At 31.0% G+C, this 72089-nt stretch overlaps 1 protein-coding gene and 2 long non-coding RNA genes across 5 annotated transcripts in view; all 3 read left to right on the forward strand.

Annotated features, from left to right (window-relative positions):
* Positions 1–1462: 1462 nt before the first annotated feature.
* On the forward strand, positions 1463–5886 carry LOC139480981 (uncharacterized). Its single transcript, XR_011654543.1, has 2 exons — positions 1463–1555; positions 2495–5886. It is a non-coding gene; the product is annotated as an uncharacterized lncRNA (long non-coding RNA).
* Positions 5887–22983: 17097 nt separating this feature from the next.
* Positions 22984–53794, forward strand: LOC139480982 (uncharacterized). Of its 3 annotated transcripts, none has more exons than XM_071263983.1 (25): positions 23234–23387; positions 25526–25575; positions 25751–26086; positions 26639–26713; positions 27122–27184; positions 27691–27772; positions 29518–29638; positions 31066–31138; positions 32826–33017; positions 34556–34682; positions 35743–35862; positions 36324–36433; positions 37122–37240; positions 37642–37796; positions 38130–38243; positions 39574–39668; positions 40360–40492; positions 43496–43677; positions 44399–44483; positions 47685–48001; positions 48032–48065; positions 50414–50505; positions 50816–50945; positions 51445–51623; positions 52926–53167. In XM_071263983.1, the coding sequence occupies exons 1-25, from the start codon at positions 23327–23329 to the stop codon at positions 53010–53012; spliced, it is 3132 nt and encodes a 1043-aa protein (XP_071120084.1). In that variant the 5' UTR covers positions 23234–23326; the 3' UTR covers positions 53013–53167. The 3 variants fall into 3 exon arrangements, with proteins under 3 accessions (XP_071120083.1, XP_071120084.1, XP_071120085.1); XM_071263984.1 differs by having other exon boundaries at positions 47685–47914; XM_071263982.1 differs by having other exon boundaries at positions 22984–23387; positions 47685–48065; positions 52926–53794.
* An 8420-nt stretch (positions 53795–62214) lies between these two features.
* The window catches only part of LOC139482803 (uncharacterized), a 15230-nt gene continuing 5355 nt past the window's right edge, over positions 62215–72089 (forward strand). The window contains exons 1-3 of the long non-coding RNA XR_011654960.1: positions 62215–62329; positions 67444–67522; positions 70772–70847. This is a non-coding gene — a long non-coding RNA (uncharacterized lncRNA). The remainder of the gene's footprint in view (positions 62330–67443; positions 67523–70771; positions 70848–72089) is intronic.

Genomic DNA, 72089 nt, shown 5'->3' on the forward strand with positions numbered 1-72089 from the left:
ACATGACACAATCTAATTGAGTCCTCGTCAATTTTGATAGTTGTGGCCACGAGCCCAATAACAGCCTATTCTAAGCAGCTAATAACTAACAAAGATTTTTTCCATTTGAACTGTCTGTAATGAAACGAATAATTTCACCCTGTGTTTTTATAAAAAAACATACAGTAGTTCAGTGGAATAAGTGTTGCAATGAACTATTTCGGTTTATTTCAATTAATGTGTTATCGGTAAAAATTATTGATAGACTTGTTAAGGCACATAGATTTTTTTGCATGTGGACTGTCTCACTCCTTTTTGTGTTTATGCTTTATTTGTTACCTTGATAAACTACTGTCGTAAATCCCACAATTAAGGTCTTTCCCCTACGTGAGGAAAGACCTTATTATTGTTCCTGTTCGATAAGACAACATTGAGACAAACTGCCAATGGACAAATTTCATTTCATTTATCGTTTACTTTTGTAAATAAAATGTCCAATAAAATGACGACTGTTATGACTGTTACACAAAGGTCAAAGACGGAAGTAAGTTTCTTCTTTTCTTCTAGTTTTTCGTATATTGATGCATATTAAAACAATTAGATGAAATATAAAAAGGAAGGTATAACCGCATGACAGGAAACTATTTTAACGGGTTAAAAGAAAAGAAAATACAAATTGAAATGACAATTGAAATTGCAAGTAATACTACAAGTGCAACATGGAATGAATTGCTGTTATCATGTCTTCATTACTCTCCCAAGTCGTCATTTTTTTTAAATTGATCTATATTACCACTTAAATTAGTAATCTATCTTGATTAAGAAAACAAACAATTTCGGAATATGTGACATGCATATGAGAACAGGAACATATGATATGAACTCGACTGGTTTTGTATTAGACAATCAAGCTGAGCCGGATTTGAAGTTTAACGTACCAGTTCAAAAGGTAACTGTCAATAGGATTACATGTCAAACTATAAAAAATAAGTTGTTCTGACTCCGAATCGACAAGTCTTTGCAATAAGCAAAACGGATCAACGACAAATTCTAATTTTCAAGTCTTTGGTTTTACCAGTCTGCGGACCGCACCAACTTGACAATGACTTTATGCACTAGAGTCGCGCTCGCTATAAGGAGAGCACCGAGACGGTTACGGGAAACTAAGTTATCGATATTACGGAATTCAATTTATTGTGGGGCTGTCAATATTGCGGAAGAATTCCCGTATTAAATGCTCACTTAAAATAAAAACCAATTTATAAAAATGTCCTTATCAACTGAATAATACTTTATTCAGTATGGTGATGTGAACAAACGGCACATAATAAGTTAATTATTCAACTACAGTCATATTTGCTTCCTTAACATTTTGTAAATAGTATTTTTAAATAATAACAATAAAAGTTAACATCACATGATAGATATTCTATCAAAATAGGCCAACAATGAAAAAATCAGATTTGGAAATGTTATAAAAAACACGGAAGGTACGTAGATATATAAATACAAAAACATGTAATATACCAAATTAAACATATCAGGATATGAAATTTGTATACATACAGGATTTGATGTAAGTTACAGTTTCATTATATATTTTGTATTTGTTTTATGCATAGCATTTCATTTTACCCATTGGCCTCAGTGGCCGAGTGGTCTAAATAGTCAAACTACTGTATCACTAGCCTGTCAATACTTACAGAGAAGATATTGGAACATCAAATTATTTGTACAGTTTGATATTCTTCTTTTTAAAAATAATAGTAATTTACGATGGTTTGATTCCTTCCAAAGACATCAAAACGTAAGAAAATGTACATGTTATGAAAACCAAATTTTGAAAATCAATTAGTAAAAAGAATAACAAAAATAATAACAATTATTTAGTCGATCTAATTAACGGGTCAATCTGTATCTAATATTTCAACAATAAACCAAATTTAACTTAAGAAAAATAACAAAATATATAAAACTTTAAAGCATAGATAAAAAAAAATAAAAAAAAAATAGTATGAACTCATCAAAGATACCATAATTTTGTATGTTAGACGTGGGTTTCGTCCACTTAAGACTCATCATTGGCTAAAATAAAAAAAAAGTTGTAATTCAATGATCAAATTATAGAGCATTACAATCCCAACTAGTTCTACAGCACTGTGTTTAGTCTGGATAAGGCCATTTATCCCTGGTGGTAGCGAAACATTAGTAGTTCGAATGATTTTAAAGTTATATAAATAGCAAACATACGCCCGAAAAGATGTGTATATGTTAAGTGTTATTTAAAAAACAGTTCTGTGGTATTCTTTGATATTCTGTGGTGATAACGCACCGGTTTATTATCATAGCATCTGTTATTGCTTCTATCACTGTATTATTATCAATTCTGAGTAAACAAATAAGAGGTCTTACGACTTTTTCTTTATTGCATGCCCATAAAAAAAATGGCCGTTCTAAAGTCAAACTGATGTTGTTTCTATTATATTTCAGTTATCATGCAATGACTCTTTTGTAGAAATGGAGTTGTCATCTGAGACGATAGAGTCGAATTTTTCGCTTAAACTATTTGATTTTCTTAGCAAAATTGTTGGCTCTGAAAAAGACGTCAGAGCACGAAGGATATTCTTTAAAGTGCTAGATCATGCTTTACAGTACAGTCCTCAGTGGCGAGTAGTGACTAGTGGAAGCAAAGCAGAAGGCTTAGACTTACCAGGAAGCGACTTGGATATTATGTATATCAACCAGGTGGACTCAGTATACAATGCAAAATCTGAAGTACCAAGTGATTTGCCATATGCACTTTATTTTGATTTCGAAAATACACCACCAGGGTATGTTCATATCAAGCTACATCAGAATAATAAAAGTGGGATGCAAACTCAACATATGTACTCTGACAATATGTTGTTAGCAAATGGACACTACAAACGGTTGATACAAAGCATGTATATTGATAAAAATATTTACAATGAATCCATGTTTTTTACAGAGATACATGGTCCTTGCTCCTCTTCCATTTGTGGTTCGTATGATTTCTTATCTACTTATGAATGTCATTCCTGGCCGAGAAATGCGGCAGAGTGGATAACAAGACCTCGCAGTTATCAATGGCCTCAAACGGAATTAATTGAAGATATAGTCCGAGATAACGTCTTACTTGCACCTATTGGGAGTAAGTCTAATAACAAGAAAGAGGATCCTTACGAATGGAGAATGTCTTTCTCAATTGCAGAAAAAATGCTTATTCATTCATTTAATCATACACAAATTCTGTGTTATGCGCTACTAAAATATACATTAAAGGAAGTAATCCACCGAAAAATAAAAGGAACCATGTGTTCATACTTTATGAAAACGTTATTATTCTGGATGATTGAAGAATCTCATATTTATCAATGGCAACCTAATAGACTGTTTGAATGCTTTCAAGCATGCATAAAAAGACTAGTGTTTTTTGTACAGAACAATGTCCTTCCTAACTACTTTATACCACATAACAATTTGATAGAAGGAAAAATTGATGTACAGAATAAAACATCATTACTTTTAATCTTGCAAACGTTCGTCACCAATGGAACACACTCCTTAAGACAAATACAAACTTTTTCATCATTGTTTGATAACAGTGAAGCCCCTTTATCTTCTGAATTATTTAGCTCAAAATATTCTAATGTGGATTCAACCATTTATCCGATTTTACATTATATGCACGGGATAGGATTTGGGGGTAGTAACACTATATATCAGCCGATTTATTGTATAATGGCTCACAGAAAATGTAAGCTCTTAAAGCACATATGCTTCATTTGGTTTTCAAAACTTTGCGGATCTTTGCTTAAGCATTATTCATTTATGATATGTCAGGATAATAAAGAAACATTACAAAATCAAAAATATAATAAAATGTTTTTTTCAGACTACAAGAAATGCCTTTGGTATAGTGTACTCGGTTCGTTTTCTGATTCTTACACTGGTTGGCTCCTACTAGCCGAATTCTTTTTTCAATTCAAACAGCATGAGAAAGCTTTACAGATACTTCAACTATGTTCAATAAAAAGTTCGAACAATCATCAGATAATAAACCCCAATTTAAAGCCTTCCCAAAGAAATAAAATATTACAAAAAATTGGAAAAACTTTTGTGCAGCGATATAAACATTCATGTTCTGATTTATTTTATCTGACCCCAAAGGCAAAGCCACATTTAATGTTTTATCATGAAGATGTTCCCTTTCCAGGTCCTGATAGGGATATCATTATTGTCAATCCGCAGATACGAATGTATTATTTACATTTTCTATGCCATAATTATCTCGGGAACAATACTGAAAAGTGGAAGGCGCTGCGATTACTGAATGAGTTTACTCTACAATGTACATCCTCAAAGGAATACACAAATTCGCTGATGCATTTATTGCATGCAAGTTTAGTTGCTAACACAATACAAAGTTTTGCGTTAACGGATGTTTTTCATCACAACTGTAAATTACAGTTTATGTATAAAGATTTTTGTTTCAAGCATCTTAAGCCATGTATACGTGCTGCGACAAATATGACAAGAGAGGAGCGTGATTCGTTGCCTCCTCTTCTGAAAAAAAGTTTAAGTTTTGTATCTGATTTATTAAATATTTGAATGCAAAAACATTCAACCAACGCTTCTAATGTTACATTTTTATATATCTATCTTTTCGGGACGTATTATGGTAAACCGTTGTCAGTCCGTCCGTCCGGTACTGTCTATTTGTCCGTCTGTCTGTCCATCCGTCTGTCCACCCTTTCGTTCATCCGTCCGATCTTCCCGCTTCAGGTTAAAGTTTGTGGTCGAGGTAGTTTTTGATATAATTGAAGTCAAATCAACTTGAAACTTAGTATACATGTTCTCTATGATATGATCCTTCTAATTTATTGACAAATTAAAGAATTTCGCCCATTTTTATGGTTCACTGAACATAGAAAATTATAGTGCGGATGGGGCATCCGTGTACTGAGGACACATTTATGTTTATATTATTATATTTTGAACTAATCGTATCAGAAAAATCTAAATTGCCATTAGTTGAAAAGAAATTTAAACCGTTTAATATCAAATTTAAAGATTTATAATAAATGTTAGAAAACGAATATAATTAACAATTTTTAAGATTTTATTATAATAAAATAACTAAACAGATGTGTTTTAAGAAATCTATAAGTACTGTCAGATACATATAGTACAATATTGTATTATATGTCTCAGGTAATGTGAATGTTATTGATGCCGTGGCGTTCGAATGAGAATATTAATGCATAATAACTAATCACGACTTAGGTACATGTATATGTAAATAACAAAATAAATGCTTGTGACCGAGTTGTCCTTTTTTTTTTAGTTCATATCCAAAAACAAAAGTTAAAATGTTATTTGTGGATTATTTTTGGATGATAAATGCAGATACATGGTTTATTTTCGGAGAATGCTTAATAAGAAAAATATAAAAATGAAAGATAAAGAAAGATACAAATTCAAGGAGTATATTTGTAATTATATAATTTGAAGAAACACATTCGTTTTTAATACGATAATGCAAATATGTAGAGTAATGAATAAATATATTATTATGTTAAAGAGATGCGAAAGATTCCAAAGAGACATTCAAACTCATAAATCTTAAATAATTACAATAGAAAAAAGTAAAATATCAATTATAAAAGAAAACGAACTCCAAGGAAAATTCGATTCCAATCTTATCTCAATCGATTTATGAATTTCGAACAGCGGTATACTACTGATGTTTGTGTATTACTACAACACCTTCTGCTATTCTGTTACATAGTTTGTGTATATGTATGTATTATTGATGCTGATGTAATTTAAATGTACATGTATATCTATAGTTTATATAGACTTTGGTAATAAAGATATCCTGTTGCCTTTATTTATCGACCAGGATTGTCAGTTTTTCTACCGAAAATTCTACCGAAGGTTCTAGAAAGAACGGGTGGTTCTCTCCCAACACTCCGGTTTCCTCCACCAATACACGCTTAACGACACGAAATAAAACAAAAGTGCTCAAAGTGACATTAAGGTAGATCATAAGTCTATACTTTTTGAGACAAAATGTTCTTATAATTTGCCAAAATGAAGATTTTACTATGCTTTTTTCAAATATATAATAAAAAGTATGGGTCACCGTGCTATTTTTCAAACTATCAGTCGTTGAAAATAGCCTAAATTTGGTTAGATTGTTCATGAAAAAACACATTTGTGTGCATAAAAAAAAATCTATGAGATAGAATTTTGAAATAAATTGTCAGAAGATAGGTTTTATTACATGTTTTAAGAAAATAAAAAGAAACACGGGGGTCACCGAACTTGTTTTCTTGCTGCAATTAAAGATAAAAAAATTCCTTATTAGTCCAGTATATTGCTTTTATTAAAAGAGTTATCTCCCCTTAAATAGTTCTTTTGATAAAATGATTTTTAAAACAAAACAAAATGATATTTGTGTAAATATTTTTGATAATACAATAAATCATCAAGTTTTCCTTATATAAATGATCAGTCTAATCATTAAATAACAAATCTGTCTCAAAATTTGCAGACTTGGGCAAAGAACTGTACCGATTTTGTACTGTGATTGTACAATCCAAGATGGTGGTATGCCATGTATCTACCTTAAACACAATGCAATCAATCAGTCAATAAAAAAAATCATAGATAGAGGCGTTAGGCAACCAATGCATTGGATGGACATACGTTATTCAAATATATTAGGTGCACCAATTTGTAGTTCTTGTGCTTTAATGCAATTAATCTCAATTTTGCAATGGCTAAAGATTACGTGATACATTTGCTGTTAGGCAGCTATAAAATTATGGGTAAACTTTATTTTTATTTTCCTTAAATTGCGGATTATCTCGTAACTAGTGTACGATAACATTGAACTAAATAAACTCATCATAGATACCTTATCGCTATTTGGGAATCTGCTTTAATTGAACTATTGACGTCATGCTTCACTGACTTTTCCTTTGTGGCGTCGGGCATTTTTGATGAGTTTCACCTCTGATGCTAAAAGGTCACTAAAAATAATAACAACCACTTTAACCGACTTAAATAAAATTCAATTTCAATTAATTTATACATTAACATATTTTTGTATATTCAACTCTTAATTTAGGCTATCAAAGCAACCGTCCAGTTTAGCCATTTATGAAGTTACCCATTAAATAATAAACCTCACTTCATTAATTTAAAAAAGAATAAATAAATCAATGGACGTAATAAATAACGTTTTAATCTAGAAGTCTTTGATATTTTAAAATGACTGTTTTGGGCGAACTACATTGGTATAAATCAATATTACGTTTGCGCGAAATCAACCTACTGCAATTTTTAATTCTAACATAAACTTTACGTATTTAGTCTCTTATGGACAGTTGTCTCATTGGCAACCATGCCACATCTTCTTTGTTATATTTACGAACAGTTTGCGTTAAAATTTAATTATATTGATAAACAAAAAAGACGTCTTTATTCTTGTATTAAAACATTAAATATATATATATGTTTAAGCAAAATCAAATATATACAAATCGTCTAAACATCAACCCAACAATGTTAGATCTGTAAATTTGCTTTCGCAAATTTTCGGTTCTTCCCTCGCCGGGATTCGAACCCATGCTACTGTGATATCGTGACACCAAATCGCCTGCACTGCAGCCGTCCCGCTAGACCACACGACCACCTGGGCTCTCATAAAAGAGCTTTCGCTGGCCGTGTGTTACCTTTCCTCGTCAGTTTTAATCTAGCGGCGTACTACAGTACATGATATACAAGGCATGAAGATGTTATTGTTACAGATCAAGCTCTATTTTAAGAGCCTAGGTGGTCGTGTGGTCTAGCAGGACGGCTGCAGTGCAGGCGATTTGGTGTCACGATATCACAGTAGCATGGGTTCGAATCCCGGCGAGAGAAGAAGAAAAAATTTGCGAAAGCAAATTTACAGATCTAACATTGTTGGGTTGATGTTTAGACGAGTTGTATATATATATATCTATATACAACTCGTCTAAACATCAACCCAACATGTATATGTATAAACAAAATCTTGAACAGTATAGAACAAAACACATTATGTATGTTCTCAACAGAAACAAACTATACATCTGTCCGTGTATGAGAACCCAGCGATTCAAGATAACATGGACGTGAAGTGTCTCTGCTGGCAAACAAGATTTACGCGCAAACGTGATAAGTTTCGTCGTACACTGATCGACAAATCATCACAAACTTAACGCTGGTCCACTTTTATGAATGTAGCAAAATATTTCAAGAAAACACAAAAAAATAAAAATAAAACAAATACCCCAGGCGCAAACTTAACCCTCTTAACCAAGGACAGACGGAAACATATGCCCATATTAACTTATTAAAAATGGAAAGTGTTTAAGAAACCATGTTAATAGAATACTTTTGTTTACAAACATTTGCAAATGAAGCGAAATATACCGAAGGGATATATAAACTCATAAGACTTTAACAAACTGAAACTACCAAAGACAAACATTACAACGTAGAAAACATAAAACTGAGCATCATGAAACCCATACGAATACGGAATCACATTAACCACGTTTTTATACTTGAAAGTTGTTCCTCTATCTTGAAATATGTATTGTAATGTGTTTTAATTTCAAATTTGCGATCGTAATATGTTCATTTAGGCTATTTCGTTTTTTTCCTATCAAATTTCTTAATCTAAAATGTTCGACATTAGGTTTTCAGTAACGTATTTAGTGTGTTTCGGTAATTTTGAAATGATTATGAATAACCAGTTCAATTTAACTTCAGCCTGCGTCTAATATCATGATTTTCTCGAAATAGGATTGCTGCTTACAAAAGAAAAGACTGAACAAATGATCCCTATTGTCAACGTTGTTATAATCTATTATTTGCAATGGCGTTTACAATTTAAAATCGACTTATGAATTTGAACGTCCCTTTGGTATCTTTTTACCTACAAAACAATGGTTTGAACTATATATTTATAAAATTTATTTAGGATAGTAATTTTCATGTCAAAATTATCCCTTCATAAACCAAAAACTCATATTATAGTAGTTTATTATTTTAATTGAAATATTCATAACATAGTCATCAGCTACCTGGAACTGGATGATAAGTATGACTTTTTATTTCACTATATTCACTTCATACTAACAATGCCTAACACTACAGGGGTGCCCTGTCAAATGCTGTAGACATGGTATTCATTATAACAGCAATAGTGCAATAAATCAGATTTTAGATAAAAAAAAAAAAAAAAAAAAAAAAACAATGCCTTCATTGCAGCAATTTGTTAGAATATTTTACCAGTTGGTCAGTTTCCAGGAGAAGAATTCAAACTGCAATTTGATAAACTGTCTTAGCCATTGCTATTGTGGTACCCCAATGACTACTGAATAAGCATATATAGTAATAGAATAGAGATGTAAAACCGAACATGTGCACAAGGTCATCAGTGGGTCTTTAATGCAGCGAGGAAATCCTTAAAAATAATGTATACTAGTTCAGGGACTATGTGGAATCTGTTATACTTTGCATTATTCGTCTAGTGTGCTGTGTTCTGTGTCTAAGTGCTTGTTACCTCTAACTTTTATCGCTATTTGTTAGCAGAAATGTATATCAGGAACAGGCAGTCAGTCTATGGCAGCACATAATCTCTCCACATCAAGTTTAATGTGATACCTCCCCTTGTAACGGCTGGGAACTGGGTACATAGAGGCCTCAGACTATACTACAAGGATGACGGAATGATGAGTCTCGTGAGCATAGGAAAGTGGTCTGTCTAGGAGAAGGAAAAAACTGATTTCAAATCCCTTTTTGTGGTTACCATTAGTTCTTTCAAGACATCCACTCCAGCAACTCAACACATGCCCAATCAATCAGTGCCCCGTATGGGGAAGCTGCATTCCAGATGTCCTTACAATATATGGAAGTTTTTAACAACCTTGACTGGCTATACAGCCCTTGCAAGGTCGGCTTGCCTTTACAAAACTATGTACGCTCACTCAAATACCGAAGTATTTAACTTAAAGGATACTTACTCACCTACTACCTGTAATTCCTTGGGTCATTTCTCCAATGTTGAGTTATGACAGATTATTCTTTGCTTATTAACCAAATTCATATTCAACTGGGATATTCTTAATTAGGTTTTGACAAATATCATAACAGATGGTTCTTCATTGCACGTCAAATGTCGTTTCTCCTGAAAGTCGTATGTGTAACAGGGTAGTTCATCAAAATATAAAATATACAAGGTTGTCAGGTTTATAAGCAATAAATATGCATTTGATATTGAAGATTAAGGAGTGGGATGTCAAACTTTAATTACATGTAACAGTCACTGTGGCGAATTAAAACACATATTTGTATTTTTTCTTAAACACTTTTTTCATCTGCTGAACTTGATTTTCATTCAAACTTTAAACTTAATAACTTTGTGAAAAATAGTACACGATATGTTTTGGAGGGCCTATTATAAATAAGCAACTAAAAGATCTGGCAAATAAATCAAAAAGTAAATTGATAAAAATACCGAACTCCGAAGAAAATTCAAAACGAAAGTCCGTATTCAAATGGAATAATCAAAAGCTCATACACATCTCACAAATGGATAACAAATGTAATATTCCTGACTTGTTACAGGCATTTTCTTTTGTAGAAAATAGTGGATTAAACCTGTTTTTTTTAGTTAGCTTAACCTCTCACTTGTATGACAGTCGCAAAAAAACAATTTATTGACAAAGATGTGTGAACTAAACAATTAGACATAATATGTAAAAATGTCAAAAATAGGTGTACATCAGTCAATATGTGATATTCATCTCAACACCGAAGTGCTGGCTACTGGGCTTTAGAATATAGTAATTTATTGTTCTGACAAATCAATTAAATTTCCACAAAAAGATATTTAATTTTCATGGTTGTAATTTCGTCACACTTTTTAGATAATTATAATATTCCAGGGACTAATTCCAAATTGTAAGTATTTATAGTATTTTTTTTACACTATATGTTTTTTTGAAATTGACGGAATTTATGTTCATTTAGATATATATTTATATTCAAAAGTATCTATAAACAAGTTGAGCAAATTAATTTGTAATACGATTTTAATGAGGACCATATAATTAAAAAAAATTTACTTCAAAAAGTTCTTTGGAATTATTAGAAAAATTATGAATAAAAATAAAAAAAGATGAATAAACAAACAAACTTTGACGACAAACTAAGCACCTACAAGTACTCGTTCAACATGCCATATTTACATTGATGAATTTGTACTTTAATTTCATAATTTATTCATTTTTACTAATAAAATCATCATAAATTGGTAATAAATAAGTTCTTTAAATGAGAAAAGAGGATCAACGTCCTTGTTTTGTATATTTGTCACCAATTGCAATGATTTATTTAGTGATTTAGAATTAAATGACGATATTTTGATGCACAAGTGCAATGGATAAACAGCTGCATATCATTGGTTCCATGTGTTTAATGTTCCTATTTGATTATTATTATAATTTCAATATGTACATTAAACCGAATCAAACAGAAGTCTGGATCAAAACATTTTGAAGAATAATATCAAAAAATATCCTTAGATCCTTTTAAGGTCTACCAATATACACGTTTAATATGTTTATTCTTTCTTGCATAACATTTAGAAATATAAATGAATATAGATGTAATCTGAGAGCCTAGATATGTGTATGAACGTTTTAGATATACTGGTCAACAAAAGAAACGATACACGACTTTGGAATAAAATTTATCAAGAAGTATTTAATATAAAACAAAACGAAATACGCTATTTTAAAAAGCTTTCATTTGATCTATGCACATATGATAATTAATATCAAAAACTGTCGGAAAGTAACTAAATTCCGTGTAAACGATCATAGGGTGCAAATTATTTTTGCGGAAAGTTGGATAAAAAATCGACACATAATTTTCTAAGTACTAAATGAATTTTCAAATTTGTCTAAAAATATTCAATATTCTAATCAAGTTATGTTCATTTTGTAACTTCTTGGTTGAAATATCGTATTTCTAAATTTTTGTTAAAAATATTGCAAAAAAAAATTGTAAAAAATTGTTTTTGTCGCAAATCAATGCTTTGGATATAAAAAACAACTCACTGTAAATTTGGAACCTTTCGGATTTGTTTTAAGATTGTTACCGTTTTTGGAATTTCACTTTTCACATTCTGGCAATGGTAAATCAATTGATAATGTCTACATTTAAACGATTTCTTGTAGGAACGAAAATTGATTTTACAAAAAAACGAAGAAACTGCATGATTTTTACAAAAGAATTGATGGCAAACATTGTCTTTACCGTTAAATGAGAGGTATTTGGAACTTCTGTTTTTAAAATTGTCGTTTTATGTAAAATGAAGACTATATTTTGATTTTATTTATTATAATACATCCTACCCCAATAGCAGGTGACTATCTATGGTAACTCATTCTTTTTCGTTAGGTTAATACTTGCAAATTTTATCAAAAATAGATTGTATGAGATATCACAAATGTCATTGACATTTTCTTGAATTGCTCTTTTCAGTTTTAATGATTGTTTAGAAATATTCTAATTTCTAGTTCCTATTTTCCATATATTTTTTCTTAGCTCAATTTGCCAAGATGCTCTACCACATAACGTTTTCAAAGTATAATTGTTGCAAATTGCCAATAATTATGAATATTGCTAACCTGATGATAGGCTTTTAAAATAATTATTTCCTAAAATAATGAATAAAATAATAATAAGGGTTTGAAACAAAATTTGCAATTTGAAATATGTGAAGAAATCAATAAAATTGTTTCTTTAAAAATAAAATTAAAACTATCAATCTTGATACTGAATACTTTTTCTTAAAAAGAACGATATGTGTCCTAGTCGTTATTCTATATATCTTCCTTAAAAAGAGGCAAAATCCAATATAGGGACATTGAAACTCAAACGTCGTTAATAATTGATAACGCCATGGCAAAAATGAGGAGGACCAAACGCCCATCCACAGTATCAACAAACACTCAACATGACCACTTAAGTTCTAACCATCATTCTTTCAATAATAGAAGATGGCAGTAAGAAATGTTTGCATTATTCACAGTCATTCTGCGGTGTTTATCAGATTTGAATCCTTAAAAATTCGAAAAACTCACCTCAAAAATATTTAAAAAATGAAGTAGTATCAAAACCTTCGATTTTTCTACGATTTATACTTCTATTCACCGTGCTCATTTTGAGAAATCGTCTACGTTAAGATATAACCAAAATAAAAAAAGTTATATTTTTAATCTTTTTTGTTTTCTTGATATTGATACAGACGGAAAACTTCAAACTACTCAGCAGATACAAAGACAGACGTGAATAACTTTTAAATAGTCAAATCTTTAATGGTTATGGCTCTATCGTTTGGCTTTTCATATCTGAAATAACATGTTACGCTCGTACATGTTCACACTATACATACTTCCTTAATAATGGTGTCCTCCTGAAAAAAAAGAAAAAACGTTATAAGAACAACTGAAAACATCAAAATTTGGTTGACCGATACGAGATGTCTTTTAAAACTGACCAGCGATATGTTTTCGCTGTATGAGATCTTGTAAAAAATATCAGTAAAGTTGTCCAATCTGTAATTTCTCCGATTAGTCTTATTTCCGATTGTGATATTGTTAACGTGTGTGAATTCGAGTGACACATGCATAACAGGAGAGGCTTACCCTGTTAACGCACCCGGTCGCACTCCTTTCGATTCCCTAGTTTTTGTTTGCTTATTTAATTTGAGTATTCCCTATTGGTATCCTAGATTGATAAAATAGTGAACAATTGTCAGCTTAATACACCGATGTTCAGATAAAAATGAAAATAAAAACACACCAAATTACGTGACAGGGCACAGTATGCATATACATTTTATGCAAAGAAAAAAATATTGACTTCGAATAGTATTAAGGATGTTAGCTTGTCATGTTTTGGAATTTTTGTCAAATTTTCGAAATCCTCTGGTTTTATCCATATGAATGCCTTAAAAAAATTGCCCATTGACCCCCATTTTTCTTTTTATAAATCTTTTACATACATAATTATAAGCCATTTGTGAAAGTCTTATAAAATTTTATTTATTTTTTAATAGTATTTGAGAACTTGAACTTGTCAATGATAAAGCTATGAAAAGTCAAGAGAGATCATTTTTTAGCAAAAATTCCAATGGCTAATATCTCGAAAACAAGCATATTGACCCCTATATTTTTTTTTGCTTTTTTGATTCCTCAATTAATCCCCTATCAACATATACTACTTTTATGGAAAGTTATTTATTTTGAAACTGAGCAGCAAACAACCTTAAGTCCCAGTTTTATCAAATATTATTCAATACATGCTGCAGTGAATAGAAACTTTGAATGTAGATATCTATTGCGCATTTTTCATTAACAAAATCACAATGCCTTATAGTATATGTGAATATGCTGATTTATTGCCATTTCATTATTTTTCTATAACGGAAAACGTCTTCAAAAAATATATTGGCTCTTCAAATATAATGTTAACGGCTAAAGAAAAAAAAAAAATCGAGTTTCGTTTTCACATTGATTGCAATCACAATTAAATCGAAAAAAATAAGTTGAATCAGACCTTAGTAATTGTTTTGGATATTTACATGTCAGATATGTAATACATATATCATAGCTAAAAATGTACTAAATGCTTTTAATGTAGAGTTTAAGTAGTATAGATGAATACAAGTCCCGTCCGATTAAAATAAAGTTTATCATTTTCGAGGCCATCAATAGGAATACAACGCATGTAAACATGAATTGAAATAAAACATTTAAATTTTATGCTAATGTTATCTTGAAAAAAATGTATGCAAACGTTTATATACTACATTAATCAGAAAATAAAAAGACAAAGTTTTACTTCATTCAAAACAAGATTCATAATTAAATATTTTATACAGCTGAACACTTAATATTATTCGAGATCTTTAGAGAATAAATGGGCCCATATTCCCTGTCAGTGTTTTATATCTCTAAAACCCCTGTGTAGGCCGAATAACAACTACATTATACTGGCTAGTCATGATTTCCACAAGTATTCAGGGACATAACCTTGTCAAGGTTACCAATTAAATTGCAGGACTAGAAAATATTTTTCGCCAGCACACACATATATATATATCTTCATGCCTTATATATCATGTACTGCAGTACGCCGCTGGATTAAAACTGACGTGGAAAGGTAACATACGGCCAGCGAAAGCTCTATTTTAAGAGCCCAGGTGGTCGTGTGGTCTAGCGGGACGGCTGCAGTGCAGGCGATTTGGTGTCACAATATCACAGTAGCATGGGTTCGAATCCCGGCGAGGGAAGAACCAAAAATTTGCGAAAGCAAATTTACAGATCTAACATTGTTGGGTTGATGTTTAGACGAGTTGTATATACATTATGTACACAGCCATGTATCACCATCATTGATGGCGATCCGATGGATACATCTGTTGTAGAGTTGTCACTGACTCAGACGTACTTATAAATATAATTATTTTCTGTGACTGTATATTACATTAATTTGTAGGATCCTTTACTATAGATAATTTAGCTGATCTATAACAATAACATCTTCATGCCTTATATATCATGTACTGTAGTACGCCGCTAAATTCAAACTGACGTGGAAAGGTAACACACGGCCAGCGAAAGCTCTTTTTTTGAGAGCCCAGGTGGTCGTGTGGTCTAGCGGGACGGCTGCAGTGCAGGCGATTTGGTGTCACGATATCACAGTAGCATGGGTTCGAATCCCGGCGAGGGAAGAACCAACAATTTGCGAAAGCAAATTTACAGATCTAACATTGTTGGGTTGATGTTTAGACGAGTTGTATATACATTATGTACACAGCCATGTATCACCATCATTGATGGCGATCCGATGGATACATCTGTTGTAGAGTTGTCACTGACTCAGGCGTACTTATAAATATAATTATTTTCTGTGACTGTATATTACATTAATTTGTAGGATCCTTTACTATAGATAATTTAGCTGATCTATAACAATAACATCTTCATGCCTTATATATCATGTACTGTAGTACGCCGCTAGATTAAAACTGACGTGGAAAGGTAACACACGGCCAGCGAAAGCTCTTTTTTTGAGAGCCCAGGTGGTCGTGTGGTCTAGCGGGACGGCTGCAGTGCAGGCGATTTGGTGTCACGATATCACAGTAGCATGGGTTCGAATCCCGGCGAGGGAAGAACCAAAAATTTGCGAAAGCAAATTTACAGATCTAACATTGTTGGGTTGATGTTTAGACGAATTGTATATATGTATATATATACATTGAAAAGTTATAAAATTTGACACGCTGTGCATGAAATAGGGGGAGAAAACATTCAAATTCAATATGAATAATCACATTTTTTCTATAAAGGCATCAAATAGTTCTACCGGTGTCACTGTTTCACAGATATATCTACTCGTAAATGTTAAAAGTATTCATTTACCTTGTGGTCTATCTCGATGCCGTTTACATTTGTATTGTTTTAGCCTAACATTTGCGTTTGAAGTTCGCCAACAGTTGATTTAATAAATTCCTCGTGTTGTTTGTGATAATAATAATAATTTATGTTTGTGAAATAATGTTGGGAACCATGAACTCACAGTGAATGACCCCAAAGTAAAAAATGGCACTAACAGATTCCGTTCCAGAGCGTTGAATATTGTCATTTTCGAAAATACTTATAGAAGATACTTAACTTATATAGAATCATAAACAAGTAACACGGGAATTCATGATATATGTCAATCCGGTCATAGATAAGATCATCATTTAATAAGTTTTGTTTTAAATATTTCAACTGCTCAAGGCAAACTGGATTAGACACAAGTAAACCATACTTATAAGGTCTCCTCTATAACATGTATATTGCAATATATAACAATTCAACAATACAGTAAGTATGTGCATTAAGCATTGTTAAGGAAAAAGGCTACATTAATTACTAATCTGAAATTACAGTAACTATGAATAATTTTACTTCAAACAATACCCTTGCGATCCTTTGGGCCTTTAAGAGCTGATATATATTTTTTGATATTCATTTAAGTCTTTATGTTTGTTTGGGTAGTTAACGTAAGTATCGTATATAACGTCCTTGATGAATTCTATATATGACAAAATGAAGTAGGTACTGCTCACTGGAATATATTTATAGCAAATTTCAAATAAAAGTATTCCTAACTTTGACGTAACTGGTCTGTATTTGAATGAAAATGTAAGTCGTATAATTGCCGTATTAATTAGATTTTGATTTACATAACGCAATTAATGTTTGAATGTAAACATGTTCAATACATTTAGTACTATTTATTTCTCTACATAATGATCAAACAAATTCTTCACAACGTAACAAGGTAAAAAAAAGAAACCACCATAACATCTTCCCAATGATCAAATCATTATACTAAAACTTATTTCTAAAGGGATTTAAAAACTGAAAGGCAAATTTCCAAATTTTATAATAGTTTTATGACAACATTAAAGATAATAATATGATTTCCAAACAGACAAAAACACATGCTTTGAAATTTTATATTGCTACTTATACATGTAAATGACTGCATACAAACAATATTTGGTACATGCATACTTTATTGAAGTACACGTGTCTGCACTACATATACGTAAAACTGATATGAAGTAGTTTTAAAGAACCTAAATAGAAATGATTAAAACAGAAAAAAAAATCTTATAAATGTTTGATTTTAGTTTAGTTGTCAAAACAATCTTTGTATGAGTACGAGAGAATTGCAACTGTCAAAGTGATATTAAAACTGAGAAATTGAAAACAAATATATAATAAACTTTGTACTATTAATTTCTCTAAATAATGTTCTTACAAACTCTTCACAACATAACAAGGTAAACAAAAGAAACCACAAATAACACATCCCAATGATCAAATCATTATACTAAAACTTATCTTTAAAAGGATTTAAAAAACTGAAAGGCAAATTCAAAATTTGAGAATAGTTTTGTGACAACATTAAAGAAAATAGTTTCAATGGTACTAGGATTATAAATTATTACGCCAGCCGCGCGTTTCGTCTTCATAAGATTCATCAGTGACGCTAAGATCAAACTAGGTATAAAGACAAACAAGTACAAAGTTGAAGAGTAAGGATGACCCAAAATTCAAAAGAGTTGTGCCTTATACGGCTAAGGTAATCTATGCCTGGGATAAGAAAATCCTTAGTATTTCGAAATATTCATACTTTTATAACAGAAAATTTATGAAAATGACCATATAAATAAGATTCATGCTAACTACTGTGCTGGCGATACCCTCTGGAACGAAACGCCCACCAGCAGTGGCATCGACCTAGTATTTCAAAACAGAAATAAACATGATTTGAATTTTTGTATTGCTACTTATACATGAATACGACTGCATACAAACAATATTTTGTACATGCATACTTTATTGAAGTACACGTGTCTGCACTAACTTAAGCTCATTTTTTAAAGAACCTAAATGGAAGTTAGCAGAAAAGATAAAACATCTCGGAGAAACTTTTAATTTTAGTTTAGTTGTCAAAACAATCTCACGTTGATTTTGTCTGAGTAATGAGTGAATTACAACTGTCAAATTGATGTTACAGTTTATAAATTGAAAACAGTTATACAATGCCATTGAAAAATAATTTAAAAAAACCGATCAGAGGACAAATACACCATACACAAAACATCATAGAAAACGAAAGACTAAGCAAATGGGTAAATCTGGTCAATTTGCATGGCAGCAACATTGCCTTATCATAGCAATAGAATTATACATGCCCCTTATATCAAAATGCTAAATATGCATATCGCATCAACATGTTGTTCGCATGAAAGTAAAATGATGGTGCTTTTTCGCCTTCAAATTTGTACAAATTAACATTGTCTACTATAAAACTTGCAGCATTTTTTTTGAAAAGCCTGAAGCTTAACCGTAGTATATAACCGTAATATAATATAACGAACAATCGTTAAAAAAGTAAGAATAAAGAGAAAAATCCTGATACAAGAAGAGATTCGGCATTATTTGTTTACATATCAGATTCCATTCTCAGGTTCCATAACTTTTATCTCACTTGCATTTGTTAAGGTTTGTGTCAAATTCTTTGAAAAACATTACGATACATCCTTTCCATTTCGTAAATAGTCAAATTTTAAGAATTTTCCCTAGAGTTGCACAACGTATTCAGAAATATCCACTGCTTGTTTAAGATCCAGGATAGAAAAAAGACAGAATTATCTGCAAATGTGATATAATTTATTTTTCAATCTACAGCTAATGGAAGTGTTTAAATAAAAAAGGACAAAGTCATGTAGTGCAATCAGATAAATAAAAGTACCTATGAGTTTTCCATACTGAAACAAGAACCCCGCCAAAAACAACGATGATGGCATGTATTCCGGAAAAGTGATCATATTTTGTTTCACATTACATGTTATCCTACACTATAGTTAAGAGGAAATTGCAAATATCATTCTATTTTATATTAGCAAAATCAAACTAATCTACTTTCTGTTATAGGTATATATAAATTGTAAATCACAAACAAATACGTAATTAACATGCAATTTAATCAATTTTCAATTGTCCAATATTTGACATTTCTGTGTTTCGTAAACTTTCTTAATTACAACACTTAATTTGTCAACTTTTAACCTGCTATTAAAACAGGTGGACCATCGTGATGATCAGTAAGATAATTTCACACACAGGAACATATATGAACATGATTTTATATATTTAATTACTGTACTTAATATTATAAATTTTTATAAATTTTTGTCCTCTTTTATTTCCTTTTAACAGTAAGCGATAGATCATAATTGAAAGTTAACGTCTCATATAAAATTGCAGTGTCGTTTTTGGTGTTAACATTAATCATCAATAAAGAAAGAAATAATGCAGTTACGATATGTTGATTATGATGGAGACATCACATTGGCGTTAAAAATCCAAAGGAATATATGTCATGCATATCATGACGCACTCTACATCTAATTTACATTTACCTATAGAAACTGGTCGTTGGTTCAATATCCCAAGGGAGAAAAGAACATGTAACTTATGTACAAATGATATTGGAGATGAATTCCATATTTCTTTCATATGTAAAAATAAAAATATTGTTTTATTACGAAACAAGTACATACCTATGTACTACACAGCTCAAACGAGCATTGTCAAGCTTGAAGGTTTACTCTTATATTGTAGAACTGAACTATATAAAAAGCTATCATTGTTCATAAAAAAAGTTAATGTATTTCTTTGATTTATGTCATATCGCTCCATATGTTGTATATCTTTTTTTTTATAATCATTCACACTGTTTGGTTCTAATGAGCTGTATATATTGATTTAATTAGTTTAATCGTTCTTCTGTCATGTTGTTTGCATATATTGTATTATATATTTGACCTCATGTTACACGTTTATATGTGTCTGAGTGTTTTCTAATAAATCGTTGAAATCGTTGAAATGATTATAGTCTACAAGAATATAAGTTTCCCTACAAGGACTTTTATTTTACCCCTAGCAAACATGTCTAATTCTGAATACTTCATGTGTACATGTGACTATTGCTATTGCTATTGCAATTTCCAAGTCTTTGGGTTGAGTTGGCATATTTCTGTTTTGAATATCTATATTTTATACATTATTTCTGATATCATACCTGACAATATTACCCTTTAAATTGTTACTCAGACAGTTGATTAACTATGATTCCTTTCCTGTCTTAATAAAAAATGCAACTCTTGACAACCCATCATATTTTTGTGACACGCATAACCTAAAATAAAGTATTTGTATTTTAAGATCGCCTGACTTTGGGTATGGCACCTATACAATGTTGGGTAAAGCATGTTTTCCCACAAACCTGTGCTAATCTAAGACAGTGTTAAAACAGGACAACATAAACCATACTGTTAAATATATTGGAAAAGGCTTGACCCGTCAAACCAGTAAAAGTAACATGAGTTCAAAAGACACACACAGTATCCATAATAAAGTTCTCGCAGTTACTAAAAGCTACTTCAAAACCAAAAACAACTAATAATTGAAACAATGACAGAAGATGAAAAACACATCAATCGAAAAAAAACCAGACCATGCCATTACCAAAAAAAAACCCGACTAAAGATTGAGCAACACGAAAGCGCCAAAAGTTGGAGTGATCACACGTGTTCCGGAAGGGTGTAACATATTGCTCCACATTTTATGTGTTTTCTCACACTATAGTAAAATGGAAGTTACAAATCTAAAAGATAAAAATAGTCTATTATAGCAAACTCGAATTAATTAACATTAGGTTGATAAGCATATTTAATATGTAAAAGAAATTAAAAATAACATGCAATTAAATCTATTTCCGGTTGTCAAACATTTTAAATTTTGAATTACAAAACCTGTCTGATTGCACCACTTAGAATGAAATTCAAAACAGTGTGGCTGTGGCCATTGATTGACACATTAAATTCATCCATTGACTAGGACAATTTACGTGAACGTTTGTCTGTAACGACCACTGTTCACGATGTACCTACGATAGACATTTAAACTGTGGGGTCACCAAAGGTTTTTTAACGCCTTTAATTATAAAATAATTCGAAAATTTAATCAGGAATAACCTTTATGTTTTGATTTATATAATTGATATAAATCAAAACATCGTGTTATTTCTGATTAATTTTTCGAATTACTTTATTAAGGTGTCGAGAACCTTTGGTGACCCCATAGTTTAAGTGTCTTTAAAAAGTACATAGTAAACAGTGGTCGTTACATACAAACGTTAACCCAAATTGTCCCAGTCAATGGATGCATTTAATGTGTCAATCAATGGCCACAGCCACACTGTTTTGAATTTCATTCTAATTAAATGCCTTTTAACCTGTTTTAAAATAAATGAGACCATTGTAATGACAAAGCCATATGTAGGAAAATTAAATACCCAGGAACATATATCAGCATGCTTTTATATATTCCAATCACTTAAAATAAAAATGTTATCATGTGACACTTAGAAATTAAATTTAAGATTATTATAATCTTAATCACTATATATAAGAACAGACAAATATGCAACAAAGAAGCCCCCAAAAAGGCATATAGAAAAAGCATATAGCAAAAGTGTAAGACAATAATACAAATATTTACAATATAACAATAACACAATAACAAGATATATTAGTACAAATTCGAAAAAAAAAATGGATATCACCAAAAACAAATAAAACAGTAAAAGTAATATTCTAAAGACAAATAATAGAATTCTATAACACGTAATTAAGGAGGCTCGAGGGTACAAAAATTTCAGTGAAAATTAAAACATTATTTTTTCATAACAAATTTTATTCATAAAACTGTTAGTAGCTACTTTATGATATGGTACAAAATTCAAGCAATTGGGTCCCAGATGACTTTTAAAATGTTTTTATCGTTGAAAAGCTAAACAATTGTAAAATTTAAGCGATTTCTGTAATTTAAATCTTTTTTTTATTTCGATATTTCTCCTATTTGTTCAACAGAAAAAAGTACCTAAACAAGAACGCATGCTTCTTTCGAAGGGAGATTGTGAGTTAAAATGAACGTTGACCCCATTTTTTTAATTTTATTTTTCTATTATGTATATAAGTTCATAGAAATACATGTAGAAAAAATAGCGAAATCCTTATATTTATATAAAAAAATTAGATTTCTACCCTCGAGCCCCCTTTAAATGATAAACAACGTCAGTACCCAAAACACCTAATTAAAATTTAAAATACTTTTTTTTATATACACGAAACGAACCATTTAAACATTTAAACCTTATTGCAATGGTTATAAGTAATCTTCATTTGGGTAATGACCCTATTTACGTAACAATTAAATTTCTTTGTATACATGATAGAAGTAAAATCTAGGACTATCGGAGTTACCACGACCATTTACATTATATGTGAGCACGATTTTAAAATAATTGTTAAATCTTAACTTTGATCAAAATTATCAATTTGTAATATTAAATTGCATTTGATATGTAATGGACCAATGTAAATAAATCTCTAAATGTACGTAAGTTGCTTTTTCATCCGTTTTACTTTCTCTATTAATATAAAACCAATCGGAAGCTATTTAAATACCTTGACCAAGAATGACGTTTCATTAACGTATATCATCAAATGCAATCGGGTATATAAGCAGAGTTTGGTTTAGAACTGCTACAGACGGAACAACTAAATCAACTAATAATGAACTTCAGTTGCTTAATTTTGATTGTTCTTTTTACGACAGCTGTCTCTGTCAGCTACGGTAAGAATTTACTTATTTATTTTGTATGCGATAAGTAAGAATTGTTGCAATTACCAATCCGACGGACATATTGATACAAATCATACATGTAAACACTTGTTGGTATATGAAAAGCAAACTTAATTTAACAGAATCATTGGTTATTTTATTTCCAAGATAGGGTGTGTTTCTACAATTTTATAAAACTGAGCAAGCAAATTTGTTTTATAAACGAATTTAAAAAAATGATCAAGAATCTTAATTTGTTATCAAAAGTACCAGAATTATAATTTAGTACGCCAGACGCGCGTTTTGTCTACATAAGACTCATCAGTGACGCTCATATCAAAATAGTTATAAAGCCAAACAAGTACAAATTTGAAGATTGAGCATTGAGGATCCAAAATTCCAAAAAGTTGTGCCAAATACGTCTACGGTAATCTATTCCTGGGACAAGAAAATCCTTAGATTTTCGAAAAATTCAAAGTTTTGTAAACAGGAAATTTATAGAAATGACCACATAATTGATATTCATGTCAACGCCGAAGTGCTGACTACTGGGCTGGTGATACCCTCGGGGACGAAACGTCCACTCGCAGTGGTATCGACCCAGTAGTGTAAATAGTTATCAAAAGTACCAGGATTATAATTTATTACGCCAGACGCGCGTTTCGTCTACATAAGACTCATCAGTGACGCTCATATCAAAATAGTCATTTTATTTGAAGCCTGTTAAAAAAAGACATTTTATAAATTGCCTAAAATTTCAGGTTTTTACAAAAAGTCTTAATTTAGCAAATGCCTAAAAATGTAGCAGAGTACAACCAATGCAATGAGCTATTTTTATCAAACAGCCACCAATTAACATTACAAAGTTTTTGTCATAATTATTCATGTCACCTATACTCAGCGTTATTTACATAATAAACCGTACGTTTATGCCAAGGTACAAATGTAGCAAAATTGAGATTCTTGTCTGAGGTAGGATCCCGCTGATATTTATAACCATAAACGATTTTAAAATAAAAAATATATCAATAGGAAACCATTTAGCCTCACTAAATACAAATTATTCAACAGTACTGTTTTTTTTACAAACCTGTCAAATAAGATTAAAATTAAAACTACCCCTCCAATTAAATATTTCAAAAAAAAGTTAGTGATCATTAGTTTGAATCATGCAATTTTATATGAACACTATACATGCTAAGTTATAATTTAAATGCAGATGAGCTGAATGAAAAGTCTTTTTAGTTATAACAATGGAATAGTTATCCTTTTTTCCTATGAATTGATGAATTTGGTCTTTACTGTAGGGAAATTTGATTTCATTGTTAGCTGCTTATACATTATGTGAAAAGTTTCAAAATTCCTCGATACCTTTAAAAATCAATTAACTCAGGAATCAACAAATCTTTCTTGTAAATTATTATAAAATATTTTCATTCACAGACTTCAATTTTTTAAAGCGAAGTTAGCAGTCAAGTTTTACGAATTGAATAAACATCACAAACTAAATAGATTTATAACAAACTAACTCATATTTTCAAGTTACGAAAGTTCCATAGGACGTAATTATCAATACATGGACTCGTAATAAAGTATCAACATTTCGTACCTATTTGTCATTTAATCAACAATAAACAACCAACTATCAATCAATTAATCAACCAGCAATATGGATTCAAAAGATTTTTAATAAAAAAGTGAAATCACAAAAATACTGAACTCCGAGGAAAATTCAAAATGGAAAGTCTCTAATCCCCAATGAGCACGTTCTTACAAATTTAATGTATATAGAAGTTCTGTTGTAAAAAGAAGACGATAACAGAAAAATTACAACAAAAATAAACAACAAGATTGAGCAACCCGACCTAATTGAAAAACACTGGGTTAGGAGTCGGACCAGATGTTGAGGAAGAATTGGCAGTTCTTTTCAGAGTTGGTGCATTTCTATCTACATCCGGTGATCTACAAGTGCAAGTGATAGAAAATGCTTCATTTCTTTCTTCTCTTGTTCACATATAACTAATGAATGTGGTGAGAGAACTTACAGTAACAGCTGTTAAATGTTTCAACTAATGTAGAAATAACGTTTAAATTTGACATCCCACATTACATTTTTTATTTACAGTATTATTTTTTTTGTCTGTTTATAGAGAACAAAATAGCAGAAGAAATCAATGAGTTGGAGAAGGAATTACTCGCAGTAAGTATGCATAAATTTAGTGATAGCGACCAGCTCTCTCATATGTAAATATACTAATAAGTATATATATTCCAAAGTATTTTGACATATTTTATATCAATTTTTCCAATATGACCTCAATAAATACAATTTTATTCCATTGTTTATCGATGAGTTTTAATACACTCTCTTGTAGGAAACAAAAAACAGGCAGATACTGGAAACTGATGAACAAGACATGAAATCATTGAATCATGGTTCAGAATTAAACAACAAATTTAAGGAACGCGGCTATAAACGTCACTATGGGCGTCAAACAGCAGGGAAAAGAAACGAAATAAATCATGGTCAAACACATCGACTTTTACAGGCCATTGGAAGAGAGCATGACAGTCGCTTATCTCAACTCCTAGCTTCAAAAAAGAAGGATACGAAAAAAGTTGGACGGAAAACAATAACAAAGAAAGGAAGAAAACTGAACAACAAAAACAAAAAAGGTCGTAAAATGGGGTACATTTTTGATAAACCAGAGGTATTTTATTTTCATTTAGTTCTTTTTATTTATACGTCAGACCGTCTTTAAACTTTGTCAGATGTTCGTACACCAACATGTCTAATGGAGATAACATGACACAAATTAATCATTTGATACGCGTGCGTATTTTATGCTTGACAATTACGTATAAAACATATCATACGACAGTTGCTCAAATGCAAACCTTGTTAACCTAAACAACATATATATTTTCCAGTACCAAAAAACATATCCCCTCACAATCATTTCGATATACCAATAAGATCATGGATAATGTATTTACAAGAATTTGCATAAAATATATTTCAATTTACAAACATCCCTGATTTTATGAAAAAGACGCTTGTACTGAGTGAATACAGATCCCTTTCCAGTTTTTTTTTATGAACGAGTAACGCCTGTTGACCCTACATTAATCAGCGTAAATATTGGAATCCTATCGCGACGTTTTGACATAAGTCTTGAGAATTCGGAAATTTACTGGAAGATGCACGAATTTGAAAGTCGTCTGTAACTTCCAAACACTTTATTTTTCTTGACTTTTACCAGGATCTTGACGCAGATTCTGAGTTTTCTTATTTGTTGGATGCGATGAGTGTGGATTTGCACGGACATGTTTATCAGGTATATTATAATGTGTATACTGTTTTTATATATTTTTCTTTTTTCTTTAACGTAAATTTATTACTCACGTGTAAAAGATAAGACATAATAAAAGATTTTTTTAATTTATATATAAAATATATTTTTTCAAATTCTTTCGTGATAATATGAAAGGCTGATTTATGAATTTAAAAATTGCAGGACACTTTATCCATATGCAGGGAATTTCTTTCTATCAGTTGTTTAATGAACCGACCTCAGTGCAACGAACATTGTAAAATATATTAAAATAAGAATTATTCAATATACACAAGTAGAGTGATAACTCGTTGTATAAAATGTATCATGCTATAAGAATCTACAGTCAAGGGATATCAGTACTACGGAAAATTTTCACTGTGATTTTTTAATACTTTCAAATGATTGTAGCCCAAAGGAAGACATAAGGATAAGAAAAAGTCAAAAGGGGAAGATTTGGAAAGAGACCCTCCAGTGAGTAATACTTTGACATATTTGAATTTCTTAATATTTTATTTAAAATCATAGTTAAAACTAAGAAAATCGTTGAAAAGTAGACGAAAATGCAACATTAAAAAGTTGAGTTCAGAAGACATTTTAAACACTTCGAGACACTATTTGAGTATTCACATTGTACGGCTACATTTTACATAAATCAGGCCGCTGATTATTTTTGATTGAATGATTCCACATTTTTTCAAGTCGGGTCCTTTAATAGCAGACTTTTGCTAACTGTTGAAGGCTGCAAAGTGATCTATAATAAATTTTAAATTTAAGTCTCGCTTTCGGTTTAGTTGTTGAATAATAAAGTACGTAGATACATTAAAATGAATAATGGAATAACTAACTACTCAATAGTGTTGAAATAACATTCATTAACATTATTTACAGTGAGGATAGTTTAATGTTTAATTTCATAATAACAGATCATACTATAGATGAATTTAAGCGCGTCAATAATGTTTCGGTTCTTTTTGCAGGTTCAACTCAAAAGAAATTTCAAAAGTCCTTTTCGGTCATGGCAGAATGGATGGGTATTCTATGAAATTGATGCCGTATTTGGTATGTTTAGTTAAATGCTATTTTATTAGAATTACTTCTCCGATTTATGTTTTTGTTTGAAGTTTTTCATTATATCAATCTGATGAGTTAAGTTAAAACTCAACTGTTTTTTAGAGTTTGTTTTTATGTTGTGCTGTTACACCACTGTCCCAATTTATGGGGATGATTGAGCGCTCACAAATATTTTAAACCTGTCACATTTTGTATTGTCAGGAGCCTGTAGAACTTTCAGTCGTTATCGTTGATCTGTCATATTTGTTCGTCGTCTGTTATAAACTAGGCCGTTAGTATACTAAATTGAATAGTTTCACATTTCTCATGCCGACTATACGGTCTCTCATTGTTGAAGGCCGTGCGATTGCCTATAATTGGTTTTATCGTGTGCATATGAACGTTGGTGGATAGTTGTTTCATTGGCACTTATACCACATCTCCTTATTTTTTATGTTTTTTCTCCGGTTATGTTAAGTTATATCTTGGCATGTTTTAGCAGTTATATCTTGGCATGTATTGTTTATGTTTATGTTTACGTCTTGACATATTTTGTATGGTAATGTTTAGTTATATAATAGTATGGTTTGACTATGGTTATGTAAAGTTATATCTTGGCATGGTTTGACTATGGTTATGTAAAGTTTCATCTTGGCATGGTTTGACTATGGTTATGCTAAGTTATGTAGCATGTGTTGTCAATGATTATGTTGAGTTGTCTATGGTTTAGTTATATCTTGGCATACTTTGACTATGTTATGTTCAGTTATATTTTAGCATGTGTTGTCTACGGTTATGTTCAGTAATAACTTAGTTATATAATGGCATGTTTTAGCTGTGCTTATGTTTTATAAAGGCAACAGTAATATACCGCTGATCAATAGCAATAAATCGATGAAGCGAAATTTATGTAACAAACTAAAACCGAGGGTACATATCAACTATATGAGAAACCAATGGAACCACAGAAATACTGAACTGCAACAAAAACAAACGCCAAAATACATAGAAAAGGAATATTTGATAACAACTGCAGGACTTGTTATAGTACATTTTAGGATAAAATAGTGGGTTCTATGGCTAGCCAACCCCTAACCCCCTTCTTATTTATATATTGGCCTGTATTGTCTATAGTTATGATATGATTAGTTATATATTTGCATGCGTTGACTATGGTTATGATACATTTTGTCTTGGCATCTGTTGTCCATTGTTGTGATAAGTTCGAAAAGACATTGAGTTTGTGTATTTTACAGAATGATGATGTCTGGGTGTATTTTTTTCGATTTTATTTAGTGATTCAGTTTTGGATATTTTTAAAATAAAACAATATTTTTTTTTAGACTATTGAATGCCGATTTTTTTCTCTCTAATACAATGTCAACTATTATATTATTGTTTAGGGAAAGAAAGAACTGCGTGTTTTACATACCAACGCTGTCAACTTTTCCTACTGGATATCACATAACAGCAAACTTTTGAAGAAGATATATTTATATCAAGAAAGTAGTAAAATAACACGTAGAGAGATATTTTTCTGCCAAATAAGTCGTTTCAGAATGTAATACATTTTGATTCTATTTTCTAAAGAGTAAGTCAACACGTTGTGATTGGCTCACAACATTCCAAACACAATGAAGGGAAGATGTTTTCAATTTTTGATACGAACAATGACATTACCAATAATGCAAAAGATTCTAAAACAGCGAATTACATGCTTCTTTATAATGAATTCTCAATTCTTTTTTACTCAGATGCAGCAGACAGAGATATTATTGAGAGCGCTGTACAAGAAATTAATGATCAAACGTGTTTAAATTGGATACCACATGATGGTACGCCAGATGTACCATACATTAAGATTATATCTGGAAGGTGAGTTAATATAGTACTGATAGATGCATAGGGAGCATGATTCCAGAGAAACCATTTAGGATCACGGGCGAAGATAACATGTATATAGTCTGAATAATGAGAATAACTTGTCACTTTTGGTCGGTTTGTATATTTAGTAATCATTTAGATAATGCCTCTATCTCTTTTGTTTTCTAAAGCATAGCGAATTAATTCTTTCAAAATGGGTAAACATATGGAGAGTAAGCACATAACATCGCCAAAAACGGTCTTTTATTGTCTTAAATTCATGGAATATACAACTGTTGATACACAGATGTTTGCTTGAAAAATACTATATGTTGTTGGTACAAAACTTTCTGTTTTAGTTATTTTAAATAAAAGTATGGTAACCGACTTTGATTTACAGGTAAATATCAATCAAAGTGGTGTTCTTGGTAAAAAAAAATAAAACGTTGAAATAATCTGAAAGTCAACGCGCGTTGTAAGAATTTAAATTCGTCGATTGTAGATTACTTTTGTAGCACCAACAATGTATTCGATTGGTAAATACACTAACAACGACGTCGGTGACCATTTGACCATTTCATATCATTGAAACGTAAATTGTATGTATCGAGAACATATGGTTTTTATAAGACAAATCTACGTAGATCTATAAAAATGGAAAATTGATGATTATGAAAAAACATCGATTATTTCTGATTCCTTTATATACCTTTTTTGAAATAATTTACCCAGTAATATTTCAGAAAAGAAAGGAAAATAGGCTTTATTTCATTATGCAAAAGTTATTTGCAAAATGTAACAAAACAATCCTTGACATTCACCATTTACTGTTCTTCGAATTTAAGGTATAAAACCACTCATTCAGGCCCGGTCGGAAAGAACCTACAAGAAAGTAGTACATATTTTAAACAAAATAGTTCCTACGCATGGCTGTATCTTTGTCAATAGCGGATATAATTGTGTAGTTTTTGTATCAAATGAAAGCTTCGGGACTTGGGATCACTGTAGAACCCTTGTTGAAAGATTTATTTGAATAATAAAGAAGTTAATGAATTTATGATAGGAGGGCACATTTGTTTAGATTTGAAGTTTCTGTTTTTGTACTGTCAAACTTCTGGGAACCAGTACGTTCTAATATGCAATTAAAGGTATGTTGATTTTTTTCAGCACAAGTCAGGATAAGGTACAGTTTTGACATGAAATAACTGCCACTTTATTTGAACTTAAGATAAAGTAGCCATTTAATGCTTGAAATTGCAGAATTTAACATAGAAAGCAATGGGGCTATGCATTAGTGGTTTTATACCTTAAGAAGAGTACATAATTATTGTTTTCCCTAATAAAGTCAATTTTATTTTTAACCGTTTAAAATGCCATACTTATTTGATACACAGAATTTAACTTGTAACTATAATTCATGGTTTCTTTATCCTTTATAGTGGATGTTGGTCCTACGTTGGAAATATGAACCGTTTTCCACAAGAACTAAGTTTGGGAACTGGCTGTGTACATGTACGTTTTGTTTATTTCTTTTATTTAACAAAGTTATAACTTTTTTGATTCACCGTTATCAGTTTAGTCGAGATATAAAAAATGTCAGATATATATTAGATAGTGGTATTATTGTCAGATATATATTAGATAGTGGTATTATTGTCAGATATATATTAGATAGTGGTATTATTGTCAGATATATATTAGATAGTGGTATTATTGTCAGATATATATTAGATAGTGGTATTATTGTCATAAACCTAATTAAATGATACAAATCAAGGAATTAAACAAAAACTAATCGAATCACATGAAACACAAAATGAGATAGATCGTTGAGTCGACAGAGTATGCGTTTCCTGCTATACATGCAACAATCGCCATATGAATGCATACAATGTCATAAAGTTGCAATCGATAACATACACATAAGCTAAATATGCAGATCAGACGAAATTTTGGTGTAAAAAAAAGCTAAGACCTTAAATACACCTAGATAGGGAGTAAAGACAAAGACACATCATAGCGCACAACCAAATTGAAAATATTTCCATACAACGTGTTTATTGTCGTTTGCAATCTTTCTTCATCATAACTCAACTAGCACATTTTTGTATATGCCAGATCAATAATGTTCTCTGTATGCCTTATACCTCTGTATACGATGTATTTATTGCTTTATTTGAGCTGTTTTCAATATTTGTTCGCAATAAATAATTATATTTGAGAAACCCTTTAATTGATTTGCCTTCGTTAGGTAATATGAAAATTGGTAATCAGGCGACAATTATTGTAATTTTTTGCGTGACCTTCTTTAATCTAGTAATTAAGCCATTCATATTTACATATAAAAAAGAAGATGTCGTATGATTGCCAATGAGACAACTCTCAACAAGAGACCAAAATAACACAGAAATTACTTATTGGTCAACGTACGGCCTTCAACAATGAGCAAATCCCATACCGCATAGTCAGCTATAAAAGGCCCGAAATAACAATATAATACAATTCAAACAAGAAAAGTAACGGCCTAATTTATTTACAAAAATTGAACGAAAAACAATTATGTAACACATAAACAAACGACAACCACTGAATCACAGGCTCCAGACTTGGGACATGCACATACAAACAGAATGTGGCGGGGTTTAACATTGTAGAGGAATCCCAACCCTCCCCTAACCTGGGACAGTGGTATAACAGTACAAAATTAGAACGAACTATAAAAATCAGTTGAAAAAGGCTTAACTCATCAGATGGACAAAAATACATGTGGACGTTGACGGGTACTTGTACATCCCCCCCCCCCAAAAAAAAATACAACACTAGGTACAGATCTGAGATAATTTAGCCCTAAATGTTATATCTCCAAATTTGTGTTAGCAAATTATTGTTCTTTTCTCAGCGGGATTCGAACTCTTGCGTCTATGACATCATTGCAACACCGCCTGCACTGTGCCTAGAACCATAGACCATTAAAACACTTGGGGTTCATAAAAAACCCAGCTTTTCTGTGGTAAATGTTGTGCCTTTTCATGCTATATTTTTATGTTGCCTATAGGTGATCGAGTCACAGGAATTATATCGACTACCGAAAGGTATATTTTTAATTAGCCTTGTTGACCTAATGTTATTTAGCGCTGGATACCGCGGTACATGTACCAAATTACCTATGATTAGCTTACCATTCTTCCTTTTTTTTTAGAAACCAACAGCCGTTCACGAAATGATGCATGCCATTGGCTCTCAACATGAGCAGACGAGATCAGACCGTGATAATTACATGACTATTATAGAAAAGAATATACAGAGTGGTCGCGAAGGTAACTTCCAAAAACAACAAACGATGAACAATCATCCATTGGATGCAGCATCTGATATGATGTACGGGTTATATGTAAGTTATAATAATCAGCAATATCACACTCAGACAGAGCAATGCCTATCTTATTGAATAACCAGCAATATCACACTCAGACAGAGCAATTCCTATCTTATTGAATAACCAGCAATATCACACTCAGACAGAGCAATGCTTATCTTATTGAATAACCAGCAATATCACACTCAGACATAGCAATGCTTATCTCATTGAATAACCAGCAATATCACACTCAGACAGAGCAATGCCTATCTTTCTGAAAAACCAGCAATATCACACTCAGACAGAGCAATGCTTATATCATTGAATAACCAGCAATATCACACTCAGACAGAGCAATGCTTATCTTATTGAATAACCAGCAATATCACACTCAGACATAGCAATGCTTATCTCATTGAATAACCAGCAATATCACACTCAGACAGAGTAATGCCTATCTTTCTGAAAAACCAGCAATATCACACTCAGACGGAGCAATGCTTATATCATTGAATAACCAGCAATATCACACTCAGACAGAGCAATGCGTATCTTATTGAATAACCAGCAATATCACACTCAGACAGAGCAATGTCTATCTTTCTGATAAACCAGCAATATCACACTCAGACATAGCAATGCTTATTTTATTGAATAACCAGCAATATCACACTCAGACATAGCAATGCTTATCTTATTGAATAACCAGCAATATCACACTCAGACAGAACAATGCTTATCTTATTGAATAACCAGCAATGTCACACTCAGACAGAGCAATACTTATCTTATTGAATAACCAGCAATATCACACTCAGACAGAGCAATGCTTATCTTATTGAATAACCAGCAATATCACACTCAGACAGAGCAATGCTTATATCATTGAATAACCAGCAATATCACACTCAGACATAGCAATGCTTATCTTATTGAATACACAGCAATATCACACTCAGACAGAGCAATGCTTATCTTATTAATTGTAAACGGGTTTATTTTCATATCTAATAGACATATCTGTCAATGATATGATATTTGTTTTGAAAGTGGAACGACAGTTAAATATAAAATTCAGAATGGTCTCCGCTAAAACATGTGGGGGCATGTAGTAATTGCTTTTCCCTCTCGTCTGTTCTCCCATGTGTCCTACATTAATGGTTTGCGGATTATACTTTTAAAAATTGATTGATTGATTGTTGATGTTTTAACGTAATTTTCATTACTATAGCCTATTTTGAAGCTAACATTTTTATTGGTGAAGGATGACAGAGTGTCCATAAAAAGCCACTGTTCTTCAGCAGGAAAAAAGACAATCATATGCAATTAAGATTAGAGCCCTCCTACGTATGGGGGTCAAACTCACAAACCCCCGAGTCAAACGGTGAAAAAAAACAATTTTATTTACATCACGTCTTCGTAAAGTAACGAATAAATCAGAGAAAATGTCCTAATACTAAAAAAAAGAGTTGTCTGAATCAGGAAAATACACAAAGACCAACCTTTATTAGTTCAGATTTCAAAGTGTCATTATTATTATTATCATACGAAGTCTTAACGATTTTTTGCAGGGTTTCTCTATTAATGGAGACAAAACAATTAAGTTTAACGACTGGCGTCTAGAGTTCCAGGCAGATAGTGCAACTGGCTTAATGTTCTATGATGTAGCTGATATAACTACGGCTTATACATGTACAGGTAAATAATTATTTCTTGAATGCATGTTAGTTGTAATCAGTGTTGTTCAGTCACGGGTTGAATATTTTTCGCTATCTGATTTTTTTAATTTTTATTTCTTTATTTTATTTCTTTTATTATCTTGACAGTTGGATTTTTTAATAGAAATTAAGTAGAAAATGAAAGGAATTACATATTGTTCTAGTTATTATCAAATTGTGTTGTTGCAACATTATCGACATCAATCATTGTTTAATGACGTCAGATGATTGCAATATTTTGATTTATTTAACATCTAAAATTAAGAGGTATTTTTCCATTGAAATCCCGATATTTCATTGAAAATAATGTAATATTTATCTAATAATTTTGATATAAGAATTAATATTTAGAATAACACATCAATTGACGACCACGCACACATGGGTTAATTATCAGTGTTGTTCGGTCACGGCTTGCATATTTTTCGATATTTCATTTCTTGGGTTAGTTACGTTACTCATTTCATTATATTTAGCACGGGCTCTCAATTCAAAATAAAGTAACAAATTAAAGAACCTATGTCTTTTTTATCATACATTCTCAATTGTATTGTTGCACCGTCACCAACGTCTTGATAACACCCAGTGTGGGATGATGAAACGCGTTAGAGGAGTGAAATTATCAAATTTATTCTAATTGTGAAATTATTGTATTTATTTTCACTTGGAAACTATGATAGTTCATTGCAGGCAATGTAGTAAAAAAAATTGTTTTTCCGTTGATCGCTTAGTCAATTTTTTTAATTTAATCGTTTGGAAAACAGTTAAGATAACATTACAAATACATTTGTCTTTGATAGATAATGTTTTATTAGTTTGTTGGTTTTAAATTAAATTTAAGTTTCAGTAACTGCGAAATATTTCAGACTGGTACTTTGGGTCTTTTGTCCTACTGTTACTTTTATTTGTGACTTGGATCAATCCGACAATTCAACAGATTCAATAAAGCATCCAAATGAATATTTCTTTAATATTTTTTTGGTTTATAGATTCAAAATAATAAATCTGTGTTTCAATTTCACAATGAAATACTTTTCTAGCATCTTGTGGCACACTCCCTTCCCAACCTTGTCTGCATGGAGGATTCGTTGATAAAACCTGTACATGTAAATGTCCGGACGTATTAACAGGAGAGTTTTGTGAGCAGCCAATTAACACCGGTAAGTATATAATTAAGTATTTATTAATGATGATGTAATCTAAAAAAAAAAAACCCACCTACTCAGTATGTTAAAATGAATAAAAAACGCAGTAGAAAATTGACTGTTAAAGTTGATAATAGGTTTAAACATATAAATTGCCTGTCGTACTACCAGGAGAGTTTTGTGAGCTTCCAATTAACACGGGTAAGTACACAATCGTTAATATGTATTTGGTACAGATTATGCACTTAAAAAAACTTGCTGTCTGGTATGTTATATTGAATTAAAAAATGCAGTAGAAAATTGACGGTAAAAGTTTATAATAGGTTAAAACAGACACAGTCGTGTTTCCGAGTCAATGGCATAAGCTTGCAATTTGAAATACGAGAATGAAAAATAAATGTATGAAATTTTGAGCAACCAATAAATAACAAACCTAAGGGACATACATTTATACAGTCCTGATGTATATATTCCAGATACATGCGGAGGTACCATTGACCTAGCGGCTGGTGAGACAAAAATACTGACATCACCAAACTATCCAAATAACTATAATCTTGGCTCAAAATGTACATGGTTGATAAAAGTAAGTATGGATTGTGAACTTGAAATAAGCTGAACAATGCTTTTTTTTTTTTTAAACTTTTTTACAGTTGAATTACGTTTTAATTGAGTTAATCGGATCATTTGATTTTTTAAAGGGAAGATGATCAAACTTCTTTTCGTTTCGTCCCCGAGGGTATCACCAGCCCAGTAGTCAACACTTCTGTGTTGACATGAATATCAATAATGTCCGTATTTGGCACAAATTTTTGCAATTTTGGATCCTAAATTCTCTTCAACTTTGTACTTGTTTGGATTCATAATTATTTCGATATGAGCGTCACTGATGAGTCTTTTGTAGACGAAACGTAAATCATAATCCTGGTACATTTGATAAACTATTTACTTTACAAAACACACAGAGTCTGATTGAAGGAAAGTTGTAAATTGAATATTGACATTCGAATAACGTCGGTATAAAATTTAATCAAAAATAAAGTGTTTTGATTTTTGATCATTTCTTTTGTAGATTTAATGTGTGTTTTATTTGTATTTTGTCTTTTATTCTGCCTAATTCTATTGATTTCTTTTTTGGCGACATCTACAATGATATAGAAACAAGAATAATAAATGTTCATCGGTCTTTAATTGTATGTGATTTGATATACATAAATTTTATAGTCTCTGTTTAATTTTAGACAATGCACTAAAACCTATAAATAATTTGACAGGGGGTACCAGAAAACCTTATTAGAGCCACTATTACAGATATGGAAATAAGCAATAACGACAATGCATGTTATCACTGGATACAGATTCGTTATCACCTACTTGGCAATATGGGGCCACTGTAAGTTAATAATTTATAGATAACCTAAGCATTGATTTGATCATATAGTTGTGTAAAGGCATTTTAACTTTTTTCATATTTTTTTTCTCTTCTGCTTTTTTCTAATTTCGACCAATTTTTTATGAACGTCGATGGTAGACCTCATTGTCATCTCGGAAATATCGAAGTCAGCACTGTGATTGTCACTTTTGACTTGCAGGAACCATAGTCTTTGATTGATTGAATAATAATATCTGATTATTGCTTACTTAACGTTGATTTTCCACGATTTCTAGGCATGACCTGAACGAGTACAAAAAAATAAATAAAATAAAAAAGTAGATAGTTCCAGCAGGTAGGGGGACAGTATAAAGAACTGGAAAGGTCAAACATAAATTGTTGAAGTGTATATTGTATTGAAGGAGATGCGGAAGTACTGACATTGAGGACAATGAGATATGGGATACTACAGTAGATGAGGAAATGAACACTATGATCATCATATTTGACAGCGATATAGGCAGTGATAAGGCAGCATCTAGAGGGTTTAGTATGACCCTTCAGTCCATTGGAACAGGTAGGTACATCTAGAGGGTTAAGTATGACCCTTCAGTCCATTGGAACAGGTAGGTACATCTAGAGGGTTTAGTACGACCCTTCAGTCCATTGGAACAGGTAGGTACATCTAGAGGGTTTAGTATGACCCTTCAGTCCATTGGAACAGGTAGGTAAAACACAAGGAAGTGAACTGTCGTGTTCTTAATTCATCCTTAAGATGCGTTGTTCTTACAATTTCATTTTAAAAAAGGTATTTTCTCATCTTGACCCAAATTTAACCACCTTGTTAGGTTTATAAACATTGACACATAATATGAGTACTGTATCTTATTTAAATTATTAATGCTTTCAGGTTGTGTTGATTACCCGTGTAAGCATGGCAAATGCGATAGTGCACTAAACACAGCCAGCTACATATGTACATGCGACCAGGGATTTTTGGGAACTAACTGTGATGTACCCTCAGGTAGGACAACAAGATGAAGACGACAACACACATTTATATTTATATCTTTAATATTACAAGTATTGAAAAATAGTCCAAACGTTTGCAAACAATTTAAACTATATATATGCAATTGCTTAAAAACCGATATGTACATTATTGAAAAAAAAAAACCAATTAATTTAGGTGTAATACCACCAAATCATAGTACGTCACATCCGGTTGTATACGAAAGTAGGTCTAAAAAAATACTCCCTTGAATTTGACAGTTGTAGGTAATTAATCCTACATTTTATTGCAGTAAAAACATTTCTGTGTCATAAACATATGTCTTGGGTATTTCTAAACACCATTATTTTTTATTTGGGATTTCTATTGAAAATTTTGTAATCTTGAGGTTACATGGTGACTAAACCTTGAACACAGATAAAATAAGAGGAGAAATTTGATTGGATTACTTCCAATGATGGTTATTTTCGTATATGCAATGAAATGTTATGTGAATTTTTTTCTATAGTGCTGGACAGGATAAAACTTTACTCATGCCAAGTATTTTTTTATTTAAAACAAAGATAAATTCTGTACAATTTTTTGAAAAGTGCAAATTTAACAAAGACTAATAGGGGGAAATCAATGGTGGTATTACACCTTAAAACAAAAAAAAAACATTTTTTTTCCCATTTTTCTATTAGATTTCATGCTTCTACAATGGGTTTCACGAACTCTTTCAAAATTCTTATACACACACCTAAAGTCATGCATATTTGCTTTTCTTTTTTTTTGCCCCACTTACGGGCGTTATTTTTTCTGTCTGTGATTCTTTCGTTCGTCCATTTGTCTGCTCGTCCGTCCGTGTGTTCGTTTGTCTGTCTGTCCCATTTCAGGTTAAAGTTTTAGTTTAAAGTTTTTGGTAAAAAAAGTTTAAGATTAAGTTGAAGTCCAATCAAATTGAAACTTGGTACACATGTTACTTACGATATGATCTGTCTTATTTAACTGTCAAATTAGAGTTTTGACTCAAATTTCAGTATGGAGACATTCTTGTTTAATATTTTTTATTTTTAACAAAATTGGACAATCAGTAAGTGAATTACTGGCTAACTATAAGGTAAAGCTCTTAATAAGAAAAACAACAGTTTCATTGTCATCATACTTAGTTGCAAAAAGACTATCAATAATAAATATCCCAGAACTTGTAAGTTATAATGAATCATTTTTTGTAAATTGAAAACTTTTCCCGACATTGCTAAGGTCTTGTAACTATGTGTGATCACGAATAAGATAATTTTTATTATCTTAATATCAATATGTTACAATCTTATGTAACTTTCGTTTTACTTCAATTTTACAGTGTATTCGGTTTTTAGTTGTACTGTAGAGGTTGGTTCACCTTGTATGTTAGTTCAAGAAGAAAATGATGATATCTTTGATTGGGAAACTCGTTCTGTAAGTATACTTAATATTTTTTACTAGAATTTTGCCATGCATTTTAAAGATCATCTATGTTTCCGAAAAACAAAATTATAAAAGACAGTCGCTTTCCTAACAGATACGCATATGCAACATTGCTAATCCCTTTGAACTAAAATGAGACAGATTTTTCACAACATTTTCTTGTCTAACATTATACCATATATACTAGACTTAACGTTTTTATTTCATCTAAATTAAAGCATATTCATCTTATGGGAATTTCACTAAAAGAAGTTTTTCTTATATCAAAAACCGTTCTAAATGACAATGAAAGAGCTAAAACTATCACTTTATATAATGATCTTCATCACAATTTTGATGACCGTTGCAATGCATAAGTTTCTAGATTTCATTCACGAAGCTGTTAAATTAATTGCCTTCATTTAGAACTAATATTGAACAAATTGTTTTAAATGTGAAGCTTTACTGAACGGTTCTTTTTGTTGTTGTTGTAATTACACAAGTATAGAGATCGTAATAACAGAAAATAATCAAAGTTGATTTTTTTTACAAATGAATAAAACAACTGTTGAATCATTAAAAAAGAAACAAGGTTTTTGATTTGTTTAGTTTAATGCGTATGGTAAATACGGTGAATAAAATTTTATTATTTTAAATACATAATTATTCCACATTTAATGAATAAATGTCTCACTTCATTCAGGAACCGGCACCTAATAGTGCTTGGACTGGTCCCAAAGCTGCTAAAGAGGGAAATATATACCTTTTCACAAAGACTTGGAATAAACGGAAACATAACGATACAGCCATTATGTATACAGATATGGATTTACCAAGTGAGTACACTGTCTCAAAAATGTATTACTAGTACTTCAAATAAAATTCGTTCTCTAATTACTAGTACCTCAAAATAAGTATGATTCCCAGTTAGCTTTAGGTTTAGCGAATTGGTTTGAAAGTAAAGCCGTAGATACATTGTTAATTACACCAAAAATAAAACTAATGGTCTTATCGGGGCCTATTATAGCTGACTATGCGGTATGGGCTTTGCTCATTGTTGAAGGCCGTACGGTGACATATAGTTGTTAATGTCTGTGTCATTTTGGTCTTTTGGAAGTACACCACTAATTAATGGCTCCATTGCTTTCTATGTTAAATTCCTCAATTTCGAGTGGTCACAGCTCTTTTATCTTAAGTTCAAATAAAGTGACAATCATTGCATGTCAAAGCAACACCTTCTGGTGTCCTGTACTGAAAAAATCAACATACCTTACATTGCATATAAGAAAGAACTGGTTCCCCGAACTTCGGATGTACCAAAACAGGTACTTCCGATCTGACAAAAAGGCAAAATGTACTCTCCTTTTTAAATTTCATGCCATTTTTTTATTATTCAAATTTATTAGTCAAAAATTGTTCTGCAATGATCACCAGTCATGCAGCTTTCATTTGATACCAAAATTAATAAAATATTCTATATATATTGAAAGTTATGTCCATGCGTAGGAACTATTTTGTGTTAAATATGTACTACTTTCTGGTATGTGCTTTCTGGCCGGGCCTGAATTAGTGGTGTTACACCTATAACAGAACCAAACTTGCTTTATTGACTTGAGCATTACTTTATTTCATTCTATGATCTATTTCAAGCAATAAAAAACATATAAAGCTTTAGTCCAAATACTATTTTATTAATTTTAAGCTCAAATTGGACTGGTAGTAACATATGGGTTATTCAAAGAAAACTGCATATGGATATTACCATTGGCCAATATACCTTTTTTATTCTCAATATTATTGTTTTATTTATTAATTTCTATTAGGAAAGCTATGTGCTTACTAATAGTCATATTTTTATCAGAGGTTCTTCATTAAATAAAAATATATCAGTTTAAACTTAAGACATAAATGAGAAATTATCCCCCCTTTTTTCTTGAAACTGGAAAAGGGCTTTTTTTTTGTATATACCATAATTCTGTGGTAAAACATAGATTAATAAGAGCAATTTATATATCCCTCAGCTAGATAACCTGCTAAACTGGTTCAAAATTGCATGTACAGTGAGATTTTAGAATTCTTATATGAGTATGTACCATTTGCCTTGATTGTAAAAGGCTACCATAAGAAAAACAAAAAAACTTGAAAAATCATAAGATTATTTTGACCAAGAGCTATTTTGTTCCATATACAAGTCATAAAATACTTGTTTTATTGATTTCAATCAGAAAAAAGGCAAAAATAAGAACTTGGAGTCAAGTCTGAACTGCATGCATGCTGTATGACCATAAAAGGCTAACATACTTGAGTATGCCAATTTAAGAGTTAAAATTTCCCATAAGCAGGACGGTTGACCAAAAAAAGATGATTAAACATGATTACTAACATCAAATTGGACTTATTTTCATTGGAATAGGTACAACTTCTAAAAATTGGATTTCTGGTGATTCTCTGTAATAGGAAGTACACCACTAATTAATGGCTCCATTGCTTTCTATGTTAAATTCCTCAATTTCGAGTGGTCACAGCTCTTTTATCTTAAGTTCAAATAAAGTGACAATCATTGCATGTCAAAGCAACACCTTCTGGTGTCCTGTACTGAAAAAATCAACATACCTTACATTGCATATAAGAAAGAACTGGTTCCCCGAACTTCGGATGTACCAAAACAGGTACTTCCGATCTGACAAAAAGGCAAAATGTACTCTCCTTTTTAAATTTCATGCCATTTTTTATTATTCAAATTTATTAGTCAAAAATTGTTCTGCAATGATCACCAGTCATGCAGCTTTCATTTGATACCAAAATTAATAAAATATTCTATATATATTGAAAGTTATGTCCATGCGTAGGAACTATTTTGTGTTAAATATGTACTACTTTCTGGTATGTGCTTTCTGGCCGGGCCTGAATTAGTGGTGTTACACCTTTTGTGGATAGTTGTCTCATTGGCAATCATACTACATCTTCTTTTTTTTATTTATAATATTTGCCTTTAGAATCAGTATTATTTGGTTTTTAACTTGTTCTTTGGCCTATTTAAACATGACTTTACCTTGTGAAGAGTTATAGTTTAAATTTAAATAACCTAAAATCTTTAGTAATTACTTGTTTGATATAACAATCGGTCACTGCTGAGTCTTTTGTAGACGAAACGCGCGTCTGGCGTATATATAAAATTTAGTCCTGGTATCTATGATGAGTTTATCTACCATATTTCAAAATCATACTGTTTTGAAGTGGTGACGATACGGTGAATTTTAGAAAAAAATCAAATCTTTTCTCCTTGAATCTATTTAAAGCCTCCTTCAGATATAAACACAACCAGTTGGTTCTTGTGTTATAGTTGTTTTTTTATTTATTGTTGTATCATATATCAGGCGTTTGTTTTCATTAGATAAAATGATAAATACCATACCAATGGTAATATGGAGAGCGCTTTTATAGGCTGTGCCTGTTGCTCAATCCTTTTCATATCTTAATGAATAAAATATGTTTAAAATAAAAAAAAATCAAATCAAATAAACCAATGGTTTACTCCACCGTTTTCTACATATGGAAATGCCTGTACAAAGTGAGAATTATGACATTCGTTTTTCATTCTTCTGATGGGTTTAAACTTTTGACTTTGTCATTTTAACAAGGACTCTCCGTTAAAAAATGTCCTTGTAATTCTTTTATTTTCTTTTTTTCGAAACAACTATAGTTGATAAGTTTATTTCGATGTATATTATTGCATTTTAAAGTCCAATATAAAATCGAATTGTTTGTCGAAGTTTGTAAGAATTTATAAAGTCAATTAACTATTCTGATTGTTTGACTTTGGAGTATGTATTTTGTAGAGGTTGAGAGATGCTTGTCTTTCTGGTATCATATGTACAGTTATACGGCTTCACATATGGGGACATTGGACGTTTACATGTCAGACGATAGTGGATTCACTTTATTGTTCACAAAATCTGGCAATCAAGGCAACATCTGGAGGCAGGCAGAAATATATATACCTGATGTAGATAATTTGAAGGTTAGTAAAGTTGAACTAATTTTTTTGTGGGAACACATTTATTTCGAAACGAGTATTTGTATTCACTTCATGCATGATTTTGAAAATTTGATACTATAAAGATTTTAGCATGAAGATGATCGATTCTTCATTCGTTGCTTTCGTACATGAACCATCATCAGATCAAATTGTTATTAACAGATCCAATACGGGGTAATCAAAATTATTATTAACTTATCCTTTATATGATGAACTTGGCAAATGTCTATAAGAATGTTCGATCAGACAAACGATACATATTCCTAAAAATGACATTAGTGGAAATTACATCAGGTTGCCTCATGAAATCCCTTCTATACATGAATTTCAAATCATAATTTGTTGGGGTGATTTTAGGGCCATTTGTTTGCAGAGTTGAACATACATAATCAAAAGGTCTAAAGGCTCTCTTCTGTTTGTATATATGTAGTATGTTGCTCTAATATCGAATTTAAATATACATTTGATTTTAATTAAATTAAAATATCCAAGCTAGCACATTGTATAATTTTTATATTATTATTTTTTATCATTTGAATTTTTTGTGTAATTACATTCTTTCGTTTCAATATTTTCAGTATTGTAATTAAACGGAAAAGATTATTAGTACCATTAGTATTAAGATATTAATTATATATATGTCTTTCATATTGTTATGCGTGTCGTTTTATACATAAACACACATTATATATTGTTTCCTTAGATTACATTTGAATCGACAACTGGTAATACTACCTATATGTCTGATATGGCCGTTGATGACATTTGGTTGATTCCTGGCACCTGTGGTTAGTATAACATTAAAAAGAAACTAAAGATTTAGTCTGATAAGTAAAAGTTGAATGAAATGTTTGAACAAAGTTTATTTAAAACACTTCTTACAAGAAGTGACTGAACAAGATACATCAAAACAAAACACACATTTAAAGTATGAATCTGTGGAGGCCTTAGTCATTTAGTTTTTACGGTTAGCTATTCATTTAAATTACAAAATAGAAGATAAGTGAGCTAAGCATAGTTGTGGTGTTCAACATATAAATCCCATTGGAGCTATGTTTTCAAAAACGAATAAAACGAGAAGAACTCACTGAAATTAAGGTCCACTTTGTCAATGTAGACATGTGTCAAGCATTTTATATTATTATCAGATTGGACATAATGAGGGGTAGCTTAATTATTTTTAACCGAGAGTTTAACTTATTAATATTATTAAATAGGCTTTATTCAATATATGTTTGTCATAATTTGGAGAAACAATGATTGATTTGTACTTGTAAAACAAATATCAAACTATTTTAAAAGCGAAATAGCGATTTATGAAAGTAGTGATACCAGATCAGACTATTGTGATATGCAGGATTAACTTTTATCCTAAATTTTATGAGTTCTTTGATCACAAAATAAAACGTGAACTTTTGCTAAAATACTATTTTGCCAATTAAAGAAGGAATATAAAATTTGGGGGAAGCAACATGTTAATAGTTATCAAAGGTACCAGGATTATAATTTAGTACGCCAGACGCGCTTTTCGTCTACATAAGACTCATCAGTGACGCTCAATGATGCAGCTTTTGAAACATTCGATTATAAACCACGACCTTTTCTGGTAAACAATTATTCAATTTTGAATTTAAAATACTTAAAAATTGAATACACTCGTGCCTTAATATACATTATCGTCGTGCTCAAGAAGTATGTATATAATTTCTTGTTGTTATGTTATTACATATAGTAAACAAAGAAAGGTCTAATAAAGATTCAAAATTATTTTAGTGATTTAATATGGAAAAAAGTAGTTGAAACATCTTTTTATACGTACTTTTACTTAGCATGTATGCCTGGCTTGTATAAGCTTTCAATAAACTTGTTTTTTGAAATCTTTGGAAGGATGATTATTGGCTGGACATTTGCATAGTAGAAACTTAATTTTCTATAGATATAAACCAAAAGGACTGATTTGCTAAATGAGTGACAACCACAGTTTAGTGGGATAAATAAAGGCAACAGTAGTATACCGCTGTTCAAAACTCATAAATCCATGGACAAAAAACAAAATCGGGGTAACAAACTAAAACCGAGGGAAACGCATTAATTATAAGAGGAGAACAACGACACAACACCGAAACGCAACACACACAGAAACGGACCAAGCAACAGACAAAACACCACGAGAATAACAAATATAACATCAAAACCAAATACAAGAATTAGGGATAGATAAGTACCGTGCCACGTCTTATCTAAAAAATAAGAGAAAACACAAACGACTCAACGTTAAAATGCAACACACACAGAAACGAACAATATTATAACAATGGCCATCTTCCTGACTTGGTACAGGACACTTTTAAAGGGGAATAAAAGTGGTGGGTTGAACCTGGTTTTATGGCATGCCAAACCTCGCACTTTAATGGCAAAGTTAAATATAACATTGAAATGACAACATAATATTACAGGACTACAATACAAATAAAAAGGAGACCATATTAGACAAAGAAAAGCATGATTAATAGATAACAAAAAGCATCAGGTTTAAAATTCAATACGCCTAAAACGCGTCTTGTCCACACAAGACTCAATAGTGACGCCCAGATATAAAAGTTTGTCTATAAACTGGTTTAGGGTTGGGATCCCGCTAACATGTTTAACCCCGCCACATTATTTATGTATGTGCCTGTCCCAAGTCAGGAGCCTGTAATTCAGTGGTTGTCGTTTGTTTATGTGTTACATATTTGTTTTTCGTTCATTTTTTTACACAAATAAGGCCGTTAGTGTTTTCGTTTGAATTATTTTACATTGTCTTATCGGGGCCTATTATAGCTGACTATGCGGTATGGGCTTTGCTCATTGTTGAAGGCCGTACGGTGACCGATAGTTGTTAATGTCTGTGTCATTTTGGTCTTTTGTGGATAGTTGTCTCATTGGCAATCATACCACATCTTCTTTTTTATATTATGTACAATTTTAATGTATCAAAGAAATCATATAAGTACCAATGCATTAACTAACAACTTTGAATACGCATAGCTCACATTTATTATAATTAAAACTCTGATATCTGTTAACATATTTGATTGATATAAAATAAAAGGAGGCTACGTAAATAGTTAAAGTCATAAGAAACGAGTGACTGGTGAAAAATAATATTCTTCCAAGTTTTGAAACAATGCATACAAACATCGTTAACTTAGTCTTCTGTGCACGAATTTGTCATTTTTTTCGTGTAAATTTCGTATAATCGTCAATTTTTTTTCAATCGGTCAGGGTTGTTGTGAAAATACGGCAGGTAATTAAAATTCGTGTTTTGAAGCCGAAGTTTGACAATTGTCGCCTGTTTGTCAACAATCGACAAAAATAAACAAAAAAGCATGGAAATTAAGCACGTGTTTAACATGTAAATTCAGATAATAGTTTATTTTAAGGACATCCATGCGTATTGTGATCACCGGATTTTTACGAGATGGGTCACACTGAGGACACTTTGCATACAGAAAATATGAAAATATGTCGGGGGAATTGCTTCCTGGAAGGAAGCAATTAAAATAAAGTAATCTTCTTCGAAATATGAATAAATTAAAGAATTTACTTCAGAAAAAAATATATGTACATAGGTTTTATAATGAAAACTATCCATTGAGTTATAAAAAACATATGCATTATGTTTTTTTTATTTGAGGTTTCTTAAGACTTAAGATATGCAAGAATTCATATTAATTGCACAAGCTCCTAAATGTAAAGCAAATTCTGGCTAAACAGATCCTATACAAGTGTAGTTAATGAAATATATCTGTGTATAACATTGCGAATCGAATGGGGAATATGTCAAACAGACAACAACCTGACTAAAGTGCAGATAGCAGCCGAAGTCCACCAATGGGTCTTCAACACAGCGAGAAACTCCCGCACCCGAAGGTGAGCCTCAGATGGCCTCTAAATAAAACTGTGCATCTACCTTATATGAGCTTACATTTCGTATACATGATTTGTAGAAAATCCTCTCGTACCTCCATCAACTACCACTGTATCAACGACTACGACAACTCCAACTACTACCACAACAACTCCAACTACTACTACAACAACTCCAACTACTACAACTACAACTCCAACTACTACCACTACAACTCCAACTACTACCACTACAACTCCAACTACTACTACAACTACTCCAACTACTCCAACTACGACTACTCCAACTACAACAACTCCAACTACTACCACAACAACTCCAACTACGACAACTCCAACTACAACCACAACTACTCCAACTACAACTACTCCAACTACAACTACTCCAACTACTACCACAACAACTCCAACTACGACAACTCCAACTACAACAACTCCAACTACTACGAATCTTCCAACAGGTAAGTTTATAAATACAGCTGCAAACTGTATGTTTCACATCACGTCTCACATCTTCGATACTGTTGGATTATAGCAGAGATGACAATACCGCTGCAGCCATATTGATTACCACAAATGCATATCGATCTGATGAATTAAGCCATTTAACTAAGTTTCAAAATTTGGTCTTGTGTTGTACTGCTACATCATTTTTCATGTTAAGGGAACGGGGCTTTGGCACCATCAAACATGTAAAGCCCTACTTCATTCTATATGTGATTTCCCCTTGGTAGGAGTCTGAAAATCAATGGTTGTCGTTTGTTGTTGTATGTCATCCTTGCTTGTTTATTATTGTGAACATGAATCAGACTATTCATTTTCTCGTTTGAATTATTCTACATTTGTCATATCGGGGCCTTTAAGCTTACTATGCATAATGGGCTTTTAGTCCAGTCTAACTAATTGCAACATAACATGTTTTAGTTCTAATCTATAGCATTAAGCCCCAAATATACACAGAAAAAAGTTCCATAAAATCTTACTTGAGGAAAACTCAAATTTGCATTTTTAATTTCTTATGGAAATTAACATTGGAAAGGGAGAAAACTCCGCCAAAAAAGAGTCTTTTTTGTTAGTTTTTGGTTGATTATCTTTAAATTCATGTACAGTTTGATACTTTGATGGGGTTATAAGTTCGAATTTGACTATATTATATAATCTTCTGCTCATGAATGTACAAAACCGAAATGTTAAGGATATTTTTATTTTATTTTGGCACATTTTTCGTTAAAGAAATTGCAAATTTATGTCTTTGTGACCATTTTGAAAACATAATGTGAATATTTGGTATTGTTCATATCTGTAAATTATATGTGTTCAGCATCTGCCTTGTTAGAAGAAACTTTAAATTACAAAAAGAAGAATATATCTGTAATTAGTTTTATTCACTTTAAGATTCTTTACCTAGACATGCTGAAAAATCTAATAAAAAGTCAACTAATGAATTATGAAATATAGGTTGTAGCTTGATAAAAGATACGAAAACACCTTTAGAGTTGTTTGTCATACTCTAAAGACGGCTAAAATATCAAGAATCAATACATTCTGTTGAATAAAAGCGGTACATTTATAATTTTGTATCAATTTTATTGATATTTCTGTCTTTTTTGCAGAATTATCTCCCTTGTCAATGCAAATCTCCATAGGAATTTAAAATCATGAATTTTTAGTTTTCCTCAAGTGAGATTTATGGGACTTTTTTCTATGTACATTTGGGATATAATGCTAAAGATTAAAATTAAAAAATTTTCTATTGCAATTACTTCAAGGTTAGGGTCAAATTTATGCTAGATTGACAGGACTATTTGCTAATTTTTAAAGACCGTCAGATGACCTATGTTTTAAAGTTTTTACTTGAATTGGTCTCTGGTGGAGAGTTATTTCATTTGCAATCATACCATATCTACTTATTTTATTATTTTGTGTGTTTTATCTTAGGAAATATACATGTACATTTTATTTATTACTGGTAGGTGGAAGGCTAGTTTATAATTATATTGAAATTTAATAACTAGTTATTAAACCTTTTCATGTCTTTTGCGTTTTTAAATGTAAATTTGTGTCTCATATATGTATATCATACATCTTTTTAATTTATATTAGTTATGTTAAGTTGTGTAAATTTTTATAATCAAATTGCATTTAATGTCATGTCTTTTATTCTGACTTCTTGGATATGTAAAAAGTAAATTCACAAAAAAACAGAACTCCGAGGAAAATTAAAAACTGAAAGTCCCTAATCAAATGGCAAAATCAACAGATAAAACACATCAAACGAATGGACAACAACTGTCATATTCCTGGCTTGATACAGGCATTTCTAATGTAGAAAATGGTGGATTAAACTTGGTTTTATAGCGCTAAACTTCTCACTTGTATGATAGTCGCATCAAATTCCATTATATTGAAAACGATACATGAACAAAACAGAACTAATAGGTAAAGTTGTAAAAAAAGGGTACAGCAGTCATCACCTTGTCTTAATCTCAATCTGAACAAAAGGAAACTATATTTAACAAAGAAGCACAAAAAGCATATATCAAATTTAACAACCAAGTCCAATGATTATATTGCAATATCTAAAGAAGCATTCACGTCGTATTCCTTTATTTTTTTAAACCAGTCTGATTTTTATAACTATCATTTACTTTGAACTTATATGGTAAGCTCACCATTTGTTTACATTGAAATAAGAATGCAGTCGTTTCATAGGTTATTATAGTTTTTATGAGTGAATCAATTAAGCATACCTTTGTATGATGGTTTAAAACTTTTGAAAAGATAATATATGTTTCAATTGTTTTTCTAGGTGCGTCCTATTACTGTGGTTTTGAACAAGGACATGGGTGTGTCTTCCAAAATATTTTAGGCGACAATTTTGACTGGACTGTTGATCATTCTGTAAGTATTATTCAGAATGTGAAATCAGGTTATGCAGGGGTAGATAAGATTCCATATGTAATTAAGATATTTCATTTAACTCTGTATGAAGGATCGTGACCAATTTGTAATACTTAGTAAATGAGATACACATGAAGTCTTGAACCTTGTGTTGAAAATGGTTAAGTTGTCTTTTGATGTGTTTTGTTTTGTTATATTGCTGTTCTTCTACATAGACCTGGAATCTCATTGTATACATACAAATAAAGTATGTATAAATACATATAGAAACCTTAACATTTTAATAACACATTTTCTTGTATAAATACAGGGTCCAACAAAGAACAAAAAGACAGGCCCTACTAATGCATTCGCAGGGAGTCAGTACGCTTATATTGAAGTATCTGGAAAACAAATCGATGACTTAGCAGTTTTGTCAACTATTGATACAGTACTGCCCGGTAAGTACTTTCAACACAATCAAATGTTTTGTTAAATAATAATCTTTTGATATCACAGTATTTCAGTAACCTTTTTAAAATGTTTGCAATTTGTTAGTCAAAGCAGTAAATATTTAATTTTTTTATCTTAAATTAAAAAAAATATTTTCAATATATGCATAAATTTTATAATGGTATCAACTTAATGTTAAAAATCAGTAAATAGTTACTTAATTTTTAAATATTTAATTTTTTTATCTTAAATTAAAAACAATATTTTCAATATATGCATAAAGTTTATAATGGTATCAACTTAATGTTAAAAATCAGTAAATAGTTACTTAATTTTTATGGTTGAAGCATCTTTATTTTGTCTAAATTGTATTTATCTTGAATCAAAAACAGTTCAATTAACATTTACAACATTTAATTTTAAATGTATCCATTAATTTGATAATAGTTTAAACTTTATGCTATACATGTACATCTGTAAATTGTTTTGTAATTTTGTTGATTGCAGCTTCCACATTTTGTCTACAATTTTACTATCACATGTATGGACGTCATGTTGGATCGCTTACCGTTTTTACACAGGAAAGAGATTCAGGATTGTGGTCTAATGATTGGGATCTGTCTGGCAATCAAGGAGACCAATGGTACTTTGCCAGTGTTGAGATTCCTTACCACGCAGACCTTGTTGTAGGTTTTATTACAATATATTTTAATTATTATGTGCCTAACAACAATAGCATGTGATTCACCATAATACATACCTGCATTTATTTCTCCTTCGATCTGCTTCGTCCAAACTGCTTGATTGACTTTGAAAATAACAAACAATATTTACTATCGATTGGATAAATGTCCCTGAGTTTTCATTGTTAAATTTATATGGACATATTCCACATACATTCTTTTTCATCTTCGAATTAAACACGTGCATGTTTTCATTAAACTTGGTTAGGAAAGAGCAGTACCAAGTTTTCAATCATGCAAAATAACTTTCGTAATATATATATTAAATAGAGATAAACTGTAAGCAGCAATAATGTTCAGCAAAATAAGATCTACAAATAAGTCAACATGACCAAAATTGTCAGTTGACCCCTTAAGGAGTTATTGTCCTTTTATAGTCTATTTTTAACAAGTTTTCGTAATTTTTTCTTATCTTTTACCAAACGCTTCTCCTCTGAAACTACTTAGATGAATTTACCCAAAGTTGTAAACAATCATCACTAGGGTATGAAGTTTAAAAATTGTGTCTGACGACCCCACCAGCGAACCAAGATGGCCGACATGGCTAATAATAGTACATAGGGTAAAATGTAGTTTTTGGCTCATACATCTAAACCAAAAGCATTAAGAGCAAATCTTACAAAACAAAATTGTTCATTAGGTCAAGATCTATCTGCCCTTAAATTTTCAGACCATTCAGGCAACTCGTTGTTGGGTTGGTGCCCCTTAATTGGTAATTTTTAGAAAAAAATTCAGCTTTTAGTTAATATCTTGAATATCATAATAGATAGAGATAAACTGTAAACAGCAATAATGTACAGCAAAGTAGGACCAACAAATAAGTAACATGACAAAAACTTTCAATTGACCCCTTAAGGAGTTATTGCCCTCTATAATCAATTTTTAACAATTTTCATAAATTTCATACATAATTTCCACTGAAACCTCTGGGCCAAGTTCATTATAGATAGAGATAATTGTAAGCATCAAGAATGTTCAGTGAAGTAAGATCTACAAACTCATCACTATCACCAAAACACAATTTTGTCATGAATCCATCTGCGTCCTTTGTTTGATATGCACGTATACCAAGGTGAGCGACACAGGCTCTTTAGAGCCTCTAGTTTGTGTCTCGCTTAGTCAGATGTGTTTTATTTCATGTGACCAATTTATCTCGAATTTCATAAACTCTTCATATATTTTTGCATTTTCTCCGATTAAAAAAAATGATAGCTGATAAATAAGCGTTTTTTTTTATTATTTCAGATTGAATTTGAAGCTTCAAAAGGAGGAACGAGGAGCAAAGGTGACATCGCACTTGACGAAATTACTCTCACGAACAATCCATGTTAGCCATTTAATAGAACAAGTGCTTGTAATGTAGTTAACAAACATTCCTTTAAACTTCAGTACTTTTATATATAACATCTTGGTGGATGTTCAAGAGAACGAATTGAGCATATTTTTAAAATTAATTTTTCAAATGTTGTAATATATGTATTTTGTTTTTAGTTTTCGAAAATTTTGTTGAATCCCATCAATTTAGTTGCGTTTGATTGGAAGGTCAAAATATTCAGGAAGCACATAATAAAGTCAAAATGTAACCAATAAGAAACAAGTTTCACAACTCAGGTTTATTTATCAATTTTGAAAAAATGTCACTCGTTTAAATAAAATATTAAAGGGCATTCCTTTTTACTACAATGTGATAGAAATACTGTAAAAAAGAAAGAAATACTCCAATAAATGTGTGGAAAGTAGAAATAATTAAAATCCAGAAGTACATTTTAGAATTTATACTTACTCCTAACAATCTACAAATAAAATAACAAATGAAATATGGTATCCATATTTCATTAAATTCTGCTTATCGCTATGCGATACAACTGCAACTCTGATATTCATTGACTCTAGTGTAACATTTTGACACACTCCCTTGAAATCTGCTATGTTTAGTGTTACATTTTGACACATACCTTTGAAATCTGTTATGTATAGTATTACATTTTGACACATTCCCTTGAAATCTGCTATGTACAGTGTAACATTTCGACACATACCTTTAAAATCTGCTATGTACAGTAATGTTTTTACTCAAAGTTTATATCTTTTGTAAATAAATATATTTTGCATTATTTTTATGTTGTTATTGTAGTTTAGTCATACGGAAAAGTTGTATTCCCTCGCAAAAAACATTTGTACTACAGCCGCCTGAGCTATTAAGAGTCCATCTGAATTTCATACTTCTGTTATATATTAAACAGTTTCCTTAGCAGTTCATTATTTTACTATAACAAATTGGTAGCAAAGGTTTAATACAATACTTTTAGACTTTTCACACAGTAAAATAACAAAAATACTGAGCTGCGAGAAAAAATCAAAACGGAAAGTCCCTAATCAAATGGCAAAATCAAACGACAAAACACATCAAACGAATGGACAACAACTGTCATATGTCTGACTTGGTACAGGCATTCTCAATTGTAGAAAATGGTGGATTAAACTTGCTTTTATAGCGCTCAACCTCTTGTACGACATTGGCATCAAATTCCTTTATATTGAAAATGATGCGTTAACAAAAGGTCACAAATAGGGGAACATAAACAACACGAACCCGATCAAAATTAGGGGGTGTTTTCAAATGGTTCGGAAGGGTAGCAGATCCTGCTTCACATGTAACACCTGTCGTGTTGCTCATGTTATTAGAAAGCCAGTAAATAGTCTAATTCGGTAGTTCACATTTCAAAGGAACAAAACTTGTTGTTCAGTGAATGGCAATTCGATGTTAACAATTAGTTGTAATGTTAATCAAAACTTCAATGATTTTCTTTATATTATCTTTTCTGACTAATAATTATAGAAAATTCTTTCTTACGGTGATTATTTTAACTATTATTAGTACATCTGTAATTTTGAAGGATTAATATAGTAAAAGCCATATGCAACCACACTTGGAGTTGATGATACATTTAACATTCGCTTGAAACACATAGTTCCCGTTTCTCTACACAAGACGATTGTTTACCGGAATACATGTTACCTTAATCCGGTATGCTCGAGACAAAGTTAAAAATGTTTAAATATGAGACGTTACAGCAATCAGACATAGGCTTCATCGTAAGTATAAATGATATATTTGACCTTTGATGTTATGATCCAATTTTAAGCTCATCTGGCCCTATAGGGCCAGGTGAGCTTTTCTCAATTCTTGGCGTCCGTCGTAGTCCGTTAACTTATACGTCCGAATAACATTAACGGTACCAACGTTAATGCACCAGTTACACAATAACGTCTCTAAAGGGTGTATTTTTTCAAACGTTTCAGTCTCGTTGAAATCTCTTTCTGGATTTTTTTCAAAGCATGTGATACAAGTGGAAAATATCATGCAATTTTTAAAATGTTATAATAACATTTTTATGACAAAACATAATGTATTTACAATAAGCAGTTTTTGAGTAATACATTTTGCTAATTTTTTTCCCAACCAAGCTAGTATTTTAAAATAAAATATTGAATTGAATTGAGTATTTTTAGCCAAAATTTTGAGAAAGTGGGTGAGTGGTAGATGAAGTGATTTTACCAGGAACATGTACATCTAATTTTACTTTTTGTCTTTTCAATTTTCTAAGATACGTATTTTTACAATCATTTATAACGAAGAAGTTGAAATAATATGCCTTTTGTTCTTAAAATAGAGAAAAATCACGATAATGCATCAAAATATGATAAGACTTTCGTATATTAACACCTACCTATAGTTGTTTCAGTTAAATTTATTCAGACTAGTTCATTTTAACTTTATTGAAAGTATGAAAAAAAGTTTAATTTTTGAACTGTGATTGTTTCACAATGATAGACCAAAAATGGTACAAAATGATGAAAAATTAGAAAATCATAAACGTTTTGTACTTTCAAAGGGTCGTAGCAAAAACAGAAGTGCACCACTATGTGATTTCTTTCTTCACCAATTATTTTTTTAACAGTCATATAAACCTAAAAATTAGGCTCAGAAAAAAAGTGTAATTGTTTAATTTTTCTACTCCTCCGAGGTGAACATCCTTAAGTGATACTCGAAGTCAAAATAACTGAAAATCTTAAAACCTAATAAAAAAGTTGGAAAAGCTTTTCTGGATTTTCTTTCATCAATACCGATTAAACCACCAGTTGAGAGCCCAGGAGGTGTACATTCATAAGGTGCTATATTACCAAAACCTGACTTCAAGAGCATAAACAAAAACATCAAAGGTCATTTTGCCTAACAAAGATATGATAATGCTTTGTTGTGTTCCATCAAAAGATTGAGGTATTAATTTACAGTAGTATTCATTCTGTTGAATACTCGTTGAAAAATATAAATTAAAAGCCAAGTACCAAGTACCTTGTACATTCTGAGATATAGTATTAACAAACAAATCATGATGATAAAAATATCTTTTATTTATATTGGATACCTAAACTTGGTTGTCAAGATATTCCGACCACCACCCTTTCTACAGTGAAAGATGGTTTTCAGAAACATTTTGATGAAAGTTTATTCAACCAATGGTGTCAATCAGGTGTGGTTTCTAAATAATTCTCAAGATCTACTCCAAAATCTTTCCACTTTTGTTGAAATATCGAAATTATTGATTTTTTACGTATAACAATTTACTATTATCATGCTTAATTAAAATATCAACTACGTCGTTTTATAAAACAAAGCTGTCTATACAAAAGTGGAAATCATAGATTCAAGTTCCCTGTGTCATGCAAAATCTTACTTTGTGAAGATCTTGAAGAACACTGATCTCTTGCGATTGGTCGAAGATGGTGTCGTTGAAATGCTTGACTTTTTGGTTAGAGTGATATATCCTCAGAGATTCGGTATCCCAAATTCACTCACTAAACCGTATTTCAATGAACCACTTCAAACTCAATCTATGAAAAAAGTGATATTTCAAATATTCCTCATTTCTTAGCAGTAATATACCCTCTTCTCCACATTATTACAAATATTTCTTTTTTCATAACACTCGTGAAAACAATATAGGGATTTAAAGGTAAAAAAACGCTACATACAGTTATGAAGGAAAACCATACGGCCACCCTCACTTATAGGTTGAAAGATACGATGTGTCCGTGTCTCAACTCAATAGCGACATGTATTCGAGGTCTTAGATCTTTAGTTACCGGTGTAGTAGTCTGATCTGTAATTTTACCAAGTGTGACATTTTGATTATGTATTAATTTGCATTGAAGTTGATGCATGCTTAGCAGAAGTAAAAAAAAATATTTTTGCTATTTGTCAGGAATATAAAAATTGCTAGCCTTTCGTTTGATGTATTTGAGCTTTCGATTTTGCCATTTGCTTAGAGACTTTCCGTGTAGAATTTTCCACGGGGTCGTTATTTTTGTCATTTTATTTTTTATTCGGTAGGTTGATTGAACAAGCTTGAATATTTCCGTTTTTATCGATTTCCCTTTTTTAAATTTACCTTCTGAGTGTGGTATTTCTGTAACAATATTTTTCCCTTTTGACCACCGGTCTTTCTCCTTTCGTAGGTCATGGGATTCCCACAGGTTTTGTTTGTTAAATTCATTTGTTTTTATGTAGCAAAAACTCTTATTGGTTTGAACATCTGAACAATTGCAACACACTTGAAACATTTGCCTCAATGAATTTGATGAGACTGTCATACACGTGAGAGGTTTACCTAGTTTTATAAAACCAGGTTTAATGCACCATTTCCGACATAATAAAATGTCTGTACCAAGTCAGGAATATGACAGTTGTTATCTATTCGTTTGATGTGTTTGAGCTTTTGATTTGCCATTTGATTAGGGACTTTTCGTTTTGAATTTTTCTCGGGGTTCAGTATTTTTGTGATTTTACTTTTCTTTGTAACCCAAAGTAAAACTAATTGCTGGTCACCTTAATTACTGTGTTAAATGACTATCTACATTATAAAACAACACAATTGTATTGACAAACTATGATTAAGAGATTGCAATAATGGCTTTAAAATCATAAGGGAGAAATAATGTGCAAATATATGTATGGAATAACAATCAAAGTGTAACACGAATAATATAAAAACAAAAACCTTAACAATGATATCAGGTTTAATTTTTTGTTTTCTAGGCTAGCGTTTCATCTTCAAATAATCAAATACCGAATAATATGCAGTCGAATAAAAGAAAAGTTAAAGCCAGCATAAACAACGAAGTTTCGGGACATAAAGCATTGAGGTCATAAATTGACCATGGGGTAAAAATTCTTAGTATTTCGAAAATTCAGTAAACGTTTTAGTAAATTGCTGATTTATTATTATGGACACGGTTCATGTCACCTTAACTTTTATTTTAATGGTGACCCACTTAAAAATGTTAGAAATTATCATTATCTAGGTATTTTTTCTTTGCTTTCGAAAGTTTTTCTACAGCTAGATATGATTTATATCAAAAGGGGTTAAACAAGAATTCAAGTTAAAAGTACTTTCGATGATAACATCCCAAAAATGGATAGTTGTTTTCATGTCTTTGACAACACAATAAAGCCAATGTTGACATATTATTCAGAAATTTGGGGAAATTATACTTCTAATATTTCAAAATTTCAAATAAACAACCCCTTGATATTGAGGGAAAAATAGTTTGATAGGGAAAACGTAAGTTTAAAGTTCTACAAATAAAGTCTCGGGGTGAATAAAAAGTCTCGTAGTTAAGCTGTTATGGGAGAGTTAGGTTGTACTCCATTGCATGTTGACATTATGTGTTCTATTCTTTTTGTAAAGAATGAATGGTTTAGAAAAGGATCATTTGTTAAAACAAGCCTTTTTCACAAGTATTTACCATCACTCATGTAATAAGTGATCTTGGTATTCTAATATTGTATATATTCTGAAATTTATTGATGTTGATATAGAAACTTTTGACGTTGAATAAGTCAAAACTATTTTAATTAGTAGATATAGGAAAATATACTATAGACGGAAATGCAAATATCAAAAAAGGAAAATTGCGTACTTATTTTAAATTTAAAAACGTCTTGGGTTAGCATAATCATGTCAACTTAATAAATTTTTAAGTATCGAAAAAGTTAAACTCAATTTAGAATCAGTGTGCATTAGTTATACATTTCTATGCTGCAACATTTCAGCAGCACCTGCATACGGAGTATATATATCTCCCAATTCATTCGATATTTCCGGGTTTGTATTTCCTATCATGATTTCCTTGATAGAGAATTGCTGCTTACAAGTAAAATTAAATCAAGAGTTCCAAAGGCTGAAGTTGAAATCATCGCTTCGTAAATTTTACGAACGCCAGTATGAGTTGGTTGACTGTTACGGTATAATCGTTTCACAGATGATATCGGATATGTTCCTTATGTTGTAACGACAATACCCTTCCCTTTTCATGAATATTACCTCCTGCATTATACTATTAACCGGATTTGCAATAATATAAGCAACACGACGGGTGCAACATGTGGAGCAGGATCTGCTTGCTCTTCCGTGGTGGGTTCGTGTTGATTAGTCTTTAGTTTTCTATGTTGTGTCTTCTGTATTATTTGTCTGTTTGTGTTTTTAGTTTAAGCCATGGCGTTGTCAGTTTATTTTTTATCTATATATGGTTGACTGTCCCTCTGGTATCTTTCGTCCCTCTTTAAGCTATTGAGACAGGTAGATATAAAAGGCTAGATACACATAATAGTGACGTAGTTATCTTTTTAATTTCAAAATTGTTTATGTATTATACAGACAAAATATTCTATTTTATCTATTTTAAAACACCATCTTGTATGGAGTATATAGTTATCAAAGGTACCAGGTTATAATTTAATACGTCAGACGCACGTTTTTTCTACATATGACTCATCAGTGACGCTCAGATCAAAATAATAATAATGTCAAACAAGTATAAAGTTGAAAAGTATTGAGGATCCAAAATTCCAAAAAAGTTTTGTTTATACAGGAAATTTATAAAATGACCATATATTTGATATTCATGTCAATAGTTATTTTTATCATTTTATATTTCATGTAATATATCTTTAAAATTACTGTATAATTAATATTATATAAACAGGCCCTTTGATTGGATTTTATAAATATTCTTATTCTTTCATTCTTATTCTTGTTAACACTGCAGCGCTTGCTTGGTGATACCATCGGCAGGAAAAACTTCACTCAGCAATGGCATCGAATTGGGAAAGTTATACGCACGTTTTGTCACCTTATGACTCGTCAGCGAAGCTCGAACAAAAGAACAACCGGTAAAGGCAAAATAAGGTACGGAGTTGAACAACACATAATTATGTATTTTAGCCCAACAATGTTGGACCTTAAAATTCGCCTCGAACTATAGTGGAAAACACGCCTGCACCATGTCGAGCTCCCTAGACTACTCGACCACATAGGTTACATTAAAATAAAGCTTTCTGTGTTCGATGCTATGCCTTTTCTTGGCTTTTAAATTTTTGGCTTCAGATGTTTCTGATCAAGTTAACTACTAAAAAGAAATTCGACGCGCAAAATTTATCAAATGTTAATTTCATTTGCATGAAACACCAATTCACATGAATCTATTTAAAATAGTGAAGATTATTATTTCAATCTTACTTAATGCATTTACCAAGTATTATGCTATTAAATATGTCGGTATAACTTAATTTATCATGCACATTAATCATAACGAATGTTTCGCCGAAAGGACGGTGCTGCACATAGTTAAACAATTGGTGTAACATCGCTTATGATTTCATACATTTTATAATGATATTTTTATGTAAACTCTTCTTTTTCAAGACTTGTTGATGAAAAGTTTGCGATCTTGGTGAATATTATATGTTGATAGTGTAACCTTTTTAATGTTAGTTACATAGAGCTTCGACAGTTCTAGCCGTCATCTCTTGCATTAGTGCATTGATTCAAATCAAAGATTCACTATTGAAAGAACTCGCAGATTATTTCTAGATTAATCTCTATACACCTGTTACTATCCAAGAAATTAGAAATCATTGTTCTTTGATTTAAAAGAAAAATAAACAATGCCAGAGGGACATTCAAAATCAATAAGTCGATTAACAACGCCATAGCTAAAAACGAAAAAGACAAACAGACAAAGAATAGTACACAACACAAACAAAACATAGCAAACGAACTAAAGACGGAGTAACAAGAACCACACCAAAACCTCTATGTTCCCATGTGCTTTTGAAGGGCAAGCATATCCTGCTCCCAATGTGGCATACGTGGTGTTGTTGATGTTAGTACTTATCCGATAATAAGTCTTATTCGGCAGGTCACATTCGAGAAAATAGGACAGGTTTTTAGTTAAGATAATATGAAAATATCCGTTATCATCTGTGAAATAAATATTTCATAACGGTCAACCAACTCGTGATAGCGTCCGTAAATTTACGAAGAGATGATTTCAACTTCACCACTTCGGACTCTTGGTTTAATACCTTCCTTGTGAGTAGAAACCCTCTATCAAGGAAATCCTGATACTACTATGAAGTACAAGCTGGAATATCGTATCAACTGGTAGATAAATACTCCTTAAGCAAGCGCTGCTGGAATGGTGCAACATAAAGTTCAGAATTGGGAATAAGTCAAGATATGAGTTTTAAACTGTATCTGTTGAATCATTTATTTCAAGTTCAATGGGATAGATGCGTTCAACATAGAAATTCAGAATTATTTAGTGAGAGAGTATCAGCTATATAGCAGAAAATATAGTTAAAGGCTACTGCTAACTTCGTTTTTCTTTTGACATGATTTCCAAAACCAAAGTAGAGTCAGTTGAACTAAACAAAGCCTAACCAACTCTTTTAATTTGTCTTTTAGTTTAGAACACTTGTGTAACATGTTTAAAGTGCATGATGAAAGAGAAAATATTTGGTTTGTTAATGCAACTTGAGTTGCAGATGCATTTGCAAATCAAGCAATTATATTCATCAATGTGAAACACAATAATATTTCATTAATAACATCTTTTAGGATTAAGGTGAAGTCCTACGACACTTTCGTTATTCTTGATCCTGACTTCTTAAATATCAATCACATCAATCAAAATACTATTGCCCCTGATTATAAATACATTTTTGTACTTGTGTTGAGCACGCAAAGAAAAGGTCTAGTCGGAGTCAGGATATTGCGTCCGGTAAGGTAACCAGTCTTCCTGCGAACTGCATATTACCTTGTGAAATAGCACGATAAAATATGTTTGTCTAGTACAATACAGGGTTAATATTCAATATTGTATATGTAAATGAATAAATAGAAAAATGGTGTATACTTAAATGAGACATAACTAAATCAGACAAGCAAAAAAGAAGTATACAAGATAATACTGTTATTTTATCATTTTACTTTACTAGCACGGGTAAAAAAAATAATGGAAGAAGGATGTAATGTTTGATGTTATCCCACTTGTCTATCCCCTACAACACTGCAACGCTTTTTACGTGAAAATATAATACCCCTTAGTAATTCAAACAAAAAGTATCTACCCATATTTACAGCACAAACTGTTTGCTAATGGCAAGCGTCAGTGATAGTGGAAATACGAATGGTTTGTCAATGGGAAAGAAAAATCAATTCTACAGCAGCGTCATATAAAGAACAGCGTAAAGCTAGTATCAGTCAATTTTAACGGGAGTAAAACGGCAACACTTTCTTACGGTAAGTTCAAATCATTAAATAACCTTAAATGAAATACAAATTATATATAAAAAAAGAATCTCATAGCAGAAATGCGGTGCCTATTATCAAGAGGCGGTGTAAGTATTAATAGTTCATTCATATATACTATTTTAAACAGTACCAACAATTAAATAAAAAATCTTGATAAATATAAAAATACAATAAATGAAGTATCCATGCAAATGGTTCCATCTGAAATTTTGAATAACTGTACAAATGAAAAACTGTTTCTACCGTTCTACGTTACTATAACATTTTCGCATGATAGTATACAATACTGAGTTGACTGATTTTTCAAATCTATGAAATAGTTATATATATATATATTAAACGTTGTGTTATTCACTATATTGAAAACTTAATGGTTGAACAATAACGCAAGTTACAGTAACTATAAGTTGTACCTTCAACTCGAGGAGCATTTGTTGTATCTTAGGTTGTATTGTTTTCATTTGTTCATCAATTTGAAAAAAAGATGATATGGTGTAATTATTAGATAAACAAAATAAGTGTTTTATGATAGGAATAGTCTGCTTCTCAGTTATACTCTAAAAGCTCAACGGTTGAAAGGGGGGAATACAAAATATAAAGGATCTTATGCCAAAAAATGTTCATCAAAAATTTTCCAAATTTTAATTATAATTACAAATGCCAATATTTTCATCATAATTATTCTCGAAATTTATACACGCATTTTTTTTTAGATACTTAAACTGGCTTTAATGCAGAAATTAAATAAATTAAAATACATTAAATCATAAAAGTTTAAGATAAAGGAGTAGGTCCAGTAATACCCCTTTTTGGCCCCAAAATATAGCAGTTTTACCAAATTGTTAAAATGTAAACTTTTAGTCATTTATTGGATAGTAGAAAGGTTCTGCTACATAAATATGGGCTCTTTTTGACAATACAATGCACATATATTGAGAACTAGCACCATTAATTCATGCTAAATTACTGAAATCTTCACAATTCCAGCATTTTAGTTAAATTTTAGACGGTTTCCGTGTAAAACGAAAGTGGCCGCATTCGTGTTCATCCAAAATATTGAAATGGAAGTTGTATTTGATGATAATACATAACATATATAAATTGAGTATGAACACGGATGCGGCCACTTTCGTTTTTGACAAAAACCATCTGAAAAGTGACATTTTTTCGCATATTCGGTAGATTTCACATATTTGACCCTGAATCGGATCGTTTTTAATGACTAAATAAGTTAAAATCTTTCACATAAATTAATTGCATCATATGAAATAGACACTTAAGTGTTTAAAAAGTGGTCAAAAACTTTCGTCAGATGAAACTGAAATTTGAGGCCAAAATCGGTCCTTACCGGACCTACTCCTTTGGATTAGCTATGCAAAAACACCCTTAACATAAACTAATATTATCTATAACATAATAGCACTTGAATCAATACATATATTCATTTACACAACATTAAAATTGTTTTCGTGTGTCATTTCAGTTTGTTTCTTTGTTATTTTTTATCGGGTTTCATTTTATTATTCAGAACATATGTGTAGCAATCATTTTCCTTAACCATATTTTTAGCTTCAGTAAATCAGCATTATCTTCTTTTCTACGTTTTTATATACTGTAGTCTTCATTCTAAGCTAGATTAAATATTGTTTGTACACTCGTTTTTTTGTTTCGTTTTTTATATTAACATTTTTCCTTTGGTATATTTATGTCTCTTTCTTTAAAGCAAGATGAAATGTTACGGGCCTTTTTATAATGCGTTATCAAATAAATACATTTTAGTAAATTAATATAACACACCAGTTTTACGTCGAACTAAAGTCAAATAGTAGCTTTTAAAGCCTATATATATACCCTTCGAATTCTTGACTGGTATGTTCAAATCTGAAGTCAAACAGCGTTTACTAAACACAACACAGAAAAACCAAAGACTGGGCAACACGAAACATCACCACAATACTGGGGTGATTCCAGGTGCTCTGTGAAGGTTGGAAGATCAGGCTACAAATGTCACACCTATGGTGTTGCATGTACTACTATAACATATATTTGAGATTATTCATCACCAATTAACGATTTGGTAATTTACTCATTATAAACCTTAAAATTTCACCAAATTATTAAAGAATTAGTTGGGATTAAGATTGTGTTGACTGTTGTTGACCTATTTTTATTTTTTTCACCTTTTGTGTCTGTTTCTTTTGTTCGCACATCGTTGTCAAAATAATGGAATTTCATGCGACTGTCATACAAGTGAGAGGTTTAGCTAGCTATAGAACCAGATTTAATCCTCCACTTTCTATATAAGGAATGCCTTTCACAAATTACTATCCATTTGTTTGATGTGTTTGAGCTTTTGCGATTTAACCTCGGATCTTCAGTTTTGAATATTCTTGGGAGTTCGGTACTTTTTTTATTTCATTTTTTTTATCATACCTCGTTGACTTATTTCCAAAATGTACATTTAGTCACATAAGTTGAAACTTCTTTAATGTTTACTTTTTGGTTTAAAACTGCTTTTAGTGAATGAAGGAAGGTGTCTGCAACGTTTGCATGTATGTATCGTATGTTGGCACTTGTGTAAATTATTCTAATGTTAAGCTCTTCGTTACATTCTATTTAAATAAGTTATAGTCCGAACAGATACATATGTCTATATCTTATAAATGTCTCTGGTCCCAAACATATGGGGAATAGCATTCTAACCTAAAACTCTAGATCTGTTACAACTTTAGACACTTGGGATCTTTAAAAATGAATACAACATTTTATACAGTATTCGGAGATTAATTTTCTAGAATAGTAAATACAAATTAAAAGGAATCGTTCACCTGACTTTATATTGAATTAACTGTCCAATAAAATAAAGCGTAATCACTTATATTTTGTTTTATTAATCTCAATCTACAGTTTGTGCGGGGACTTAATTTCATTTAATCAAAACCGAAAATTCAACTTCATCCAACTGAGATTTTCAGTTATAATAGATGATGTTGATAAATTTTATTTCAAACAGGTTTAAAAACAATAGGAATGTGTAAATATGAAATATAAGATTATAATCATATCAACTTTTGTATCAGTCTTAGAAACAAGTCAAGGCTAAATTTAGTGCGATAACCACGAGTTTTGAACCAAATAAAATAACTTTGAGTATGATATTTCCTATTTTTATACTAACCATAATAAAGTATAGGAAAAAATGAAAATGTGTGCTGTACTGTCCATATATCTTCCGTTGACTATTTGCAAGTCAATAGTTAAATAGACAATTAATCCAATAAAAAGTTTTGCATTTACAATATATTTTTACCGAACATTAATTTTCTTTACTATTTTTTATCAGACAAATATTGACCATTCGCGTTACTATATCTTTTTCGCATGATGATATAAAATACTTAGTTAACTGGTTTTTCAAATCTATAAAATAGTTATATTAAAAGCTGTTGTTCAATATACTAGAAAACCTAATGACTGAATAATAGAGCAAGTTACAGTAACTATTAGTTGTACCTTCAACTCGAGGTCAGTTTTTGTATCTTATGTTGTATTGTTTTCATTTTTCATTTCATGGTCTTTAATATCTTACTATACGGTTTGGAGTTAACTCATAGTTGAAGGCCATATGGTGACCTATATTTGTTAATTTCTACGTCATTTTGGAGTTGGTGGAGAGTTTGTCTCATTAGCAATAACAAAAACATCTACATGTATCTTCTTATGAAAAAATAAGATGTGGTATGATTGCCAATAAGACAACTCTCCACAAGAGACCAAAATGACACGCCAAATTAACAACTATAGGTCACCGTAAGGCCTTCAACAATGAGCAAAGCCCATACCGCATAGTCAGCTAAAAGGCCACGGAATGACAATGACGGTAAAACAATTCAAACGAGAAAACTAACGGCTGTTATTTATATAAAAAGAAATGTTTGCTTTTACCCATAACACAAGCCAATAAGTTATCTATACTGATTTGACATTAATTTTATATAACAACAATAAAATATACCATAAAAACGTTAACACAAAGCCGTCCAACAATGATCTCCCGATTTTTATATAAATTGATTGACATGAAAATGACATTGTACTTTGTTGCTAAATTAGGAAGTATGAGACAATAGACAATGTTCTAACTGTAAAAAAAACATATCACTTTATATAATAAGGCACGCATTTAGTTTCCGACAGGCGAAAATAAAGATATCGTCTTTAATTATTAAGACTTCTTTTACATTAATCAAAGTATAGTTTTATTTTATTTTTTAATAAACTGGTATTATAGTTTTTAGTGCTTTTTGTCTGACCTTTTTTGTTTGTCCTTTTAATGTACTTTTGGCTATTTTTGTAATTGAGAATAAAAAAGCGGGGGTTTAGTACTAAACAAACTTAGTTCAACCCCGCCACACGGTTATGTACTTTTCCAAATTACCTTCGCTTGTTGATATTGTAGGTGTTCCCGAACTAAACTTTCAAAATTTTGACTGTTATCAAAAGACTGTTATCAAAATTAATTCTCTTTAAAAAATGTAAAACACTGTTTGAATATGATACAACATTTAATGAAGGAAGCTTCATTTTTTTTTACAAAATTTGAAAAATCACAACAAACACAAGCAAAATGGTAAACAAGTTTGATACTATAATTTTGTATGGAAATGCCTAGGTTTTGACTAATCTATATGTACGAAATACTACTTCATCTGCTTTATCAGAAAATGTTTTGTTATATTCTTCCCAATCCAATTTGTTGTTTCGTAGACAATTTAAATTTTAAGACTATGGAAAATAATATATCCGTAAAACACTATCAACATTATCAATAGTAGCATTTAAAAATCAAATCAATTTTGGTTTTATTTTCTATACCCCAAGCAATTTCTTAACTGAAGCTTTATTTGTGTGACAAATACTTTACGTCAAGATGATATACTTAAAAAATATGTATCGGTCCATGAATATATGATAACTGTCAAGCTTTTTAAAGCATATCATGAAAGTCAAATGTGTTTCATAAAATACAATTCCTAACAGACATTATCATTTTAGGTATCATAATGTACAATTTTTTTAAATATATTTTTTATATTTTTCAGATGTGTAGAAGAACAGAGAAAGTAATATTATTATTTCTCTTTATCACCGTACTAACTGGTGTATCAAGATCATATCCAGGTACACGATTCTATGTCCGCTTTAAATCAGAGTACGCTAAATATCAAAACGGTTTAAATACTGTTTAAGCTAAAACAAGGTATCACTAAAGAAGAATCGTTTCAGCTCTATTCTTTAGTAATAAAACAACAAAAATACCACCCCCTCTAAAAAAAAGAAGTTTGTTTCAATCTCTAATTCTTGAAATATCAAACAGATGTCATCAAATCTCCGCTTTATCCAACAAAAAGCTCCGTCCTTGCTAAATTGGTGGAGAAAATAGTATATTAAAATATTATCTTCAATTGCTAGAAAAAGATGCCTTTTCTATCATCTTTTTGGAGGGGTTATAGAATGAATTGATATAATTTTGTTAAGTATCAAACCGATACCTTACATGATGACTTACAAATATCTTGTAATCGATATGTTTTTTTTCTAAATGCCAAATATATAAGTGAAAAAGACGAAAATGTATATTTCTGAATCGATCTCTTATTTGATCATATTGCATTCGATAGTCAATGACAAACACGTTTTTGAAAGGCAGGTCGTTTGGTATCATCAAAAATATATCGAGGTACGCATATCCTAAACTGATTCAATCTTAATTAGTTTGAAAAGTTAATTTGGAATCAAATGTATTTCTCTTCTGGGAAGAACGTGACCCATCTGTAGAAAATAAGAACGATTGTTTCCCTCTCTAATAATAGGGTGGAACAATGCCTTGATAGGCTGTTTCTATGGTTTCGGTACTAACTTAATAAAGGACAGCGATAACGCAATTAATGGATTTCCTGCAGTAAATTAAAACCGGTATATAAGAAACAAGCGTATATGTTGTTTTAAATTATTATATGATATTTACATTCTTTTTAGTGTGTCTCACATATACAGCATATGTTCTCACTTTAAACAAATGAATGATCTAGGATTTTTATAGGTTTTTTGAAACTTAAATCTGTGGTACTTGTTGTTAAGATTTGTGATAATTCTTGAATTCTTCTGTTGCAGTAAACATCGGCTTTTCGTAAATCATGAAATATAAGAAAAGAAAATTATTTTCCTCAAAATACGCAGATATTATCTAGCTTGACAACATTTTTGTTAAAATTCTTATAAAATAATTTTGTGTACTGGAGAGATGACACATATAAGTCATGTCAAGGCAACAATGTATGAAACATGTGCACAAGTAAATGTATGCACATCTAATAAAAGTTAAATTCTCGTCAAACATACACATGGTCGTATACTGATATGGTTCATAAGTGTTTCTTGTTTTATATATAGATTATACCGTTACTTTTCCTGTTTGAAATGTTTTACACTGATCAATTTTGTGCCCTCTATAGCTTTCTGTTCAGCTCCGTGTTGAAGGAATGTTCTTTGAGATATAATGGTTTACTTTCAACAATTTGTGGCCTGCATGTAAGAACGTTGTATCATTTGCACTCATACTACATTTTCTTATTTCTATCTTCAAATGCATTATGTGCTTTTGATATATTTTAACTCAGTTGTCAGCACTCTGTACTTCGGTACAGACATAATTTATAACTTACATGTCTTAAAATTTTCGTTCGTGAATTAAGAAATATTCAGAAACTCTGGTTCCAACTCTGTCAGATAAAGTTGCATGTATTCATCAAATGACATTTGACGAGGAAATGGCTACAATTTATATGTTAATGCCCCATTTTGGCATGATTAGTACGGTCTTTTACGTCTTTTGCTCTCAACAATTCGACTTTGAGTATTCCTGGTGAAGGTTTATTCAGAAAAGCGCTTTGGACGCACGTAATTTAGGGCATACGATACAGTTTTGATCGATTTGTTAGCTGATTAAATCAAATATGTGTACAAAATAAGACATCATGTGCTACTTTTTGAGTAAATTGAGATTGAAATTTCAGATATTTCCTCAAAATTCGGATTTGTGGACGTATTTTTCCTTTTAGAAATACATATCTTTTTTGTTTCAAAAGAAAAAGTTGTTTTTTTGTTAAATTATTTGTGTTTTCTATTATATAAATTTTCTATAAATTTGTACATTTATTTTTACTAATAACTCATATTTATCAAATGTTCATTAATGTAGAAAATTACGTAATTTTTTGCTGTATATTAATTTTATCAAATTAAAAAAAAAAATTGCACTATTGCCTTTTTCATGAAAATTGGTAAACATAATCTTCATACGTTATCAAACCAAATGTCATTTTAAAAAAGAGGCTCCATGAACTCGTTTTCAAGTTAAATCAGTTTGAATGATAAAAATCAGTCGAAAACTGCATCTTTTTCCGATAAATCACAGTTTGACGCCGCGAAAATAACAATTTACGTTAGAAACGTCATTAACTCCCCTAGGCCTGTAACTGTATTGAATGCTTTCTATTTACATATTACTTGCCCATTGGAAAATATCTTTCATTTTTTAGTTAGTTTATATTTTATGATCAGGTATATATTACATATGCAATGAACAGAACATACATGTATTTGCTTTAATTGTGGAGCCAAATCCTTCCTGCAAATTCTTAGTTTGACATTTGACATTCAATTAGTTAAAATTTGTATATAATCATGTTAAGTCGTGATATTTTGGCGTGTTAGCTGTAACAATATTATCTCTAAAGAACCTAAAATCAAATGTCTGTTTTGTCATATCCCTATATGATTCTAACCTGAAACATTGACAAAATCACAGATCTTATCGTGTTATAATTCAATCTCTGTTGTCGTGAGAGGCTTTCTTTTCGATTACAAAAAAGTGTATGTCCTGATTAAAACTTATTTTATGATGACCATAAATTTAGAAAATAAAAGCATTCCTCTTAAAGTAATGATAAATAAACTCAAAGAGAACTTTATTGTCTAAGCTAAGCTCGAAATACAAATAGAACATCACATTATATTTCCTCCAGAGTCAATTGAAAGCAGATACATATGTGGACATAAGATAACCGACATGAGACAGTGGCATAAAACAATTTTATGTCTATTGAGTTGACTTGTTGTCGAGAGAATAATAACGCAAATTGTGAAAGTTATGGTTTCAAAATATCTAACAAAATTGAACGTTTTGAAATAATAATACAATACGTATAATGCAAATAAAGGTCAGCCAACAACTGTTTTAGGATAACTGTGTTTAATTCCGATGCAAAGACCCTATATGTTTAACAACCACTATATCTGACCAAAATAAAATCGACAATCTGTTTTGTATTTCGATATAAAAATTGACCTTTTATAATTATTTTTCAGCTATGGACAACAGTGCGTATGACGTCATATCCGGAGATGCAGAGTTATACGGCCTTGACAAAAGATATAAATGGAAGTAAGCTTATTTAAAAAAAAAATAGAAATACCATTGCATTATTTCTATCAAAATTATAATGATTTATTTCCAATGATAATCGGAAGTGTAATATATATATACAGCTCATTACAGAGAGCTGGAAGAACAGATAATCTCTTGAATGCTCATGTGAAGGCATGTATCAGTATAACTGTCTCCTAAATTTGATGTTATTTGGTTTGATGCAATATGAAATAGCTCGAAAATGTGTTTCTTTTTTCGAGTAAACCATTGGTAATTTATTTTTTCTTACCCAACCCAAATGGCAAATATTTCATAAAATATGTAACACGTAAGTGGATTAAAGTTATCAAGTGAACATAATATAAACAATAATCGTCAAATGTGGACGGCAAATACAGAGCGAGCTATATTTACATTGAGATGACCGTGAGGTCATTCCGATGTATTGTTATCGCCTAAATTTCCATTATGCAAATTAGTTTTGTGATTTCAACCGATCTATAAAAATTATAGATCCGCGGACATTATCTAGTGCAAAAAAAAACCAACATTACTTATCGGTTGTTTTAAATTCATTTTTTCAATGGATACTCCTAAAAAAAAATTTTTTTAAACACAAAATAATAATATTAAAATGTTTTGTCGTTAGATATATATATATAAAAGTAAAAAATCATCAATATTATCTATACACACGTACCGAAAAAGTGTGTTAAATCTTGCGGAAGAATATTTTCCATAACGTTTTGAGACACTTCCGGTAAGGACCGGTAACTCTATAATTGTTTTTGCGGGAAAATTTGAATGGCTTCTCATGTCCAATCTTTCAGAAAAATCGATTTTTTTACAGAAGAGTGTCCACCATGCACTTGCACTGCATTATCATTGGAATAGTAGAATAGAATGATATAGAAATGGATGAAAATTTATATATACATGCAACTGTTATATTAATATAATATACAACAAAAAACCAGTGTGTACTCTGGGACTATTATCATATTAGTATAATAGTCCCAGGTATACTGATTTGTATTGTACAATATAATAGTTAGTACAGTGCGGTTGAATTTCCTGTCATTTGTTCATCATCGACGCACGAGCTTGTCTCAGAAAAAAATATATCTCTGTACATTAACCTCAGTTTCAGGTATAGAGATGTGATCTTTTTCTGTGATATGTGCTTTTAACCATCCACAAGAACTTGAGGTCATCCGATGTTCAGTACTTCAGTACTTTGATTTACCAAAAGCCACG

Source organism: Mytilus edulis, chromosome 7 (assembly GCF_963676685.1).
Source record: "Mytilus edulis chromosome 7, xbMytEdul2.2, whole genome shotgun sequence".
NCBI classification, from domain to species: Eukaryota; Metazoa; Mollusca; class Bivalvia; order Mytilida; family Mytilidae; genus Mytilus; species Mytilus edulis.

Excerpts from the sequence above, each read along its gene's own strand:
- LOC139480982 (XM_071263982.1), top strand. The coding sequence starts at position 23,327 with ATGAACTTCAGTTGCTTAATTTTGATTGTTCTTTTTACGACAGCTGTC. Across the intron at positions 31,139-32,825 it reads TGGGAACTGGCTGTGTACAT|AAACCAACAGCCGTTCACGA; the intron begins GTACGTTTTGTT and ends CTTTTTTTTTAG. Across the intron at positions 44,484-47,684 it reads GTTGATTCCTGGCACCTGTG|AAAATCCTCTCGTACCTCCA; the intron begins GTTAGTATAACA and ends CATGATTTGTAG.